The sequence below is a fragment of the Oryza brachyantha genome, chromosome 7, assembly GCF_000231095.2.
Source record: "Oryza brachyantha chromosome 7, ObraRS2, whole genome shotgun sequence".
NCBI lineage: Eukaryota > Viridiplantae > Streptophyta > Magnoliopsida > Poales > Poaceae > Oryza > Oryza brachyantha.
Genome location: NC_023169.2, coordinates 6,275,377 through 6,347,465, shown reverse-complemented (window position 1 = coordinate 6,347,465; position 72,089 = coordinate 6,275,377). Strand labels below are relative to the sequence as shown.

Sequence of the window (72,089 nt, the reverse complement as noted above, 5' to 3'; positions counted from 1 at the left end):
TGAAGAACCAGATTCTATTGACTTTTTCAGATAGAGTCATTTCAGCAAGAAGAAAGGTTCCATGAGTGATGATGGACAGGAAGCCTATGTATATTTTTTCCTCGCATTTTTTTCGTCATGTTTGCCCTATAAAGATAGGTTAACATATTTAATTTTCAGAATGCTATGGTGAGTAAAAGAGAACAAAGTCAAGAGGAAGGTGGACAGACAAAACCTGACGAGGAAATTATTGCTGAAGTTTTGTCTGAAAGAAACACATCAAGCACATTTCTAATAAATATGGGTTTCCCCAATAAAAAATCTGGCAATACTACTTCATCTATGGAGGTGTAAGAGCTGCGTGATCAGCTAAGAGTAGAGAAAGAGAATAATACAAGTAAGCAGCATCAACTTGCTGAACAGCTTGAATCTCAGCAACAAGAAATTACTGAATTGAAAAGGAAGCATCAGGAAGAGATGGACAACTTGAAGAAGAGCCAAGATGAGAAAATGGATGGTCTTCAGAAGAAACAAGATGAAATGGAGGCTATGTTCTGGTTTTTCATACGGCAGCAGTAGACCCAATCATCAATGGATCAAGGAACATCAAAGTAGTTTGTTAGGGGGAGATCTTTTGGGTATGATACTTTTAAGTGTAGAAATTGCATGACATTGAACTGTATTTTGCTTCCGTTAGTCTGATTTAGATGGTCTAACTTAGTTGTCTGGTATCTCTTTTATATATGTCAGTAGGATGCTTATCTTAGGGTAAAACACTGATGGTATCTTTTGTGCTATGTGATAGATATATTGAATGAAATATATGAATTGCTATTGGCATCACTCATGTGCAATTATATAGGTTTGTTTACAATATTGCTTGAGTATGTACAGGTAACTGGATTACTAGAAACCAAAAATAGTAATAAAAAATTGTAAGCGTCATGGTGAACCGTGACGATTTGCAATGTCATAGCTACAACTATCAGGAGGCATCCACATGGATTAGCTAGTGACGAATGTTGGATAATACATGACAAAACTATATTGTCATAGATTTTATGACGCTAGAAAAATCGTCATAGATCTATGACGAAAAAAGATAATTTGTCATCAGAAACTTTCTGTGATGCAGCTTCCATGACGATATTTGTGACGAGTTGTATTTGTCATAGGGGATCATCTATGATGAATTTATGTTTTCAGTGATACTTATTCATCGTCATTAAATCACAAATCAGTTGTAGTGAGATCTCATGAGTTAATTCAAAATTATTTAAATTATGTTTCTTATGCATATGTTCCAACCACTATCCACAGATCAGATTGCCAGTTGGACTTTTATTCATCTCTGAAGGAAAGACCCCTTGTTCTTATTGCAACTTGCAAGTGCAAAACAAGAACATAATTAATTTTCAGTTCGCCGCTGCAAGCAAATGGGGGAAAACCCTGCCACCACATGTATCGATCATCGATCGGGTGAAGTGAAACCAAGACAAGACCACCGTCCTTGTCATGTGACTAGCTAACTAGTAGGGAGCCACTTCATCGTCAAGAAACAGTGCAAATGTTGTCATTATATCAAGTTGAGAGGACCATACACAGTACCATTTTTAATTAATCACCCACTCATGCATGCCTGTGTCAGCCAAATACCTATAGCCAAGACAAAATAAAATCAGCACATTGCCTTTAACCTCCATTGACAGTTTGTAGTAGGCCTAGTAGGGGTCTTGTCCCCTATAGTTTGTCTTTTTGTTTATAAACCTAGCTTTGAATTTAAAAACTTAGTTTAGAAGTTAACATTTAGCACGGGCTACACATATTATGTCATATGTGGACTACACTTGTTGCAATTTTTTTAATATTTGGATTTTCTCAAGTTTCGTAGCAGATGGTACTTCGAAGTGAAACCCTTATTTACCAATGTCTACCGGGTGTGGAGTTTATGCTCGCCACTAATTAAATCTTTGCGCTCAGGTGCTTGTTAGGATGGGTACGTAATGTGAGGTGCTAAGGACTAATCGAGACTAAATAATGGATTGAGCAAATGCATAATACAAACTTTGGATAACTTAAAAGATATGTTACTTGGATTTTTCTCAAGTATTATATATTTTAAATCAGATGTTATTTATCCAGCATGTTCATGTTACATAGTCCAAATCCAGATATGCGTAACAAGGAGCTTAATTATCTTATATTTCTAAGGAATGGACTAGTTTCTATGCGCCACAGATGTCGTACTAGTAGAGTAAATACGCTTGTCTAGACTCAGCCGCATTCGGCTTCCCCTCTAAGTTAACTCATCCCCGCACACGTGCTTCCCCAACTACTAGGTGTATTTTTTTACAAAAAATTTCTATAGGAATGTTGTTTTAAAAAATTATATTAATCTATTTTAATTTTTTTAGAAAATTAATAATTAATTAATCATGTACTAATCTATAACTATATTTTTTGCTTCAGGGTACGTTAACTTACCAGCCCTCAAAAGAACGTGGTCTTCCTCTACTTGAGTACGCCCCATGGAATTATCACTTGGGAGCAGAATATTGGATGGTTTATAAGGTGTTGTGCAACACATGGTGGGTTTTGGGTTATCCGCTTAATAATGGACCTGAAACATCCTTTTTTTGGTTAAGTGGCATATCTATTGGGCCTTTCCCGAGCTGTCACTAATGCTATTAACCAAATCAATTGAGACTATAATATTTCTTTGCTGCTATAATAGCTCATGTTTGGATATTATATGTCTAAGTATCAACAACACACTCTTGAAAAGAGCTCTATAGAGATGGTCTCTAGTCGGTTAAGCTATGGACATTTTTCAATAAAACCACTTGGCGCTAGCTATTGCACATGAGCTGAAAGCACTCGAAGTTAGCCTGTTGACTATGTCATTTGTTAACCATCAAGTGTATATTTGGCTATAATCGTATTAAATCATATATCGGTTGTTTTCTATCTAATAAAGAATTAAGTACTGCTTCACCTATTAGATGCACCTATTGGATGTAAATAGGGTTTTATGGGATGGAGGATAAGAAGATATTCCTATGCTTAGTCGCTTACTAAAGCCATGTTGCTCCTCTTATGTGTCGCTGTTTCTGAGCTAGTCTCTACTGGTGCAGGCCTGCAATCAATTCCCTATACTGCCCCAGATTGTGTAAAATATTAACTGGATAAAAGTGTATTGGAGGGCTGCAGCGGTGCAGCCATGTGTTGATCGACTGATTGGTTTACTGGATTAAGGATGTGTTGCTTTCTTTGTGTTCTATGTTGGCAACTACAGTTGGCTGAAAGTAACATAATGCTTATGTGCGTGCATGATTGAAGTTATGTTCTTATTTCTTGTACATACAGCTAGGTGTGTGTTATCATCTATTTTCTAGTATTACGCACTCAATCTTTTCATACAACTGATATTATAGATATTTAAGATTCATTATAATACCATAACCTGTGTAATTTAGCCACCGTCATTACGTTCTTTTATGAATTAAATTTGGGGTGTAAAAGCCTTAGCTTCTAGATTTTTCTTTAAAATGCCCTTTTATTTTTGTTACAACAACCATGTGATGAAAGTAAGATTAAATTTCTTAATGTGGATCTAATTTGTTGCGGGTGGTTTCACACACACACATGCAAACTAGGGGCATATGGCATGCATTGCTTGCCCCCGTCCTCCTTTCTTCCACCAAAACAAAAGAAGAAGAAAAAAAACTAGGGTCCCGTCGCGGGAGTCATCTTCCTTGCACATTGCCTGATGGATGCTCCTCCCCTGTTCTTGTCATGCAGCCGGAATCTTCCCCGTCGTCGTCTCCTTCCTCCCACCACCAACCATCTATTGGAATTGGCGGCTCTGAGCTCACCTCTGCCGGATCCGATCCGGGTAGGAAGAGAGATGAGAAGTACGGAGAGATAAGTAAACCATGCATGCATGGTAGCAACATATATATGTACGTGAGCAACAAGCAGCGATGGGGCAAAGAAGCGGCGACAGACTGAGCTCGGTTGCCCAGCTGGGTAGCGTGAGCCACGCGGGCATGGAGCTTCCCCTATGATGTGTGCTGCAGTGTTTTTTTTTCTTTCTTCTAATATTTCCTTTTTATTGCTTTACCTAAACTAGTTACTCAATAATATACCCATGGTCAATTTTACTGTGCAATTTCTCATGCGATGAATTAATTAAAAATTGCCCATACGATGGATTGATGTGACAAAAGGAGCTATCTATTCATATGGTACATACAACGAACCAAACATAATATTTCCATACAATACCTCTCATTTGGTTAACTAAAGAAAGTCTCATACTAATCATGCTAAACCAATAGAAACAACCAAACAACTATGATGCACATGAGCCATGCTTTTATCACCTCTGCCTGGCCAAACTCCTAAGTACAAAAAAAGCCAAACCAACAGAGTCGTTCCCTTGACTCATTGCCTCAAATGCATGCCAACACATTTTAATCTCTGTGTTTTTTATGCCAAGTGGGTACGACACTATTCTTTACATAGGGGTTGGCTCATGCAGCACCTCAACCCTCAATTGATCTTTTTTGGGATAGTGGTGTCTCCAAAGCAAGTGACCAAGGGACTTAACTCCTTGGTTATCCTAGTAGCCTAGAAAATTTGGAAGCATCGCAATGACTGTGTTTTCAATGGCACTAAACCTATTGTGTCGACAGTCCTGCAAGTGGTCAAGAACTAGGGAAACCTTTAGTCTTTAGCGGGAGCATCTGCCTTCTGGAAGCTTCTTAAACAAGCAAATCGGGGCGGTGTTGGCTGAGTTGGGTGTTTGGGAGGACTTTGGTTATCATATTTTGCTTTTTTTTTCTTTATTTCCTTCTTGTTAATATAATGAAATGCAATCCTCCTGTTTTTCAAAAAAAAGCATGGCAATGACGCTCTCATAAAGAGGTAAGCCCGTAGGTGGCGATGATAGACGTAGCGGCAGGGCAACACTGAGGAAACAATGGTAAATGAGATGGTACAACAAAATAGCAAGAGCGATAAAAGAGGAGAGGAAGCGTTGCAGCGGAACAGCAGGTGGCGTGTGTCCCCTCCCCACCCCTTCATACAAGGTACACAGGATACTGGTTGGATACTAGGTATTGACTGATACCATCAATACCAAGCATCATACCCAAAGGTATCCACACCCCTAGTACAAGGTATCAGCTTATACCTAGCGGTACTATGCATGATTTCCATAGGCCGTGGGACCCTACTGCTAGGTATTGATTGATACCCATCTATACCAACCATGACACCTATAGATATGGGCACCATAGTACCACATATCAGCTAATACCTATTGACACCAAAGTTGGTTCTTGGTATCAATGCTGATGCAATCACGTCCTATAGGTGCTACACTCGAGACTTAGGAGAGAAAGAGAGGTGAGGGAGAGAATGGGAGCATCTATGGCTCTATAAAGGATCTCGGTGGCTTCATGGCCATCGCCAGCCTGATTTGTGCCACGGAGCTAATCGTTTGTCTTGTGCTTGCATAGGGGGTCGAGGGATAGATGGAGTCAGGAGATGAGTGTTTGAGGGACAAGAGTCATTAGAATTTTTAGCGATAAACTGAGAAAGGTATCATTAAGTATCCGGTCCAAGACATGATGTTGTTTTGTAGAATTTCTATACTTACAAGTCATTAAGACATTTTCTTATCTATTATGAACGAGATATCAACCCCTACCATAACTAATCCTACGAAAAATAAAACATTCGCCAACTACATATATAAACCAATAGTAACACTCAGTACATTGACGGTTCAATGATATAAGTAATATTGAATGGAAATCCATCTGTAAATCGGCAGGGATATCTATGAATGTTGTGTAAAATCGTAGTCATGATCAATATTTTGTGATAAATAATAGGCTTGTAAATTGATAGAAGTTAGTTTAGAAACAGTTATGGTGTTGGTGTCAGTGCGTGTAACTAATATGGGTTAGGTTGCGATATTTATGACTGAAAACGGTCGGTTTGTCTTTATGTGTGCAGGTAACTTGAGTTTAACTTTGGTCAATGGCGAGGACTGTGACAGGTTCAGGGAGGAACCGAGGTCCGTATCATTAGGATGCCATGTGATGTGGTTGGACTAGAGTCGTGATCTTTGGAGAGGTCAATATCATCAACTGCGACGGGACCGTGACTAAGCTTAGGGAGAAGCTGAGTTCCGGACGATAAAGGATGTCGGGTATCAATGTTGAATACGAGGTGGTATATGGTGGAGGAACACCGTATTGAGATATATATGTAACTGGCTTTACAAAGTGTTGTTTGGAAGCATTGGAAAAATCATGAAGAGATTCAGAAGAAAGTCCAAGTTGGAAAGGGAGACGCGAAGAGGACATTATGTGTTGCTACAGTAACCCAGACAGTAGCGAGTGGTGCGGTAGCGTTCAGGCTACTGTAGCACACGCGGGTACTGGCATAGAGGCTTGATTTTGGAAAATTGATTTTTAATTGAAGATAATTTTGGAGATATGAGTTCTATTAGGATAAGAGTTCTATTCCTAGTTAGAAATAGTTAGATTTCTCGCTATAATTAAATACCGAGGGGTATGTCCCTTGTGTGCTTTTATGAGATTTAGAATTAGAAAATTAGAAGTTTAGAATAGTTTTCAATTGTATATCAAAGTTTTGAGAGGAGTGTTGTTGGTGCATTTTGTAAATACTAGTTGATGCAATAAAGTCAAGATCGTTCAATCTACATCTTCTGCTTTCATCTACCGGTGTTTTTCTAGATCCCGACGATTTGATCGGCGATACAGAAATGGTGTGACCAAAGGTAATCTTTTATTTCCGCCAAAAGATTTTTGGATTTATGATATACTTATCATTCACCCTACTCTGATAGGTATGTTAACTCTATTTCAATCTGATAGGTATGTTAACTCTATTTCGATCCTACGTGCATGTTGGCTCACATATGCCAATTTTCACTAGGTGATTTTGTGCCAGTGTCACGATAGTATCCCATAATTAACTATCATAGGTAGGTGTATAGATTAGTTATATAAATAGAATTGCATCGTCACCTCCCGCTTATAAACCATATATCAAATTAATGAGCGAGTCCATGGGAACGTGTGAAGCACCATCATTTGGAGCCTAGGAGGGTTTGATAGGCAGGGGCGGAAAAATAAGATACACAAGACACATTGAGAGTTAGTGCTGCAAGATTAATCAAATATTATTTATTTCAAACAAACATACTCCCTCCACTTCTTTTATTTGCCGCCATTAACTTCTGTACCTACGTTTAACCATTCATCTTATTAAAAACATATTAGTTATTTTTATTTAATTTATTACTAAAGAAGATTTAAGAATAACTTGTAAGCTTGCATATTTCTATAAAAAATTTAAATAAGATGTACGATCAAACATAGATTTAAAAGTGAAAGGTCTCATGTGGAAAAACCCAAAGAAGTACCATTTAGAAATTTAGATGGTGTGCTAATGGGAGATGAGGGAGTTATCTCCCTGTTCATTGATTATCCAACGCAGCCTACTTGAGAGAACTAAACAATTACTAGCAATATACTCGTGTTAACGCTATGGTCTAATAGACAATTTAATGTAAATAAGATATTATAGATTCATTTTAGTGCAATCATATATAAACCGAGCATTTGTTAATTTGATTATTTATGCAAAGTCTGACAAAATAGGAGCAAACCGTCAATTAATGGTGACTATAAGAGTTTTGAATAATTAATTATAGGTTAGATCATATTGTAATAAATTAAGAGTTTTCAAGTTTAATCAATAATTGCAGAACATGTAATTAGTAATTTAAGAATCACTACCATATCGACAAACTGCAAGAACAATTTTAATGTATTGCAAGGATGATACACTAATTTCAGAAACACTACAATACAAAGTTCATATATTGCAAAGATAATTTTAATTAAATAATTTATTCATATTATCTGACATTAACATAAAATTTGAACTCTATAAAACTAAATTTAATGTAAACTACTTCATACAAACATGAGTTACATCACATAACTTCTCGTCTTCCTATAATAAATGAAAATTTGCTAATGTGGGGAAGATTGATGAAAAGTGGGGAGTCGATAAACGGAAAGATGGTAGATAAAACGTGGACCGTCTGATTTGATGCAGATGATTTGAGCGGTTAGATATGTCCAACGAGTAAAAGTTTGTGCACTATAGGATAAGAAAAAAATATTTATCGCACGAGTTCTTTGTAGTTTAAATAATATATTAATAGTTTAAAAATTCGGATGTAATGTATTAGATTTAATGTTGGGAAGATAGATGGAACGTGGGCGTAATTTGAGAGATGATAAATGGAAAGAGGGTAGATGAAACATGGACCGTCCGATCTGAAGTAGATGATATCAGCCGTTGGATTTGTCCAATAAGTAAATTCTGTTGGTGTACTGTAGGGTAGATTAAGAAGTCTGACTAGGTTGACTATTTACTTACTACTTTTGTTCTAAAATATAAATATATTTAGATTATTTAGCAAATACTAAGGTACTTAACTCTATAAGTGAGTGAGTAATTAATGGGGATAGGAGGTTAGATGGGGATACGACGAGAAAAATTTAAGTGACAAGTCATTTATTGATACATATTATTTTAAATAATTCTTGAAATGCTTACAGTACATAACAAGATTTGAATAAAAAATACTTATATTCCGTCGCTATAGCAGCACCCCAAGAATATTAGATTCTCGATGAAAAATACTGTTTTCTCGATTTGATAATAATGCTTGTCTTGGTCGACAGTGGGATTGAATTACAAGACGACGAAATAAACACACTCATCAGATCATTATGGGGATTTCCATCTTGGTGTTCATGTCTCCGGATAGGACCGATAGTAGTTAGCTAGTATAACCATAATTATGGAATAGATAAGACAGAAGATGTCCAAGTCGAAAGAGAGAAAACAAAAACCGGTAGGGCACCACTACACACTACAAGAGGTGGGTGGCTTTTTGACATTTTATTATGTCATAATATATGAATTTTATGTCAAAAATTATGATTTGTGACAAACAGTTGACGTAATTTCAAACGTCAAAAAGCCACCGTCATAAATTTAGTATGTGACGTTTGTACATCTATTGTCACAAGCATATGACATTGCTTTATTGTCACAAAATCCTGGGGCTTGCCACGTGGCAGCTGACTTGCAGTTGACATAGTGAAAAAAAAACGTCACAAAATAAGATTTAGCCTGCTAAAGCCCATGTAGCTCATGGGCCACAAATATATTTTTTCTGGGGTTGTTTCTAGCTGGCCCAGCATATTATTTGCTTCTTTTTAATGAGTGCAGCCTGTACAAATTTTTAGCACACACCAATTCAGTCCATATGATTTTTCCAGCCCGCACAATTCAGACCATATGATTTTTCCAGCCCTACAATTTAGCCCATATATTTTTCCAGCCCATATAATTTTTCAGCCCACAAAATTCAACTGATTTTTTTCAGCCCAGATGCAATATTTCAGCACATACAAAATCAGATTCAAATGAATTAACATTCCACAAATGATTGCAATGTCACATGCATTTCACACTCCACAAGTCTTAAAATGCAATATCAGTACATCCATCCACTAATTCAATACATATCCAAAGTCTCAAATTTCATCTTCCTGCTACGTCGAGAGCAATAACAGCACATTTGCAATAGCTTCACAGTAGCAGCAGCAACACAATGGCCAAAAGCACAGCAGCAACAGCACAACGTCCAAAAGCACAACAACATCAAAATAACATCCCACAATCAAAATGGTTGCAAGTTTAGTGTCACCAAAATATCATCTGGAACCTGAGTATGAGAGCTTACTGCTGAGCATCTGATGATGCAAACTTGCTGCCAAACAAGGAGCGAAGGAAGCTTTGGATTTCACTTCCTTGTTGCCTCAGCTTCTCAGTTTCTTCTTCATTCTTCCTTGCTGCCTCTTTCTGGTCCTCTAATTGCTTCTGCAGATCAGCTATCTGCAATTGCATTCCGGTTGATCCCATCTTCTCAGCATGCAATTCACTCTCTAGCTCACGCGCACGATCATTCATTGCAGTAGCTTTGGCATTTTTCTTCATCTCTATGGACTGCATACCAACATTGTGAAGAAAAGTTGATTTTGGCAGAACATGAGCTACAGCTTCAACAGGAGTCTTTGGATCTTTGCCTTCATCTGTTGGTTGAGCAACATAGGCCTCCATTTGAGCCTAGCAACAATAAAACGAAAAAAAAATCAGATTTTCTATGCTAGTTATGTATGTGTCCCAGAACAATATATGTGTAATGATGTCTAGAAATGCAACCTAGTGGAAGAAATGAAATGAATGGAATAAAACCTTCTATGATAGTGTCCAGAATATATATAGGTATTAACTAATGTCTATATGGAGATATGTAGTAATCTATTGTGTTGTTCAAAGTAATCAGATAGGGAAAGGTACTCACAATGGCATCCTTCGCGTTCTCATTAAAACCTGACTTGCTACTGCAGTGGGTGTCCTTGTTAATATCAATCGCAGTTGGTGGCACATCCTTAAATTTGGTTTGCTTCTGAAATTACATACAAGTAGAAAACTAAATAACTAAAAGAATGTTTTTTTTGAAGAAGTTAACTAAAAGCATGTGAAAAGATAAATGAATAGTAGCAGCTCAAAAATCCAATTTAATGCCCTTAGTCTACCGAGCAAATCATTATTGACAATGAACACATCATTTATGGAGGGCAACAGCTGTAGGCGACAAAAGCTGGCTGCATTATTGCCGCCAAGCTGAACAATAGTAGCCACTAATGACCAAAACAAGGAAAACATAGAACACCAAACTGATGTCTTCTGAAATTTTGTCAAAATCACCCATATGCAGGACCTTGTTGACTGGGATAAAATCACCCATATCCTGAATATGGGTGATTTTAGCCGAGACGCCACCAAAGCACAATTCTGTAAATTAAACAATAGTTCTGAATATTCTACCCACTCAAGACATACAAGTTACTAGTGGACATTCTGAACATATACAAGCTCCTATATCATCGACTAAAAATCACAAAAGCTTGTAGAGATGCAACGGTTTATCTTACCATGACATAGCATTGTGCAACATAGCTCCGAGATCCTGTCATCTGGTGGTATTGAACTAACTCACGGCTATCTTTGTTTTTTATACATTTTTCCTATAGAAAGACAAACATTACTGGACAGACATTTCATATTCTGTAAGGCAACATTTATGATAGATATTAAGGAAAGATATACCTTATGCTTTGGGGTAGACCACATGTCCACGAGTTGTTTCCACTCATTGTCAGTCATAGAGCTTAGCGGCGAAGTTGTTCTAACTTCATTTGCTGGTATACCATTGAAATATTTCTTCTTTAGCCTGTATCTCATCTGCCGCTGTCCTTTTTTGAGCAAATCAGAAAATGCATCTTTCACTGGATTAGCATCTGCGTTGATTGTGAATTGACTCTGGACAAGAGCATGAACATATCATTAAATAGCATTCAAATGATACCCTGGGAGTGTGCAGCAATAACGAGCAACAAACAGTATAAACAAATGTCAACTCTAGATTATGCAGCACTATATTGAACCAAGGTCTCTAAAATAATTCTATCTGCAAGGTTATAATGCAGTACATATTTTTATTTTCAAGTTGTATAGAACATTTTTGGTGGATTTTGGATCGAGGTGATGATAAATGCACATATGTTCTTTTAGGAGCTATAACATAACAAGCTAGGTTCCTAATTGGCAATGATCTAAGCCAGTTTATGTTACAGGATTCAAGTTCAGGTTATCATGAATGCACAAAAGGTTAAGCTTTCCTTTACAGAGATGGCCAAACCATCAGTGAAATTTTTATTTAATCCATATTATGGAATCTCCTTAGACAAATTTATATAACAGAATTAACGTTTAGTTGTCATGAATGCACACATAGTTTTATATTAGATGTTTGCTCTACCAATATTTATTTTCATTTAGTTGTTTTAAACATTAAGCTAATTACTATAAATACATGTAAAGACATTTAAATAGGAAGGGTAATTAGAGTCACGCGAATGCATGACTAATAGACTTGTAAATTTATGAAAATGCATGTAGCTACGTTACCTACACGGACTTTGTTGTTGAAGTCCCTAACAACACCTTCGTTTTCTTCACTCTTATAATGCTTCCAGTGAGTGAAGATTGGGATATGGTTCCGTAGAATAATACCAGCCTCTGATGCTAGTTTTGCAGCTTGCAGAGGCACCTCTGGCCGTAGGTTTCCTTCAGCGATGTGCACTGGGATCTTGTTGCTTAACCCTCTTGAAATGTTATCCAAATCTCTGCCTACATGTCTGCGTATGTGACTTTTGCTGATACATCGACCTACCATGGAATTTGGAAATCAATCAGATGAAAACAAAGACCCATTAATGCAAATATGTAAACAATTAATAGTGGAGAGAGAAAACCTGACATTTGGATTAAAATAAAATTAGTTGATATTGAGTGAGGATGTCATCTAGAAATACCATTTAGAAGTATCTCACTAATTGAGAAATAAAAAATAGAACCTGTTTAAAAACACAAATTAAGAATATAAAAATATTTTTCATGAACCTGTTTAAAAAATAATATTGTATAGGAAGAAGTTTGTGTAGGAGTACAATTTCGAATCCAAGTAAACAGACAGACCATGTAAAATACTGAAAAGTACAATGCCAAACCATGTAAAATACAATTTAGAAAAATCTGAATTTCAAAAAATTTAAAATAATTAATATCAAGATGAGAACCCATGTATAAATATAATTTAGGAAACAATAAAATTTAGATTAAAACAAAATATAATTAGCATGGATAGAAGAGTTTGTGTAGAAACAATTTAGAAACATCTAAAGTTCATATTAAAAATAATTAATATTAGGATTGTGAATCCTCGTAGAAATACATAACTTCATATTGAAATAATTATTATTGAGAAAAAATCATATGTATTAGTATAATTTAGAAATATTGTAAAACTTAAATATAAGTATGTAAAAACACATTTTATTGAAACACATTTCTCTAGATATCAACAATTATGTCGGTAAAATTCTAAGATTTATCGTAGAAAAATAGGAAAAAAAGATCAATCTGAAAAACATATCAATGACATAGGAGAAAAAAAGAGTCCATGCATCTATGTAACGTCACGGTAATAACTTATTGATTCAATCGGACAGATAAATCCATAGCAATAAAAGAAGATAAACCAATCGGACAGATCAAATAAGAAAAAAAGGAAAGTTTCTTTTGAGTCAGGTTTTAAGTTCGTTTGCTTTTGCCGGTACATGGCGAGGGAGAGGGAGGGACGGAGAGGGAGCAGGCGGAGGGGGAGAGGCGCCGCCGGTGAGGGAACAGGGAGAGCAGCAACTCAACAGCAGCATCTGCAGGAAAAAAAGCTGCATCTACAAGTTTGCAGTAGCAACAACAATTTCAACAGCATCTCAGTCATACCAGCAGCAACTTCAGCAGCATTCGCAGCAAACCAGCAATTTCAGTAGCAAAACATCATCAGCAGCAACAACAACACCAACACAATAGCTGCAGCACAGCAACACAGCAGCTGCAGTAACAGCAACAAAACAGTAGTACCAGCAACAAAGCAACATCACAGCAGTACAGCAAAACAGCAACATCCGCATCAATTGCGGTGCAGGTTATTTAAACAAAATAATCCACATAGTCCAAATCATCATTCATCGACAATTAAATTGAAACCACAACTAAATCTACTCGTAATCGCTATCATCGTCATCTTCTAGAGGGATTGTCGGACCTTCATTATCACTCACATATTGCCATCCAGTTTCATCTTCGCTGTCGCCTGACTCATCTTGTTGCCCTTCCGCTTCTCTTTCTCTACGGAGGTCATCAACTACACTAGCCTCAACATGAAAACCACCTTCGCTAACTGGCTGCTCATTTTCTAGACATCCTTCAGTATGTTGAACATGCACACCTTCACAATCATCGTCTTGATAGGATAATACCGCAGCATTGGGCATATTCTCATTGTCATTTTCAGCCACACTCCACAAGTGTCTATGTGAAAATTTTTGAACAACTCGCCATTTCTCACGATACTTGTTGTCTAACAAATAAAATACCTTTGTGGCCTGTGTTGCTAGAATAAATGGATCATCTTTGTACCAAAAGCTGCCATGGTTTATGCTTTTAAAGAACCCATCTTCCTTCATTCGGAACTTCCTTCCATGAGTGTCAAACCAATCACATCGAAATAGAACCACTGTCCTATCACCACTTGAATCCGCGTTGTATCTAAGCTCAATTATTTCCTTCAAGGAACCACAGAAGTCAATTTTCTGGTTGTCATGTGTACCCTCAACCATAATTCCGCTATTTTGTGTTCTTCTATTTTTCTCACGGTCTACCGTGTGGAATCGAACACCATTAACAAGACATGCTGAATAAATTCGAACTCGCAGATCAGGCTCACATGACAGCGAAAATAGCTCATCATTTATGTCTTGTCTATCCACGTAACGAAGTTTTGTAATCTGAACAAAAAAATAATTGACATAAAAAGTTTGCTTCTTAAACCAAGAAGAAAATGATGAAATAAATTAATAGAGATCAAACTCACGTGCTTCTTAAACCATCGAGAAAATTGATTCTCAAGGGTTTTTTTGAACATTAGGACATCCTTCGTCCTCCAACTCTTTCTTGTATATTCTAAAAATGATAGTTAATTCAAGCATTAGGGCTAATAAGTAAGTTCCAAGAAACAATGAAAATAGTAGATGCGATGACATACTCAATATATGGCTCAACCTCCAAACAATTGTTTAGCACGAACCAAACCATTTTTTCATAATCATACTCAAGATATGTAAGACTTGGTGCTCCAAGAACATCAACTCCATGCTGGAAAATAGATAGGTCTTTTTTCACAATAGCAACACGCTCTCTATTTGTGCCCTCCCGATTGTGTCGTGTCTCAACATCATTACCAAAGTACTTCGAGCAAATAGTCAAACACTCAGCAGCAACATATGCTTCTGCAATGGACCCTTCAGGCCTTGCCATGTTCCTTACAAACCGTTTCAATGTTAATAACCTTCTTTCTACTGGGTACATCCATCCATATTGTACTGGACCTCTAAGAATTGCCTCTTCAGGTAAATGGATTGCTAGGTGTAGCATCACATCAAAGAAAGAAGGAGGAAATATTTTCTCAAGCTTGCACAAAATGATTGGGATGTCAGCTTTCAGTCTTCCAACATATCTAACTTCAAAGTTTTTGCACATAGTTGCTGAAAAAATTACCTAATTCAGCAAGTGCTTCATATATGTCCTTGGGCATGATTCCTCGTACAGCAGTAGGTATAATCCTTTGAAGAAGAATATGACAATCATGAGTTTTCAGTCCTTGGAGGTTGCATCCATCTGCAGTAACACATGTTGCTAAGTTGGAAGCATATCCATCTGGAAATTTTACACTCTTCAAAAAATCACAAAAATCAGTCTTCTGTGTTTTAGTCATCGTGTAAGGGGCATGAGGAGCACTATATGAATCTCCATCACGGATCAAGTGTAAATGCTTCCTAATACCCATATCTTCCAAATCAAGCCTAGAATTTGTATTGTCCTTTGACTTCCCAGCCATGCCTAGAAATGTACCAAGGATGTACTCACATATATTTTTCTCAATGTGCATCACATCAAGATTATGCCGTAGCTTCAAACTCAACCAATACGGCAAATCCCACAAACATGACCTTCGCTTCCAACATTGACCCTCCTCGTTCCGCTTTCTTTTTTTGCTTTCAGGATGCTTTCCTGGTCTGACATCCTTGACCCTCTCCAGTTGCTCCATTAGCTCATCTGTCGTAAATTTCTCTGGCTTCTCACGATTTTCAACATTACCATCAAACACCTTGCTTCTCCTCCATGGATGGTCCCTACCAAGGAAACGCCAATGGCCAATGTAACATATCTTATTCCTTATCCTTTTGGAGCAAGAGTTTTTATCATAATGCACACATGCATAATAACCTTTTGTGACTCTTCCTGACAATGTGCTCAAACCAGGATAATCATGAATGCACCATATTACAGCAGCATGTAGATCAAACTTCTTCTTAGTAAGTGCATCAACAGTAGGAACGCCTTTCCAAAGCTCTAGCAACTCCTCAATAAGTGGCTATAAGAAGACATCAATGTCCTTTCCTGGGCATTCTCGACCAGGAATAAGCAGGCCCATGATAAAGTTTGATTACTCTACACATTCCCAAGGAGGAAAATTGTACGGGATAAGAAACACTGGCCACATGCTATACGAGGAGCTCATTTTACCAAATGGATTGAAACCATCAGTAGCAAGGCCAAGTCTGATGTTCCTTGCATCTTCTGCAAACCATCCATACTTTTTGTCAAAGTCTTTCCATGACTCGTCATCAGCTGGATGGCTCAGCTCATTCTCCACTGGTTTTCTCTTCAACTTGTGCCATTGCACCTCCTCTGCCGTTCTTTTGGAAGAAAAAATTCTCTTCAGCCTAGGAATCAATGGAAAATGTCGCAAACCTTCTCAGGAATCTTCTTTCTTGCACCATTGTCTTTCCATCTTGATGCACCACAAACCGGACAAACATCATTTTTTTCTAAATTCTTCCAAAATAGAACACAATTATTCGGGCACACATGGATTGAATTGTATCCGAGCCCCAATGCACGGATAAGTCGCTTTGCTTCCTCATATGATGCAGGAATAGAGCAATTTGGGAATGATGATGACAACAACTTTAGCAGCACCGTGAATGCAACATTAGAAATTCGATAAAATGACTTGATATGAAGTAACTTCACCACAAAAGAAAACCTTGTGCAAGGACCACCAGGGTACAGTTCTTGCTTCATCTCTTCTAATAGAATTGCAAACATAGACATTTTCCCTTGACCTTCTTCTTCAGCTGTGTACAACTCCTCTACTATACCATGAATTCCATCATCAGGATTATCTTCCTCATCCACATTCATGTCAAAATCCTCATTGAGACTAGTATGCTCATCAACATGGTCATCAATTTCATGTGGTACAACCTCCAATGGTTCTCCATGGTGTATCCATCGAGTGTAAGTTGTAGCCATCCCATGAATATGCAAGTGATCATGCACCTGTCCTTTAAATTGGTGAACCCGATTCAAACAACGACGACATGGACACAACATCTCTTCATCGTAACCAAATCTCTCAGAAACAAAGGTCATGAATTCATTCACCCCATCCATGTATTCATTGCTGAACCTCTTACTATTGATCCAAGATCTATCCATCTGCACAAAATCGTGAGATACACTTGCTCAAAAAAATTTACATATATATGATACTTGACCAAAATTATCAAACATGTGACATGACATCATTTATATGCAATCTGTACACAATAGTTGAGCATTGTTTTATCACCGATAATGGGTCAAATAAATTTACATGAATCTTTTTTATCCAGGTAACACATACTCTTTATATATTTCTTTCTAACAAACAAACACTAAGATTTTTTATATCAAAAATTGGCAGCCGATGATTTTTATTCAGTTATTTGATTTGGGCAGGTCTGGCGGAATGTTTTTATTCTTCTACCTAATTGAATTCGGTTGTACCATGAACTATTATCCTGCGATCGGTGGCGACAAAGATACAAATTGGTATTACCATGAACTATTGTCATGTGATTGGCACAAATCAGTAAACAACTACTACTAAGCACTAAGATGCAAGACTGTACCTTTCTTGCATGCTAGCACTTTGAGGAGAACAAATCACGGCTTCTTGACGCGCTGCCAGCAACGCTGGACGGCCTGCTCACTAAGCCGCTGCGCAGCCGCGTGCTGCTCCGGTCGAGGTTGGTTGCGTGCTGCTCCGCTCCGCAGCCGCGTGCTGCTCCGCTCAAGGCTGGCCGCGCCACCTCGCCCGCCCAGCGCGCCGCCGGCTGCGCCACTCCCCTCCCTTCTCCAGCCGCGCCACTGGATCCCTCGATGCCCGCACCCGCAAAACCGCTGCCCCACGCTCCGGTGAGGACCCCGGCAGCACTTGACGAAGACGGGAGCACCACGGCGCTCCGGTGACGCTCCCGGCGTTGATGGAGGAGCCGCACAGCGGCGGCGGAGGCATAGATTGGAATCGCGATGGGAAGGTTGGAAGTTTCATGGCTCGTGATATAGACGTGTTGTATTGAATAATATGCAAAACCTAATATGAATCAAGTGTAGCTCAGTGGTCTGCACATCACCCCTGTATCAGGAGTTTGTCGGTTCGACTCCCGCTGCCCAAAATTTTTTTTAGAAATTTGGCTAGCGACTGCTCGCACTAGTTGGCCCATTTTGGGCACGCGGCTGTTGGGCTTTGCCCCATGTATGCGTGCAGCTAGGCAGTTCATTACGCACAATAGGCCAGTAAATAATTTGTGACAAACGAATATGTCTTATGACATAGCAAATATTGTCACTGGATGACGTTAGACTAGCTATATGACATTTATTGTGACACACCACTTTTTATTAGAAATAGTGACATTATGACATGTGTCATATTAAATACGTCAAAAAGCCACACATATCTTGTAGTGACACCAGAACCCTACATCTATAACGAGACAACAGTGACGGACCTAAGGATTGGTTAGAGATGCCGGTTACCTTTGACGGGTCATTCGGTTTGCCGTCATCGGTGAGCCATCCGGCCGCAGCCCATCACAAGTATCCCCTCACGTGTAACGGTCTTCAAGAAAAAACCGTTAGAGATGACTCAGTGACGGATTTCCCGACCAACCCGTCACTGGTATCCCCTCACCTGTGACGGGCCACAACATTATAAGCCGTCACAGGTGATGGGCCGCCACCTGTGACGGATTTGTTTTCCGACCCGTCACAGATGAAGTCATAACAGTGAGGGAGGAGATTATATTTTCTCCCAGTGGAACCCGTCAGAGATGAGGTTTACTCACCTCAAACGGGTTTAAGCTCTCACCCGTTTGAGGTGAGGGAGGATATTTTTTTTCTCCCAGCGGGGCCCACAACAGGAGGAGATAAGGTCGGCCGATCTCTCGGCTCTCTCCCCCATTTCTGTTGGTTCTTTCTCCCATTCCCCATTTCTCTATCTCTCCCTCTCTGTAGCTATGTGCGTGAGCGGTGGCCAAGCAGGGGCGGGAGGGGTGGCAGCGCCCTCCACTAGATCCGGCAGGGGCAGGAAGGGAGGTGCGGTGGGATCGGACGGATCTGGAGCCGTGGCGCGGTGGCAACCAACGACGGGAGGAGAGGCGGTGGCGGCCTGATGGCGAAGCCCTCCACCTCCGACCACCGCTTACGCCACCACCCGTGGGCTCCGCCGCCTCTACTACCACCCGCACCTCCGGCTACACCTCCACCGGCCCAAGCTTGCATGCGTCAGCCGGATTTGGAGCTCATGGGCGGATCCGGGCCCCAACTGGCAGATCTGACAGTGGTGATGATTTTTTTATTTTGTTTTGTCCCCAAATGATTGTGAATGTGAAGTAATTTTGTTCTTTGGCTAGATGAACGTGGTTGTGATGTTTCTTGTGATTCTGTTTTGTGTTTAAATGATTGTAAATATGATTATTTTTTGTGATTTATGAATGCCTAATGAAAGTCTGCGACTAGCTATACTTATAACTTTTTTACTGTCATGTATCTGTGTATTCAGAGGGCATGACTAGCGAATCCTGAGGCTAGCCAATTTTTAGTATTTGTTTTTTTTTGAATTTAACTCTTCACTGACGGGTCTGTAGTAAAATCCGTCATAGGTAGTATCTCCTCTGACGTGTTTTCACTAACGAACCGTCACAAGTATGTTACCTGTGACGGCTACTACCCTTTGGGCCCGTCACAGGTGAGTTACCTATGACGGGTCCTAACTGGCCTAACGATACCGACGATCAAGAGCTTCGACGAGCGGACAAATATACACCCGTCAGAGGTGGGAGTCACCTCTGACGGCTTTTTACTCGTCAGAGGTGACTCCACTCACCAGTGACCACTGATCACTGATCATAGCCAAAACCGTCACAGGTGAGAGTTTGGGCCTGTCACAGGTGACCATGTCCAGTGTAGTGCACCTTAATTAATTCAATATGGATATAATTAGCCCGGAATATAGTTGTCATCGTCTATAGAACTTCGAACATTCAGTTGAATGATTTAGTATTTCAAGAAATAATGAGTCTGCTAAAGTACATTGGTATGGAAATCTTTATGTACACTAGCAGAGTACATGTACGTTACATGAAGAGAGGACAAAAATGACGACAACCATTATGTCATTACTGTTGAATTCAGCCATGGATCGAAGAACAACATGGTGATATTATCTCGAAATCAAGGGAAAAGGTAGGGGGAGCAAATTATAGTTTTCCTATTAGGAAGGTGGAAAAATGTATATTACTTCAGATATGGGGTAACAAAAATATTCATAAGACGCATTTCAAGGTAAAAGAAGCGACAAGACAAAAAGAAAAACTATGGATGAAAGCCCTGGGCTGTGTCATCGAGTACTTTTTGATTGGTACATAATAAGGATAGTTTTAGAATATTGCAAGGAGTTGGCGGCGGTTTTAAATTTTTGACGCAGTCCAAAGGTTGCTTGTTCATACCAGAGAAAAAAATATGTTGTAGAATTAGAAAAAAAATAAAAAAAAGGAATAAAAAGACAAGCAAACTTTTGTTGAATGTTCGGGCTACAGGGTAGTACATTTTTTTTTCGAGAAGGGAACATGTGACTTCCGGAGTGATGAAAAATGGTACACTACATTGGGCTATAAATTGAGTGGCCCAAGGCTTAATTGTTTCTGAGCTGTTTACATGGGCAGCCAAGTGTGTTCCTGGGAACGGGCCCGGTCAGCCCAGTGATCACCAGTCACGCCGCACGCAGTCTGCCGGACTTTTCCGCGGGTTAGAATCGGCTGCATGGTAAAGACGACCCACCAAAAATTCAGTGCGACCAAGGAAATAAACTTTTTTATATATATAAAAGAAAAAAATCTACTATGGGTCCCTGACATCCGTTAGCCTAATTTTATGATATGCCGCTGACTTTATCACGTTTTACAATATCATACTATAAGCATTATTTGATTGTAAAAATCCAAAATTTGGCCAAAGAATTTATGGTATTTCGGAAGTTTTGTCCAAATATTGAAAGTTTTTATCCCAAAGGTATTTTGGTCCTATAGGCAAAATTGTACCCAGCCTAACCAGGCGGTGATGACAACCTATACAAATTAAGCAAATTAAAGTTCTTGGTATACCGTTGAACCTGACAAAATCAGTGGCAAATCATAGACCTATTTGGTATCTTAGTAGTATATAGTAGAATTTTTCGTTTTAGAGCCATTTTGAATCAAAACAATAAAAAAACGGAGGAACAGAAAAATCATAGAATTCTGACAGGAATATAACGGTAAAACAGAGGATTACAAAACATAGGAAAAACGTTTGATTGGACCACAGAATAAATATAGGAATTTGAGCAGAGATAAAAATTGAAAGGATTTTTCCATGAGGTTCTACGTCTCGTTAAATTTCCTCCAAAACTTGTATGGGAAGAGATATCCCATAGGAATTTGATAGGAATCCATAGGATTCATTCCTTTGTAGAAAAAATTTCTGTAGGAATAAAATTCTCTAAAATTCCTATGGATTTGTAATGAATCAAAGGGGCCTTAAAATGGGTTAACACCTGGCCTCTGCATTCCACGAACGTACACAATCCCTGACGGGACATCCGGATTTTGCGACTAAGAATACGGCGATCGTACTTTAAAAATATGTCAATCAAACAAATGGCAAAATCATGATCTAGCCAAATCTATCCATTTATACTTATACCTACATTAATTAGATTTTCTCTATGGGCTTATACATTAATCAAAACCATTCGATATTTAAATCATAAAATCATATCATAGCTATTAGAATTCATTGAAATAGTTTGGGTCTTACTATTTTATTTACTATACCTTCAGAAAGTCGTCCACGTAACGGCACACTATTTACCTTTAAAACCCATCGAGCACGTACGTTCTAATACATTGTTGTGAATCGATCTCAGGGAATCAACGAGTATAAATTCGAACGTTCACCATCCAGATTAGTTCAAATTCAGCCAAAATTAATTAAATTATACTGCTCATCCCGCCATGTTTTGCCCTCAAGGCCTCAACCCTCGACTGTACCGCATATGAGGACGGTGTTCCTTCCGTGTGTCGGATGATGTTCCACATCGGTCGGTCTTGTTCCCAGGATGAAGTGCCTGCCTGGGATCCATGGGGAACTTGCCCACATTAATTCCGTGTGGCTTAGGTCACAGATGGGCCATCATTTGTGATAGGCCGCGTTTGGTACAGCCAACGCATGTCATAATTTGTGTCCATCGTTAGTCACAAATGACTATCGACCTACTTTTAATGGATCGTTTTTGAATTTTTCAACCCAAATTTGAAATTGAAGAATAATTGCCATCGAAAACTCAGAAATCAGATCAGTCCTTAGGCAGCTCCAACAAGCTGACAAACAAGTAGGCTTCAAATAGAAGAATAATGGGTCCACGCTGAGTTTATAAATTAATCTTAAGGACCATAATACCAGTACGTGGTTACATCTCACATACATAAAACCATGCATGCATGCGGTTTTAATTGTTAAATTTACGCTAAACTAGAGAGCAAACCATACACCATCGGATTATACAAAATAGTACGTACTCCAGTATATTAGAGGGCATGCGGTCGATGCAAGACAACGAGACAATCCACACACGCATTCCACACAGACACAAGACAAGAACATACAGCTAGGACAGGCTAGCAAGCCTCCTGTAGCCGCAGTTCCAGCCATTTTATGCTATTGACGATTTTCTATATATCAATTAACGCAAGCTAGTGATCGAGGCCTGCAGATTTGGGCGGTAAAAACGTAGAGACGAAATGAAGAGGAGAAAAACTCAGCAGTTGGGCGGCGCGGTGAGGCCGCACTTGGCCGGCAGCTGCATGGCGCGGCTGGGGTCGATGTTGTAGAGGCTGAGCCACGGCGAGTTCTTGTAGGAGCAGAGGCACGACAGGTCGGCCTTCGACAGCGCCGTGCAGCAGTCCGCCGACGGGCTCGGGGTCGGGTTCGACGTCGCCGCCGCCGCCGGCTGGCAGGCCATGAACTGGTCGTTGCTCATGTTGCACACGGCGGCCTGGGCCGCGGGCGCCGCCGCCACGACCAGGAGGACAGCCAGCGCCGCCGCCGCCACCTTCGCCATTGCCGGCGGCTGGACCGGAAAGCTGTGCTTATTGGCTCTCTCTTGAGTATGAAATTGCTGGATGCTTCTGTCCGTGGCCGTGAAGGGTGTTTTATAGCGGCGTTTTTGCATGGGAGGTTTTTGGGTTGGACCCTGAAAAGTTTGTGTATTTTTACAGGAGTATTTTCAGTTGCGATAACCATCTTGGTTACACGGTATTAACTGCCCTTGAGTTCGCAAATTATTGGTTCTAGGGACAAGTACTCCTCACAGGTCAACAAGGTGATGGGTTATATATCTGTTGGCATATGTTCGTCTGTTTTGTCGTGCCAGCCTTGGTGACGACAAAGATAGCCATCCGCGCGACAGAGGCATGCATTTGGAACATTTTTCCTTTTTATTTCCAGAAGAAAAAGTATTGCATATATATTAGTAATATACAGCTTTGTAAATTAATATTTAAAGTCCCTTCATGGTTGTCTTTAAAATTAATGTTCTCGAGCTTCAAGTATATAATCGTTTTATATTATAGATTTAATTACTGCCAGATAAGTTATAGTATCCACCAATCATGTTTGTTCAATTCTTTGTATATTTGAAAAATAATAATAACAGTCCCTCTGTCGGATATCGACTTATTTTTGAAGAAAAATTCCGACGAATCTTTGGTCCATACTTTATCGGATGCAAATCTTCCAAACAAAGGAATTATCTTATCTTTGATAATGCTCTCTCCGTCGATGGCCACCGTCGCCGCTACACGCGCCACGCCGCCGCCTGCCGGCCTCCGCGGCCTCGCCATGCCGTGCCGCCTGACGGCCTCCCCGCGCAAGAGAAGCTAACATGTGAGGCCTGATGCCAGAGAACTCGAAACAGAGAATAAGGATGGAGAGACTGTTAAAATAAAAAACAAATTTAATTTGTCAAATAAAATAAAAAATAACCACATAGATATAATTTAACCATAACCATGCTATTATCGGAGATGCTATGTAAGTGCAATGATGTGGAGCTAAATTAGCTGGTAGCAGGCATAGGATGCAGGGGCAGGGTGCTGGGCAGCCCGTGAGTGTCTCTTGTTGTCTAGCTACTACTTGCATATAAATTATTAGATATATGCATGTATCATCGACACTGCATACATGTCAGCAAACACGGCCACACGCCAGCAGGTTCACGGGCGCGCGGGACCAACCAACTCCGGCAGGTCACGTACAGGCCCTACCGGAAAATTCGTGGCTCGGAGGCTTTCCCGGGATTCGGTCGACGTCGTCTGCGTGATCCCGTCCTTGGCTAGAGGCAGCCATAGCTACCCGGGGAGCCGGCAGCTAGGCACACTTCACACTCCAGTCCGATAATAATTATGTTTGGACCATATGGCGCAGAAGTGTATGTACAGTGATAGTTTAGTATTATCTTAAAAGTTTAGCCGGGTGAGAACCTACTTATAAGGCTAGGTACTCCCACCATGATATCTGTGAGTTAACCCTTTTACACGAACCGAGTACAAATATGTAAGTGAGATACTAGGTGATGTGGATCCGTATTATACATTGAGCGAAAATCCGATTATAAATATGTATCGTCGTTATAAATGTCTATATTAGCCATAAAGACTTAGGATTATAAGCCATTACAGATGTTTGCTGTCCATAATAGCTCGAGACTATGAGCCGTTATAGATAAGTAAAATTGGTAAAAAAAAATAATGCATAATTTGCCATCGCTTTGTTTGTTATTATTGCCATGCTCGTCATCGTAGCCATGACTGGTGCCATCCCCGTTGTCATCACTATAGCTTTATGTTGCTACTGCCAACACAATAGCCTTATGTGGCGCGTCTCCACATTCAACTCCAAGCAAGATCCTCTAGAACCATATTGTCATCGAGACTCGATTCCCTCTATTATCTCTCTTTAATTTTTTTAAAGAAACATTAGAAGTTAGAGGGGCAGCTAAGGATGGAGGTGATAGTAGAGTGCCAGGCAAGCAAATCCGTATAGGGAACAATGAGACAAAGAGATTTTAGAGCGTGAAGGAGCATACATTGTAACAAGGAGGGAAAGCAGGGGTAGAGTTCAACACTTGGGATAGAAATGTGGATAAGGATATTTATAAAAGTCAACTCATCTGGGAAGCCATTAGAAATAGGCATTTATCTATAATGGCTTGTCATGAGAAGACGTCACATATAAGCACAGTCACATTAGTAACAACTTTTATGTTGGATCCATTACAAATTAATACAAATCAGTGACGACGCATATTTGCCATAACTATCTAATTTTTGCTTTGACTATCTCTAACGACTTGTCAACTCCACCCATTACTGCTCCTTTCTTATTGGTCCTTCATAGATGACTCATTACAGATGATAGGATATGCGTTAATATACTATGTTGCTATATTTTAGAATAGATGATATGTTGTACACTTGCTATTTTATATGTTGTTTTGAGGAGGTATCACAAGTTGTCATAGGCCTTTGGTTATAGAAGTCACACTATTAATGTTAATTTTGTATGTAGCATAGTAAATCACCACTCAGAACCATATGACACCTACCTCATTAGCGTCAGATTTTAAACCGATACCGATTGGAGAGGGTAGGCACACCTACCTCATCACTATCAGATTTTAAACCGACACCAATTAGAAAGGGTACACCGGGATTAATTTGTAAACACCACTAATGACCATCAAAGCTTAGCTCCCGATAGCTATGAAGAACTCTGGTTTTGCTCAAGTTTCAGAGTGGGGGCAGTAGGGGCGAAATTGCCCATTGGATACGACTTTAGTCGCCGCTCACCCCAACACCCTTGAAGGCTGCAGCCCAGCCAGCCCAGGAAATGCCCAACAACAGCAGCAGTTAGCAACTATACAAAACGACGTAGCCACCACATGTACTCATCTTTGTATTACGTGTGAGATGTACTCTCATCTCGAAAAATCACTTCAAACTTGGCCATTTGAGTTGGCCAAATTCCCTGCATGGCTGCATATGACGACAAGTACATCTTTGCACAAATGCATATATATGTACGTTTATATAATCGCCAAAAATAGAGACCTTCGCGTTGCGGTACGTTTGGAAATGCACCTAACCCTAATAATTTAGTTATCGTAGAATTGTCGAGCCAAGAGCGTCATCTGTGGCCGAAATTTCTCCTGGTCACAAGAACTTGTCTTGAGCCGGTAGACGACACTACTTGCGCCAGCGACGGCACATCATCAGTGTGTACTTATGCATTGTGATGTGACTACAGACGATACGATCAAATCTGTCCAGTTCCTTTTTCCGTCGTCATTTCTTGTTATGATTCTCATCGATGTGCATGCATGTGATATCTTCTTTTTCCATTGGTGACCTGCAATGATTTATACAAATATATAGCCTTGCCATGCATATTAGATACTACTCTATTTGTTTCGTATTATAAAACTTTATGAGTTTATCTAAATTTATTTATGTATTAATATATATGTATCTAGATTTATTAGTGCATGTATAAATATAAGTAGGACCGGAAAGTCTTATAATATGGAGGTTGTGTTTGGCTGTTAATATAATTTATCCAAATTTCCTCGTTTTTCACGCGCACGTTTCCCAAACTGCTAAACCGTTTGTTTTTTAAAAAAAATATAAAATAGTTGCTTTAAAATATTATATTAATCTATTTTTTTTCTTTTTATCATTCATAATTAATTAATCATATACTAATCTATTACTATAATTTTTTACGCCGGATAGCTTACAAAAACAATTCCAAACGAACGCGGCCCGAATAGAGGGAATACCTGTCAAGTCTCAGCTGGGCTCATTTGGTCTGATAAGAGCGGTGGATCTGCAGGCTCATTTGAGCTGTCGGGAGACATTTTTATTAGGAATAAGTTCACCTATGGTACCTTAACTTATCATCGAGTCTGTGTAAGGTCTTTTTCACTTCAAAACCATAAATGTGTACATCTAAATTCAAATAAAATGTTAGAAAAAAACTCCTTCGGTAGTATTGACTCAACTTTCCCCGGTTTTACTGACATGACACACGGTGGGTCCCATCACGTATCAGGTTTTTTTATTTTTTCTCAATCATTTGTTTCTTCCTTTTTCTTTTCTCTCCCACGTTGTCCTCTCTCTCTTCTTCCTCCTCTGATCTCTCCTGGTGCGCCGGCAACTCACGTGGGCGACGACGAAGTAGGAATCAGGTTAAGTGCGATACCCCACCAGATGATGCCGAGCACGTAGCCGCAATGATCCGGCACGTATCATTGTCGACGCCATTGCCGTTGCGGTAGCAGCCGGGCATGCAGAAGGTCACCTTGTTCCCGCACCCAGCCACGCACTGCGTCAGCCCCGGCGTGTAGGCACAGCGGTCGGCGCCGCCGCCGCCGTCGGTGGTCGCCGCAGCAGTCTTGACCGCACCGTCGGTGGGTGGCTCGGCCGCGATGGCCACCGCCGCCAGCACCACGAGCATCGCCACGACGGCCGCTTTCATGGTGCCACTCACAAAACCTTGCAGATAGCAAGGATGCACGCAATAGCTTTTGACGACGAACATCTTTATGTTATTCACTTAGCGCGTGATCCACTTATTTGGGCAGCCACTAGCCAACTCTGCCACACAATCCATTCGACACATGCATGTATTGAGTATGCTCTAGCTAATCAGCTAATTAAGCTATACATGCACACATTAACTAACCATTGAAAGACTCAACGTGAAGTGGCAGGTGGGTGGCCGATCGATGCAGTGGCGACCGGGTGGGTGATGACCAGTCGAGCGGCGGTGACTTGCGTGGGCGCGGGCGGGGACGGCGGCGACCGGTCTCGCGGCGGTGGCTGGTGACGGCCGGGTGGGTGCTTGCCCGGTAGAAAAGAAAAGGAAGAAAAGAGAGAAAAAATAAAAAAAACTGACATGTGAGACCTGTCGCACGCCATGTCAGTAAAACCGGGTAAATTTAAGTCAATACTACCAAGAGACCTTTTTAAACGGTTTATGCAAGTTTAGGGCTATACATTTCTAGTTTTGGAATTAAATGACCTCATACAAATTCGACGTTAAGTTGAGAAATCTTCCGTGAACTTATTCTTTTTCCATGAAAACAATTTTATCATCCTGAGAATTTTCCATGAGAGCAATTTTACCATCCTTGAGAAGGTACCAGGAGGTACCATTATTTTCTATGTAAAATTTGATATCTCTTCATACCTTAAATATTAGAAGGTATCAAATTTTATATAAAAAACAATGATACCTTATGGTACTTCTCAATGATATGAAAATTACTCTTTTCATGGACATTGTAGACTCTCATTTGGATTATATTATACAAAAATAGGAGGGACATATTTTTGTCACTAGTAGTATATTGGGGGAGTTAGGTCTAGTATAGTACTGAGAGTTGATGGAATAGTTAAACTGTTGTTTCAGCCCTTTTCTTCAACCGATAATTTCGCATTAATCATTTTGCCCAACATTATGGTTTTCCCAAATTTCTTCCTTAAGATGGTGCACTCACGAACTGTTTCAGGAAATGACATACTGATGCCATGACATAAATCATCTTCAAGGACAAGTGAAGGGATGCGCATAGTCTAACCATAACTTAATGTCCTTGGTTTGTTCTTTTGCTAAGGAGAGGACAGGTCAATCAAAATGCCACAGACCATCTACCAACAAATATAGTATATGATGACCATTCCTCTTGACCAACCTATTTTAGAATTTGGAGCAATGTACGAATATAAGTTGCACAAATATTTGCACAAAAACGGAGCATTGAAAATTTATTTCTTTTGGGGTTTAATTAGATCTATCGGAAAGTCGTCGTGTTTTTCAATATGAAATCAATTCAGCAATAAGTGAATACGAACTTCCAAAAATTCCTATAAATTTGCTATAATCAATAAACAGAGTTTTAAAGGCTGGTCTCTATACACAAGTCTATAACCGCCTTGATCTAAGTACTGTTGACCATGTCTGTGTTTGTCATGCTGGATGTATGAATTGACACAATACATAAAATTCCTGAAGGACTGAGATGCTATCAATACAAAAAGTAGTGAAAATTTTGAGCAATTGGTATTTTCCCTGTTGTGTTTCTCGCTACCTTTGTGCATATCGATCAACTAGCGCCTTAGCTGCCTCAGGAGCAAAAAATTTTGCCTGCACAAGAAAGTTAGTCAAATATATATATTTCTGAAGATCCGAACATTTGCTTCCATAAATTGCTCCTAATGAGACAGTAGAATTGTTTGGATAAGTTTAAATATCCCTGTCCACACAAGTATAATTGGTGGGATGGCAACATGAGGGTAACTGAATTTATAGATCCCCAATGTCATACGCACTGCAGTTCTATCTATTACACCAATTCCAAGGCTGCAGGTTTCTTTGAAATAAGATAAGACTACAAGATTTAAAACACGGAAAGTCCGTAGCTCATTTTGCACGCATAACATGAGAGTTCGGTAAAAAAAAGGAAAATACCTGAATGAACATTCTCTCTGCTTCACCTGATTTGCCATTTTCCTTTAATATGATTCCCTGAAAGATGGATAAGAGAAAAACGACACAAGTTATGTAAAAAATAAGAATGATGCTAACAACAAGTTATGTTTACATCATAAGAAACACATATCTACTTTGTTTTTTTTATATTCAAATAATGGCCCTTGATATTATTGTAGTGGGCAAACCAATGAACGGAATTGCAGTTTGTCCTAGATACACCCTCTTGCTTGTTTTGCAAAATAAAGTACATTTCGTTTAGCATGGCAAATCCATTGGAATCATTATGGTCAGATTAATGAATTGCGACATCCAGAAAAAAATCTTCACAAAAGCTTGTATACAAAACACAAGATTGAACAATACCTTAGCCAAATAACCACGGAAGTCTTCAGGATGTTCAGTGATCAGATTTTCATAAACAGAAACAGCATCACTGATATGGCCCCAATCAGAATAAGCCTTTCCTAAAAGCAGATCAACCTGCGATTGCATATGGAAATAAAGTAAGGCTTAAATTCACAGCAAAATCTCCCTCTGAACCATCAGCTAGTAAAATCATCTCCATAGAAACATTTAGGACCTATGTCTATCTGTAAGTAAAAAATGATATTTGACAATGTTTGCTGATAACTAATTGGCTTGCTTGCGGTGCATGACATTTTTGTCAAGGAAAATTGCTCTCATGCCACAAAGTTGAATGTCATAGTTGGCGGATCTGTAAAAAGGCCACGTCAGTCACTCAGTTGGCCTTGGCCCTTGACCACTCAGTAGGGGAGACATGCTGACAGGCAATAGAACACGGAAAGAATGAATTACACAGGGGAAGGACGCAGAGTGAGAGGAAACAGGAAAAGGACAAAACAAGACTCACTACTTACAAAAATAACCTCCTAAAACCTTGACAAGAAAAGATAAACCTAAACTGATAAACAAGATATGCAACCTTGCACCATTTGCTTGGTGAACACTCATGAAGCTGTGCGCTGGATGGAAGCTAAAGCTGGTACAGGAAATCACCAATACACGAAAGCACCTAGTACATTTCGTAGTAACGGGGCTTTAGCTTGTAACGGACGTTGACACCCAGTGGTGAGGCCAGTCGATGAAACAAATGGAGCCAGACCCAACACACTTCTTGGGCATGGACCAAATAGTCATGGTTGCTGGTGAGCAATTCATTGCAATCCCTGACATGCTGGTCAACCACGACCACACAACTGACCCCTGGCTCATATGCTTGGAGTGAAGGTGCGTTGAACTCATAGACCACTTGGAACAGTGTATCATATTAGGATGACTGGGAACCAATGTTTGCAAAGAAAGCACAATGGAGTGCGCATATGTGGAGAAGTGGTCGACAATGAAGAGGATGACTTACTTTCCATGGATATTCAGGGGACCTTCCATGAAGTCAAGGAAGATGTAAGACCAAACTTGGACAGTTCTTCAGGGTTGCAATAGACGAGTGGGGTCAAATTGTTTGATGACAGGACAGCTCTTGATGAAGTCTTACATCAGGACGAGCATACGTGGAGAGCGGAAAGCCCTTCAATGATCGGGAGTTTTCTAAACCTACCTCATCGCCGATATCGTGCGTGGCAGTGATGTGTCACTCAGATGAGATTGAAAATACACCCCTAAAAATAGAAGAAGCTCTTACACTACTTCCAATTAGTGGCAGTCAATTAAAGCCATTCCAACCACCAACTCTTGGAAAATAAACAGGTAAACTTAACGTGCAATGCATCTATTTGCCTTAGGATAAAGTTTTTCCACTATTTGTGTTGTTTTCAAGTTACTTCATGGGTATTTAATAAAATAAAGAAGAAATGCACAGATTAGGAAGAAAGTGGGACTGGCTGGGCTAAGGGCCTAGATCACCCAGCCATTCTTCAGGCCCATTCGAGGACCAAGTCAGCTAGCATCTCCTTAGGTTCAGGAGGTAAATGGACATAAGGACTAGGCTAGGTGGCCCCACTTTTCACTTTTGTTAGTAACAAAATTGTTATTCTCATCGAGAGAGGATGACACTAGGAGTTAAGGCAATTTTCTGGTTTATTTCTCACATAATGCCATGCCAACCTAAGGGGTTGGGCATATATACTATAGCAAGCCAAGTGTTGTCCTAAAAGCTAGTCTAAGATGCTTTCCTAATTGTTGGTGTGTGGCCCAAGGCCCATGAGGCCCATGTATATATACCCTCTACCCTTCTAGGGTTAAGATTAATCTAAACACAATTTGCAACATGTTATCAAGCTAGGGTTTCCTCTCTCTCCCTCCTCCCTCCCCATCCTCCTCCTCCGGCCAGCGCCGCCGCCGGCCACCATGGCTGGCCGCTAGACGCTGCCTCCTCCCTCTCCCCTCTCCTTCCCTCCCCTTCCCTCCTCCTACGCCGCCGCCTTGGCCGCCGCTGCCCGGCTCCGCCGCCACCGCCTTGGCCGCCGCTGCCGCCTTCACCATGGCCGCCGCGGGCATGGCCGCCGTAGGCGTGGGCACCCCGGCCGACGCCGTCGCGGGCGCCGCCCCGCCCGCTGTGGCCCTCCCTCCTTCGCTTCCGGCCGCCCCCATCGCTACGCCCTTCCCCTACGCCGGCCTGGGCATGCCGCCGGGGTTCCTCCCTCCTGCTCTGCCGCCGCCGGACAGTCCGGGCTCAGGGACCGGACGGTCCGGCTTGGCCTCTCTGTCTGGCTGAGCTACTCGACCAGACGGTCCGCCGTGAAGGAATAAGTCTTGAGCTGTTTGGTCTTGGTCTTGTGGTATTCTACCCTTGTTTTTTTTTCAGCTTTCAGTTACTAGGACAGGTTGTTGGGATGCTCTAGGACAGGTGGTTAGGATGCTCTAGGACAGGTTGTTAGGATGCTCTAGGACAGCATCCTTTTAGGCTAGAATGCAGCTATAAATATGTATCCAACCTCCCCTCGGGATGGTATGACATTTGGTGATAAGTAAACAGAAAATTGCCCCAAGTTTGAGTGTCATCCTCTCACCAATGAGAGTAACAATTGAGATACTAACATCTGGTATCAGAGCCACACTTTCCTGTAGGTTGAACATCTCTTGCTCCTCCCCTTCCCAAGCTCGAGTGAGCACTCAGCCACCACCAACAGCAGCAGCACCACCGGCTGCTCCTCCTTCCCCTTTCCCTTTCCCTTCTCCACGTAGCAGCCCCCCTGAGGCGCGCCATGTTCGACGGACAGTCTCGACGTTCGGGCGCCTCAAGCACACGGTGTCAGCAGGACGCCGAGCTCGCTGCAGCGCAAGAGCGCAGGCGAGCAGCGGCACAGACCGCAGTAGCAGCAGCAAGGGCAGCAAGGCTGGCAGCAGCGGAGTTGGCGGCGATCAGGGCGGAGGCGGAAGCAGAGGAGGCGGAAGATGCAGCACGTGCGGCGGAGGCTGAGGTTGAGACCTTGCGCAACAGCATCAACGGCTCCATCGTTGGCGACATCACCGCCGACAGGGACCTTGAGGAGCTAGCGAGAGGAAGGGCGCGGGAGCGGACAGTACAGTGGGCAGCAGCCCACCCCCATGGCGGCGGCGGTCCAGGGGACCACGCACCCGCCGACGGCGCCCCAAGCGAGGGCGCATGCGGCAACGGTAGCCCAGACGGGCGCAGGCGTGCTGGCGGCAACCCAGAGAACGCACACCGCGGCGGCTACCCTCCCGGTGATGGCGGCCGGATCTACGGAGTGCGCGGCCCTCACAGGCAGCGTGACTCTCCCTCTCCTAACCGGCGCCATGGCTACCACGGCATCCAAGCGGTGGTCAGGGACTTTGGTCCCGGTGGTGGGTGGCCTACCCTCACCAAGACCAACTACATCGAGTGGGCCGCGGTGATGAGGGTGAGGCTCCAGGTGCGGCACATGTGGGAGGCAGTTCGGTATAGCGACGTCGACTACGATGAAGACCGACGAGCGTTGGATGCCCTCATTGCTGCAGTTCCATCCGAGATGCAGTTTTCGCTTTCGCAAAAGCGGACTGCCAAGGAGGCCTGGGACGCCATCGCTGCGGCACGCATCGGCAGCGATCGCGCCCGCAAGAGCACGCTGCAAGCACTCCGCAAGGAGTGGGAGAACCTGGCCTTCAAGCCAAGTGAGGACATCGATGATTTTGCCCTCCGTCTCAACACTCTGTTGCAGAAGATGGTGCAGTATGGTGACGACACCTACAACGAGGAGAGAGCTGTCGAGAAGCTCTTCCGCTGCATCGCAGAGAAGTACAAGCAGATCGCCCGCTCCATCGAGTCTTTGCTGGACCTCTCCACGATGACGATCGAGGAGGTGATTGGTCGCCTCAAGGTCGTCGATGGCGATGAGCCACAACCCCTCTCCGGGCCCATCACCATTGGTGGGAAGCTCCATCTCACTCGGGAGCAGTGGGAGGCCTGCCAGGGTGATAGAAAAAAAGGGGGAGTCCTCCTCGGTAGGCGGCCGCAAGCGCGGCAATCTACACAAGGGGTGCAGAGGCGTCCAGGTCAGGTTGCGAGGACGCATCCGGGGTGGAGCCCGCGGAGGCGTCCAGGGCGGCACCACCGGCAACCGCAGGCCGATGTTAGTATCTCTATTGTTACTCTCATTGGTGAGAGGATGACACTCAAACTTGGGGCAATTTTCTGTTTACTTATTACCAAATGTCATACCGTTCCCGAGGGAGGGTTGGATACATATTTATAGCTACCCACTAGTCTAAAAGATGCTGTCCTAGAGCATCTCAACAACCTGTCCTAGAGCATCCTAACCACCTGTCCTAGAGCATCCTAACAACCTGTTCTAGATGCTGTCCTAGCAACTAAAAGCTGAAAAACAAGGGTAGGACACCACAGGACCAAGACCAAACAGCCTAAGACTTATTCCTTCATTCTCCCCCTAAGTCTTGTGCGTCGTCTTGTGGGAAAGTTGAGCCATCTCGATCCGGGAGCAAAGCTCAAGGAACTTGATCCTACCAAGGGGCTTGGTAAGCAGATCCGCAAGCTGGTCCTTGGTGTTGATGTAGCTTGCCTTGATGCTCCCTTCCTCCAAGCAGTCTCGAATGAAGTGGTACCTCACCCGGATGTGCTTGCTCCGTTCATGAAAAACAGGATTCCTTGCCAGGGCCAGAGCGGACTTGCTGTCCACCCTAAGCTCCACCGCTCCAGTGTCTCGGCCAAGGAGATCACCGAGCAGTCGAGCAAGCCAGAGTGCCTGGGTCGAAGCAGTGGAGGCCGCTATGTACTCGGCCTCGCAGCTGGATAGGGCCACCACCTGCTGCTTGATCGACTGCCAGCTAACGAGGCACTTGCCGAAAAGGAAGAGAATCCCGCTCGTGCTCTTGCTAGTGTCGATATCGCCGGCGTGGTCGCTGTCGGTGTACCCAATGAACTGTGCCTTTCCAGGGCACCTCGGGTAGTAGAGGCCGTGGTCGAGAGTCCTCGCAACGTAGCGGATGATCCTCTTCATAGCCTGCTGGTGCTCCGTCGTCGGTCGCTGCATGAACCGACTAACGTAGCCGACGGAGAATGCCAAGTCCGGCCGTGTGTGGGTGAGATAGCGAAGACTCCCCACAAGACGCCGGTACTGCGTAGCGTCCACCTCCTCCGCCGTGCTGTCTCGGCTCAGCTTCAGCCTCTCCTCCATCGGGGTGAGGGCTAGGTTGCAATCGTTGAGCCCAGCTAGCTCAACTACGCGCTTGGCGTAGGCAGTCTGGCGAAGTGTGATCCCGGAGTCATCTTGGTGCACCTCGATCCCCAGATAGAAGGAGAGGGGCCCCAAGTCACTCATCTGGAAAGTGGCCTTCATGTCTTTCTTGAACGCTGCCACCTCCGTATCCTTGGTGCCGGTGATCACCAAGTCATCAACATAAACACCCACCAGCAGGGTATTTCCTCCATTTCCCCGCCGGTAGATAGCAGCCTTGTGCGGGCTTGGCTCGAAGCCCATCCTCTTGAGCGTGGAATCCAACTTGGCATTCCACGCCCTCGGTGCCTGCCGCAGGCCGTACAAAGCCTTGTGCAGACGTAGCACCTTGCCCTCCTTGCCGGGGATCGCAAAACCCGGCGGCTGGTGCACGTAAACCTCCTCCTTCAAGTCGCCGTTGAGGAACGCCGACTTGACGTCCATGTGATGGATGCGCCAGCCTTCCTGAGCTGCCAGCGCAAGGAGTCGCACGGATTCCATCCGTGCCACTGGGGCGAAGGCATCGTCGAAGTCGATCCCCTCCTACTGCACGAAACCACGTGCCACCAAGCGAGCCTTGTGCTTGACGATGACTCCGGCTTCATCCCTCTTCAGCTTGAACACCCACTTAAGAGAGATCGCACGATGACCATGAGGGAGGTCAGCAAGCTCCCAGGTGCGGTTCTCCTTAACCGCGTCCAATTCCGCCTTCATCGCGGCGCGCCATGCCGCGTGTCTCTCGGCCTCTGCGAAGGACCGAGGCTCGCCGTCGTCGCACGCAAGGTGCAACTGTTCCTCCAGGTCATGAGGCACCAGTCCCGGCACTGGCTGGTCGCCGAGGAGGTCCTCCATCGTACGGTACCGCAGGGGCTCTCCATCATGGTAGGCGTCGATGCGCTCCTCATCATGTGAGAGCAGAGTTGCGAACTGCACCTGGCTGCCTCGACGTGAGCTGGTGTTGGTGTGGACGTGCCCTGAGGGGTGGCTGTTGGTGTCGGAGTGCGTGGGGTCGCCGACTGTGGTGGTGTCGGCGCAGAGCTCGGCACAGCCAAAGTCATGGCTCGAGAGCGTGGTGCTGCCGAAGTGGCGGGTGCCGGAGTTGGTGGAGACTCGGAGACTGGGGTAGGCACGCTCGGTGAAGGGGAGCTGCCCACTCCCCCAGCTTCCCTGAAGTGGATGTACTCGACAGTGAAGTCGCCGTACGTCGGAGTAGAGCCGTTGTCCACCGTCTTGTCCCATGTCCATCCTCGCCCTTCGTCAAACACCACGTCGCGCGCCGTGCGCACACGCTGTGTCTCCGGGTTGAGGATGCGATAGGCCTTCGAGCCTTCCGTGTAGCCGATGAACACCCCTGGGATGCTCCTGTCGTCGAACTTGCCGATGTGGCCAAGCACATTGGCGAACGCGAGGCAGCCAAAGACTCGTAGGTGGGAGACCGATGGCTTGCGCCCATGCCAAGCCTCGTACGGCGTCCTGCCATCGAGATCCTTGGTAGGTGAGCGGTTGAGGATGTAGACGGCCGTCACCACCGCGTCCCCCCAGAAGAGAGCCGGCATTCCTCTCTGCTTGAGGAGGGCTCGAGCCATCCCCACAACCGTCTGGTTGCGCCGCTCAATGACGCCGTTCTGCTGTGGGCTGTACGGCGTGGAGTAGTGGCGGTGAATACCTTCATCGGCACAGTACGACGCGAATTCAGCCGCCGTGAATTCGCCGCCGTTGTCGGTGCGTACGATGCGCAACTTGCGGCCGCACTCCGCCTCCGCAGCAGCCTGCGTGCGCCTAATGGCGTCCGCAGCCTCTCCCTTGCTACCGAGGACCGTCACCCACATGTAGCGGGAGAGGTCGTCGACGAGTAGCAAGAAGAAGCGTCGTCCTCCTGGTGTGGCCGGAGTCACCGGGCCACACAAATCCCCGTGCACGAGCTCGAGCCGCTCCTTGGCTCGGAAGCTCGTCTGATGGGGAAAGGGGAGCCGTCTCTGCTTCGTCAACACACAGACGTAGCAGAACTGCTCCACGTGGTCAAGGCATGGCATGCCTCGCACCATCTTCTTGGTACTGAGCCGCTTCAGGGCCTCGAAGTGGAGATGGCCGAAGCGCTCGTGCCACTGCCACGCCTCGTCGTCCCGGCGGGCGACGAGGCACACGGGTTGTGCTACCTGCACATTGAGGATGTAGAGTCGATTGTTGCCTCTGGTTACCTTGACAAGAAGGCGACCACGGCGCTCCCCGATCTTGCGCCGATCCCAAATCCTCATGACTCCGTTCTTGATCACCACGCATGAGTCTCTCTCTTCTTCCAGCTGTCCAATACTGATGATGGAGTTCCTCAGCGTGGGGATGTAGTAGACTCCGGTGAGCAGCCTGTGCTCGCCGGACTTGGTGGTGAAGATGACGGAGCCGGTGCCCTTGATATCCACGCCAGAGGCATCCCCAAACTTGACGAAGCCTCGGACGCTGGGATCAAGCTCGATGAAGAACTCCCGTCGACCGGTCATGTGATGGGTGGCCCCGGTGTCGAGGACCCATCCATCAGTCTTGTCGTTGTTGGAGTCGTCGCCAAGAAGGGCTCATGCCTTCGGCTCTTCTAGGTGGAGGAAAGCCGATGCGGCCGGTGCCGCTGGAGATAGCTCGATGCTTGCGTGTGCCAGGAGCAGGGCTGGTTCTTCCTCCACTTGTGCGGCGTTGGCTTGGCCTTGTCGTGGTTGTCGGCAGTCCTTGGCCCAGTGGCCGGACTTGCCACAGTTGCGGCAGGCGTCGGCCTGCGGTTGCCGGTGGTGCCGCCCCGGACGCCTCCGCGGGCTCCACCCCGGATGCGTCCTCGCAACCTGACCTGGACGCCTCCGCGCCCCTTGTGCAGATTGCCGCGCTTGCGGCCGCCTACCGAGGAGGACTCCCCCTTTTTCCCATCACCCTGGCAGGCCTCCCACTGCTCCCGAGTGAGATGGAGCTTCCCGCCAATGGTGATGGGCCCGGAGAGGGGCTGTGGCTCATCGCCGTTGACGACCTTGAGGCGACCAATCGCCTCCTCGATCTTCATCATGGAGAGGTCCAGCAAAGACTCGATGGAGCGGGCAATCTGCTTGTACTTCTCTGGGATGCAGCGGAAGAGCTTCTCGACAGCTCTCTCCTCGTTGTAGGTGTCATCGCCGTACTGCACCATCTTCTGCAACAGAGTGTTGAGACGGAGGGCAAAATCATCGATGTCCTCACCTGGCTTGAAGGCCAGGTTCTCCCACTCCTTGCGGAGTGCTTGCTGCGTGCTCTTGTGGGCGCGATCGCTGCCGATGCGTGCCGCAGCGATGGTGTCCCAGGCCTCCTTGGCAGTCCGCTTTTGCAAAAGCGAAAACTGCATCTCGGATGGAACTACAGCGATGAGGGCATCCAGCGCCCGTCGGTCTTCATCGTAGTCGACGTCGCCATACCGAACTGCCTCCCACATGTGCCGCACCTGGAGCCTCACCCTCATCACCGCGGCCCACTCGATGTAGTTGGTCTTGGTGAGGGTAGGCCACCCACCACCGGGACCAAAGTCCCTGACTACCGCTTGGATGCCATGGTAGCCATGGCGCCGATTAGGGGAGGGAGAGTCGCGCTGCCTGTTAGGGCCGCGCTCTCCGTAGATCCGGTCGCCATCACCGGGAGGGTAGCCGCCGCGGCGTGTGTTCTCTGGGTTGCCGCCGGCACACCTGCGCCCGTCTGGGCTACCGTTGCCGCACGCGCCTCGCTTGGGGCACCGTCGGCGGATGCGTGCTCCCCTGGACCGCCGCCGCCATGGGGGTGGGCTGCTGCCCACCGTACTGTCCGCTCCCGCATCCTTCCTCTCGCCAGCTCCTCAAGGTCCCTGTCGGCGGTGATGTCGCCGACGATGGAGCCGTTGATGCTGCTACGCAAGGTCTCAACCTCAGCCTCTGCCGCACGTGCTGCATCTTCCGCCTCCTCTGCTTCCGCCTCCGCCCTGATCGCCGCCAACTCCGCTGCTGCCAGCCTTGCTGCCCTTGCTGCTGCTGCTGCGGTCTGTGCTGCTGCTCGCCTGTGCTCTTGCGCTGCAACGAGCTCGGCGTCCTGCTGACGTCGTGTGCTCGAGGCGCCCGAACGCCGAGACTGTCCGTCGGACATGGCGCGCCTCCGGGGGGCTGCTACGTGTAGAAGGGAAGGGGATAGGGGAAGGAGGAGCAGCCGGTGGTGCTGCTGTTGGTGGTGGCTGAGTGCTCACTCGAGCTTGGGAAGGGGAGGAGCAAGAGATGTTCAACCTACAGGAAAGTGTGGCTCTGATACCAGATGTTAGTATCTCTATTGTTACTCTCATTGGTGAGAGGATGACACTTAAACTTGGGGCAATTTTCTGTTTACTTATTACCAAATGTCATACCGTTCCCGGGGGAGGGTTGGATACATATTTATAGCTGCCCACTAGTCTAAAAGATGTTATCCTAGAGCATCTCAACAACCTGTCCTAGAGCATCCTAACCACCTGTCCTAGAGCATCCTAACAACCTGTTCTAGATGCTGTCCTAGCAACTAAAAGCTGAAAAACAAGGGTAGGACACCACAAGACCAAGACCAAACAGCCCAAGACTTATTCCTTCAGCCGACGCGAGACGACGCCTGCCACAACTGTGGCAAGTCTGGCCACTGGGCCAAGGACTGCCGACAACCACGACAAGGTCAGGCCAACGCCGCACAAGTGGAGGAAGAACCAGCTCTGCTCCTGGCACACGCAAGCATCGAGCTATCTCCAGCGGCACCGGCCGCATCGGCTTTCCTCCACCTAGAAGAGCCGAAGGCACGGGCCCTTCTTGTAGGTTGAACATCTCTTGCTCCTCCCCTTCCCAAGCTCGAGTGAGCACTCAGCCACCACCAACAGCAGCAACACCACCGACTGTTCCTCCTTCCCCTTTCCCTTTACCTTCTCCACGTAGCAGCCCCCCGGAGGCACCCCGGCCGACGCCGTCGCGGGCGCGGGCGCCGCCCCGCCCGCCGTGGCCCTCCCTCCTCCGCTTCCGGCCGCCCACATCGCTGCGCCCTTCCCCTACGCCGGCCTGGGCATGCCGCCGGGGTTCCTCCCTCCTGCTCTGCCGCCGCCGGACGGTCCGGGCTCAGGGACCGGACGGTCCGACCTGGCCTCTCTGTCTGGCTGAGCTACCCGGCCAGACGGTCCGCCGGATGAGGCTGGCCGGTCCTCCCCCGACAAGACTGCCACGACGGACGCCACACTGGCCGCTGCTCTCCTTGCAGCGAAGACCGAGGCGCTGGCGGCTCAGGAGCGGGTCCACTCCCCCGCTCTCGCCTGGGAGAGTGAGCGGACTACGGCAGAGGCGCTTATTCGCCAGGTCGCTGAGGCGGAGCAGTATCTGCTCCTCTCCGCCAGTCCGCCTCCTGCTGTCCTCTTCACCGACACCGCTACCTCCCCTTCCTGTCCAGAGCCTCCGTCCGACGATCCCAGTCCCCGACTCCCCGCGAGCGATCGGATGGTTGCCCAACTCCACCTCCAGGCTGTCAAGGTCTAGAACATCCGGGCCATGGTACCCGTCGTCCTCGACACTTCGTCACCTCCTACGGCCGCTGGCGGGACCAAGTCCTTCTCGCGTGCCGCTGCTACGCCCTCGATGACCATGTCCTCGCCGATACTCCTGTTCAGGCCTGGGACGGACTCTGGCTGCACCTCGACAGCATCGTCGTCTCCTGGATCTTTGGGACCATCTCCCTCGATCTCCAGGACGTCGTGCGGACTCCCGGTGGCACCGCGCGCCAGGCCTGGCTGGCCCTCGAGGGCCAGTTCCTAGGCAATGCCGAGGCACGTGCTCTTCAGCTTGATGCGCAGTTCCGCACCTTCGTGCAGAGGGACCTCTCTGTTGGCGAGTACTGCCGAAAGATGAAGGGTATGGCGGATGCTCTTCATGACCTCGGCTGCCCGGTGAGTGACAGGATCTTGGTGCTCCATGTCCTGCGGGGTCTCAGCAACCAGCACGACCTTCTCCGGACCTGGCTTCTTCAGCAGCAACCTTTGCCTACTTTCCCGTAGGTTCGCGACGACCTCTGCCTCGACGAGATCACTCAAGGCCTCTTGTCTGGCTCCTCCTCGTCCACCTCCACCGCTCTTGTGACGGCTCCACCGGCCTCCTCGGCCCCGCCTGCCACTTCTTTCCTTAGCGCTCCTCCCCCCGGGCCAAGCGGGGGTGGGGTTGTTTCAGGCGTTGTCGCCGGAATGGGAAGAGTGGTGGTGGCTCTGGTGGAGGCGGTGGGAGTGGTGGTTCAGGTGGGGACGGTCGTGCTCCTCCTGCGGTGACACCCGCGGCGACACCAACTCCTGGTGCTCCCTGGCCGTCCTTCAGCAACCCATGGTCAGGGCGCATCTCGATGTGGCCATTCCAGACTCCGGGAGGCGGGGCTCCCATTGCCATGTTCGCTGGCCCCGCTTCACCGGTGTCCTGGACTCCTGTTCCGACTCGACCGGCTTGGCCGGGAGGGTGGGACCAGGCGGCACTGGCTCAGTCCTTCAGCACCATGTAGCTCACGCCGCCAGTCAGCGCGGAGTGGATCGCCGACTCGGGCGCCTCGTACCACACCACACCTGATGCTGGTATACTTTCTTCCGTCCACCCTCCCTACTGTTTTGACTCGACTGGCCTGGTCGAGGGGGTGGGACTAGGCGGCACTGGCTCAGTCCTTCAGCACCATCCAGCTCACGCCGCCAGTCAGCGTGGAGTGGATCATCGACACAGGCGCCTCGTACCACACCACACCTGATGCTGGTATACTTTCTTCCGTCCACCCTCCCTACCCTTCCTGCCCTTCTGCCATCATGGTTGGCAATGGTTCTTGCCTTCCTGTCACCTCTGTGGGCTCGGTTCCTGGTTCCTTTAACCTTTCCATTGTTCTTGTTGCTCCCAAGATGGTTCACAACCTTCTTTCCATTCGCAAGTTTACCGCTAACCTGTTCTATTGAATTTGACTCTTCTGGTCTTACTGTGAAGGATTTGGCTTCCCAGTGTCCACTCCTCCGATGTGATAGCCAAGGACCCCATTACACCTTCCGTCTTCGTGCTTCCGCTGCTCCTTCATCGACTCCACCTTCGTCTGCTGCCTTGGCCTCTACCACTTCTTCCACTACTTGGCACTGCCGGCTTGGTCATCCCGGTCACGACGTTTTGGCTCGTCTCAGTCGTAGTGCAGATCTTACTTGTACTAGGGGAACTGATGGGCATTTTTGTCATGCGTGCCAGTCAGGCCGTCATGTTAGACTTCCTTTTACTTCCTCTTCTTCGCATGCGAGTCATGCCTTTGATCTCATTCACTGTGATTTGTGGACTTCTCCTGTCATCAGTCCTTCTAGCTTTAAATATTATTTGGTGATTGTTGATGATTTCTCCCACTACACTTGGACGTTTCCGCTGCGTGCGAAGTCTGACACGTTCTCCACCCTTCTCCACTTCTTCATCTAGGTCACCACTCAGTTCGGTCTCACCATCAAAGCAGTCCAGTGTGACAATGGTCACGAGTTTGACAATAGTGCCTCTCATACCTTCTTCCTCTCCGTGGCGTTCACCTACGCATGTCTTGCCCGTACACCTCCCCTCAGAACGGCAAGGCTGAGTAGATGATCCGCACCACGAACGATGTGGTGCGCACCCTCCTTCTCCAGGCCTCCCTTCCTGCCCGCTTCTGGGCCGAGGGCCTCCACACTGCCACCTACCTTCTCAACCGCCTCCCCTCCACTGCCTCCCCAGCTCCCACCCCACACCAAGCTCTTTTCGGCACCCCTCCTTAGTATGATCACCTCCGTGTCTTCAGGTGCGCCTGCTACCCTAACACCTCTGCCACCACTCCTCACAAGTTGGCGCCCCGATCGACTCGGTGTGTGTTTCTTGGCTACTCCCCTAACCACAAGGGGTACCGCTGCTTCGACCTCACCTCTCGCCGAGTCCTTATATCCCGGCATGTCGTGTTTGATGAGTCGGATTTCCCCTACTCCACCTCCACCACTCCCTCTCATGATCCTGCCCTGGAGTCCATGTTTCCGCCTGGCCCGATAGTCCAGCCACCTGTCTCTATGTACCTCCTACCTGTAGGTCTCCCGGTTCCACCGACTTCGCCTCCGGTCGTCTCAGCTGCACCACGCGCGGCCCCGGAGCCCTCTCCCGCGCCACGCGTGGCCCCGACATCCTCTCTCGACCGGCCGGTGCTCGTTTATCGGCGCCGGTCGGCCCTGGCCCCGGTGTCGGCCTCTCCACCTCCACGACCAAACAGTCCAGACCTAGGGGTCGAACGGTCCGGCTCCGGCCCTCTGTCTGGCCACGAGTTTCGGCTGGACGGTCTAGACCCGGGGCCGGACAATCCGGCCCCAGCCCTCTGTCCGACCGTGAGGGCCGATTGGATGGTCCGGCCCAACGACTCGGGGTCGTCCTAATCCCATGGTTTACCATCCGCCTGTCCTCCATCGGGATCCTGGCCACACCCATCCCATGGTGACACAACGGGTGGCGGGTGTTCTCCGCCCGATGGTCCTCTCCGCCGCTGCTACCGAGCAGGGGATATCCCCGCTTCCCTCCTCTATTCGCGATGCTCTCGCTGATCCCCACCGGCGTCAGGCGATGGAAGAGGAGTTCGTGGCCCTTCTTGCCAACCAGACGTGGGACCTTGTACCACGTCCATCTAGTTGCAACGTGGTCACTGGCAAGTGGATCTGGACTCATAAGCGTTGTGCTAATGGCCTCTTGGACCGCTACAAGGCTCGTTGGGTTCTCTAGGGCTTTACTCAGCGGCCTAGGGTAGACTATGATGAGACTTTCAGCCCGGTGATGAAGCCTGCCATAGTGCGAGCGGTTCTCTCGCTTGCTCTCTCTCACTCATGGCCCGTGCATCAGCTGGATGTCAAGAATGCGTCCCTCCATGGCACTTGTCTGAGATAGTCTACTACAGCCAGCCAGCAGGGTTTGTGGATTCCAGCCGTCCTGACATGGTCTGCCGCCTCAACAAGTCCCTCTATGGACTGAAGCAGGCTCCACGGGCTTGGTACTCGGTTTGCCACGTTCTTGGTCTCCCTGGGGTTCACCGAGTGCAAGTCGGATACCTCCCTATTTGTCTACCGTCGTGGCACCTCCCTGTTTGTCTACCGTCGTGGCACTGACACTGCTTATCTACTGCTGTATGTCGATGACATCATCCTTACAACGTTCAGTTAGCCCTTGCTTCAGCGCATCATCCAGTCCCTGCAGCAGGAGTTTGCCATGAAGGATCTGGGTGTGCTCCACTACTTCCTGGGTGTCACTATCGAGCCTCGTCCTTCTGGCCTCTTTCTTCACCAGCGCCAGTATGCTCTTGACATTCTAGAGCGGGCCGGGATGACTGATTGCAAGCTGTGTTCCACTCCGGTCGACACTCAGGCGAAGCTTTCTGCCGACTTGGGAGATCCTGTTGCTGATCCGACTGCCTACTAGAGCCTTGCTAGGGCCTTGCAGTACCTCACCTTCACCAGGCCAGACATCACATATGCCATCCAGCAGGTTTGCCTCCATATGCATGATCCCCACGAGTCCCACCTTGCTACTCTGAAGCAGCTTCTCCGCTATGTTCATGGCACAGCTGACTACGGCCAGGTCCTTCACCGGTCCCCTTCCACTGAGCTCGTCGTCTACACTAACGCTGACTGGGCTGGCTGTCCGGACACTCGTCGCTGCACCTCCGGCTACGCCATCTTACTCGGCGGTAACTATGTCTCCTGGTCGTCCAAGCGTCAGTCGGTTGTTTTCCGCTCTAGTGCTGAGGCAGAGTACCGTGCCGTTGCCAACGGCGTGGTTGAGGCGTCGTGGCTCCGACAGCTCTTGGCGGAGCTCCACAGTCCGCTCGCCAAGAGCACTCTGGTCTACTGCGACAACGTCAGCGCCGTCTACCTCTCCACCAACCCGGTTCAGCATCGACCTGCACTTCGTCCGCAACCGCGTTGCTGTCGGTGACGTTCGGGTTCTCCATGTCCCGACTACCTCCTAGTTTGCTGACATCTTCACCAAGGGTCTCCCCTCGACTTTCTCGGAGTTCCATTCCAGTCTCAACGTCACCAGTGGCTAGTTGTGACTGCGGGGGGTGTGTGTTCTTGTGTGTTCTTTCTTTCTTATCCAGTCTCGAACTCCGCTGCATCAGTACGTTCAGACTGCGGGGGGGTGTTGGTGTGTGGCCCAAGGCCCATGAGGCCCGTGTATATATACCCTCTACCCTTCTAGGGTTAAGATTAATCACAATTTGCAACACTAATGCTAGTCTAAATGCTAAGATGACCTGTCCTAGATGTTGTCCTAAAAGCTAGTCTAAGATGCTAAAAGGACCACAAAGACCAAAAAATAACAAACCAACAGCGCAAGATTAATTCCATCAACTTTAACCAACTTCAGACATCATCAATCTTCTTGTTGCAACCTAGAGTTCATGCAGCTTCTGTGCATGGCAGAACACATGGACTGAATCCAACTAGGGTTGTCATCAAAGCTTGAGTTGCTCATGAGCCAAACCCGAGCTTATGTTGAAATGCACAAGCTTTCTAGAGCCACATTATCTTCCAGCATAGTAATATTAGGTTGTTGTTCCCTTTCCAATCATGTGTGAGTCAAGTCCAATTGAAAAGGGTATGTTATGACCATACCACTAAACATTGTTTAGGATGTATAGTTCATATAAACATTATTCAGTGCCGCACAAAAAATAAAACTGAGACTACTATCAGAATGCCCATGCTCAATTGCTCATTGGTTATTGGTAGATTATAATACTAATTTTATGAAGCATGCTAAGAATGATTTTCTTGTTTCGGATATAGGATTAGACCTTGTATTGGATTCTCCCTCAAGATTAAATAAACATGTATTTTGCGAAATACAAGTATCAATGGATTGTAAAATATAGAGTAACTTACTTGGATAGGGTCAATATCTTGAGACTTTGGAGCACCATCAGCATTCGCGGCCACCAAATTTGCAATTTTTGTTTGACTTTTCTCATTCAACTTTTGACGGCAAGATAGAATTACATCTACTGCCTATTGAAAGTAAAGAAAGTGTAAATTTATAAAGTATGGCACATGCTATTTTGATTGTGAAATAGTCAACCAAAGGAAAATCATCTCAGTGATCTCTGCTGTCCCAAAAGCTAGTAAGAAATGTCAGATTTGTAAACACATTCTTAGCTATATCACAATTCATAGCTATATCACAGAATGCATGTATCGAGGGTAGAAAGCAACAGGAGTGTTTTTATTTCTTTCTTTCGTTTTGCTGTTCCTTTTTTCTGTCTGAAACTTTCAATTTTTTTCCCTTGTTGAAACTTTTTTTTCCAAAAAAGAAAATATATATGTTACCCAGTGGTGGATGTAAATGATTCAAGTCTGCTTATATCCAGCATGAGACTGTGTTTAAAATGCTAGAAAATTGGCTATACTTACAGAACATCCTCAACTTTGAGGAACATGTGCTAGGGTGTATGCCCAAATTGTTCAGGTCATATGAAGAGTCAATGACCGGTAACAATGAATAGCATAGATCTTCTCTATGCAAAATTTCAATGGCATAAGGAATGTATTAATTCATTTAGTGCAAGTCCAAATTGCATCCTAGATAACTTCACAATTAAATACTGCATAATATGAACTCTTATTGTAGAGCTATGTACTCTATAATGGACAGGTAGAGTTAAAGAATGAACAACAGAAGTTCACGATACCCTTTAAACAATTATCTACTGACCTGATCTGGTTTCTTAGCAGCAAGTAGTGCATTAGTCAGACCACGTAAAACTTCAAAATCGATATTTTCTGATGCCTGATTCACAAATTGCTAGCATTAGAAAACCAGTATGATAAACTAGAATATATACAAAAACAACACACAAGTGCACTTAGATTTTCTTACAAATAACGATTTTCTATATGATGAAGAACTCCCATCATAATCCTCAAGTTCAAACTTTACTTCACCCAACAAACGATATGCTTCAGCTTTGTCAGGGATCACCTACATCAAATAAATTCTGTATTTCAATATCATATAATAAGCGTATAGGCAAGACAACCACTAAATGACAAATACAAGGGTGCCAATGATACCTTAACAAGCTTCTCAAGGAAATCTGAAGCCTTCTGATATTCACCAAGTTCAACCAATGATACTGCCGCACCCTGTGATGCCATATGAAAATCACATACTTATGTATTTAAAAGAACAGTAGTAGTCAAAGTAAATGGTCAGTAATTAAGCTTGATCAGTTCAGTTACATTATGTGATTCTCAAAGACATTTATTGTTTTTGGCATGGAATGGAAGTGGTTGATGTATGCTTGCTGGACACATTTAATAAGAAGCTGTTAATCATGGTACCAATTTGAGTGGTAAACTCAATATGAACTTTTCCCTCTTTATTTGGTCTGTCCAAAAATCTTCTTCCATTAAATCAAATAATAATATTGCTTTGTGCGAATAGAACTGAGCCGTTTTTACCATATATGTGAGTTAGATTGATAATCAACTCTATATATGTGCTACTTTGAGGAGAATACATTAAATCATCCATACTACTTGATGTCTTGATTGATGAAAAAGAATGATAATTCTTCCCATACTTGTAGAACTGGCCCAAACAAATCAATCTACACCAACCAGATACTACAGCTAACATCTCAAAGTAGATAGGATCATATCTCTAAATATGCCTAGATAATATATGCTACTAAAAGATAAGATGTTATCAATTAATGCTCAAATCAGTTGTTGTAGTGCCCTACTTATTGTTTGTTAGCATGATCAGTAATCCCTATCTTGCAAGTTTACATCAAATTGGTATATAGGTAAATTTCGTTACATCCCATAATTTACCATAATTTTGTCCCCAAAGTGTGACATGTCATTGTGGCCATACATGGAAAGAAACTATCTCCATCTTGTGGCCTTGTGGGGTATGGTGATAGGTAAATGTTCCATGCCACAAGTTCAGCACATTAAATGAACAAAGTCAAACATGTCGAACTCCGTAACTCGTGCACTAGCTTTCAGCAACAACCAAAGCCCATAAGGCATGACAGCCGTTGATGAAATCTGTGCATCACAAGCTAATTGCAACATTTACCTATGCACCAGATGATGCAAACTACAGTATTATTATGTCATGTCAACAAAATGTGGATTACGAAAAGAAAATTATTGGGGAAATACAGTATTGAGATAAACAGAAGTAAGCTGGAAATACTCACCTCAAGAGCAGTAGGATCATTAGGTGCTGTGCGCAGGGTTGCTTCAAAACCTTCTAGTTCTGTCTAATAGAAGTATTGACAATCTCTTAACAAATTGTCAAATGAGAATCACAAATTATATTTCAAATACATTAAAATAATATCCCACGATATACTAGACAACTTGCTAATGGATGTATATCATTATATGTCTTTTAATAAAATACATGTGTTAAAAGCCACATATGCACAGCATATTGCACAGTAACTAATGGTCAAAAACCACAAACTTATGTGGCAAAAGACACATTTACCTTAAAAGTTTGCTTTTCCTCCTCAGAAAGTTTTTTGTTAACTACAGTGCTTTGCTTGCTGGGGCTAACACTGTGAACAAGTGTAAAGAGTTAACCATGATCAAAACCAGCACGTGTAAATAATTACCTATATTGACAACAGAAGTTGACTACCTTCCATATGGAAGGAAATCCCCAAAAGCGAAGACTAGTCCAAAGACCACGACAGCTATGCCAATTCCAACCTGGCAATTTTTTTATAACTATATGATATGCTAGCTAACAAATTATGGAAACACAAAACCATTTTACAGTAAATACTGACCCTCGTACCAAAGCCAATCGTGCTCTTATCTGATTCAATTGGGGCATCATAATCAATAGCTTGATAATTTTTGTTCTCATCAGCTTGCTTTTTCTCAAGTGCAGATCTACAAAGAGCATAACATAAATTAGAACAAACATTCACTGCAATATACCAAAATAACTTCAATACACATACAGTAAACATGATCAAGATCTGACCACTATGGTGCAAATTATGAACTACTATCATTTTTTTATTTGTGTCCAATTTAAATGCGGGTCTTTTAAGGCATAATTTCAGCCACTAAGAATTCATGCCATTCCAAATGGACCTTAGTTTCACTGGATACCATCTTTATTTTTACTATATCTTGAGAACTTAATAAAATCATAAGCACCTTAAGGACATGTGAAATTTTCACATTTTTCACCTATGACACCTAATAGGCAATAATTTATTTCTAAAAACAAAATGTCATGTTATTTGAGAACACAATGTGATTCAAGGCCATACTTGTTAACAACTCCAACCAGGAATCCAAATGGTACAGGGTTATGTTTCATATGGACCTCTTAACAGAGCTGGGGATAGCCAGAAAGGAGCAGTACATATTGGAAGGTACAAAGGCCACTCATGCAATACTGCAGGTGATACGAAATGTGCTGGCTAAATCGGTACATGTTTTTTTTTATATCTGTCAGTACATATTGGTCAAAACTAAGGATCTGTTCAATTTGAAACATGCTGTCTGTCACTCTCACTCCTGGCATCACATTTATTGATACTTGCTCACAAGTTTTGCAATAAAAACAAAACTAGAGCTATGTATTTAATTATAGAACAAATGGACTATAGATCTCCTTTTTACTAGCTATAGCATGATATTATTCATCAGTACCTTCGAACAGCTTCCACTTTTTCCAGAAATTGCTTATCCATGGCAGTTTTGGCAGCTTTACTTTCCCTTCCAACCCCTAATTCCGGTGCCCCTAAAGAAAATGGAAGTCCAAGTGAGAGCAGAAATGCATTAAGTAACAGAAAATATCAATTCCACCAAAAAACAATGCCAAAGGAAAAAAAATAGTCACAAGTCATATATGTATACCAAAGATCAACCACCCAGCTGGGGTTGCCAGCTAATTGGTGCAGTAAGAAAAGAACAAGGATAACCACCTCTGCAGAGCTGAACTACTTGCCAAAATACTAAACTATAGAAAGTTCAACTACACTCAAAATAAGAGAGAGAAAACTATTTGACAAAATAATTAGCAAATATGATGACAGGCAAATTTAGACTTATCATCCTGTTCAGTGAACTGTTTAGAAGCCACGAGCAGATAAGAATGAACAAAGTTTCTGTTTCTAGCATTATGGTTTCAACTAAATTAATTACCAAATGCATTTATTTACGGGAACATAAATGGACATCAGTACTGAAAAATATTATATAAACATGCCAACTTATACTAGAAATAGGTCAACAGGGTACCTAGGACTTCTAGCCTAACTAATTACAGCGAAACATAAACACACCAGTAAGCTTAGCATAACTTAAACCATCAAAGTAAAATTTAGCTCCAACAGTTATAAACTTATAATGCACACTCTAAATTGTTAAACACACAAATATAATTAAATGAAAACTTATAATGTAACTCACATTGGTCCTTATTCTTGGAACCTCCGGATATTACCTTGCTGCACCACAAGAAATACTTTGATGAATAAAATTGAGAATAAAAAAACAGAAATATTTTCCTTCGCAGCACTACTTAGTACTGTTTGTGTCCTGCAGCTCCTTACTTAGCTAATAACAAGACAACCGAATAACACATATTTTCAACCCTCAACAACTGAAGAATAAGCATGTTTTCACCAGATATATATAATTAAAGAAAAGAGACTATTAATTACAACATACCAGTCTAGGAAAAAGGGGGGAAATTTCAAGGTGAATAATAACGTAAGCCATACTTATTAGCAGAATTATATTTACAATTTTTAACTTCCTTCAATATCTATATTTTCTGAAACTACTCCTAGAATAAACCTCTAAAGGTGCAATATGAATCCATAAATTAGTAATACAAACATTAATATTATTCTTTCTTCCTGATATGAAGGAAAAAAGATCTGTTATAGAGCAGTGTGATTGAAGATGCACTTGTGGACTGTGTTGTAAAAAAATTTTAAAGGTGCAATATGAATCCATAAATTAGTAATAAAAACGTTACTATTAGTCTTTTGTCCTGATATGAAGGAAAAAGATCTCTTATGGAGCAGCGTAACTGAAGATATGCACCTTGGTTCCTGTGCAACATCCTTTCGCCTCTTCTTGCTTTTAATCTGAGGAAAAGAAGGGAAAGTGAACCACTAGAGAATTAAACTTCTTTCAACAGCACGCATGAACAATGTGGAAAATGAACCACTACAAACCAAATTTCAACCGTTAAACAATTTGGACTCCAATGAAGATAATATTCACAGAATTAAGAACCTGTAATGGCACCATAGGGCTATATAGTAGCTTCAGTTTCTCTCTTGTTCAAAACTATGATAGTCAAAGATAGGATGTGCTGAAGCTACATGTATCAATGGAAAAGAAGGAACATTGAGGTAACATACTTTCCGTCTGTTGGTAGAACCAGCTCCAAAACCACTCCCATCAGAAGCAAAGCAGCGAAAACTGAGTTCCTTATGGATTCCACAGTTGGATATGTTTAGTATAAATCTTTCGGCATCAACGATATGTCCAATTTTTTGCAGGCATCCCTGCAATATAGACGTGTACACAACTCAAAAGAATAATTTTCTTCCAAAGTGAAACACAAAAAATTCTTATAAAAACAAAGATTAAAATGAGATACTGCATGCAATACTCTAGACAAAATATTATGACAAGCCCAATCGAGGAGCAGCATGGTTGGGAGAAATAAAGTGCTGTTAAAACTACATCCATAAACTATTGAACAACCGAAAATGTCTATCATTATTAGTTATTTTCCCAGCTATTATAATTCTTACATGCCTAGCTTCATTAGGCAAGAAAATTAGCATCCAGCTCACAAAATAAATCAACGATAAGCAAACATACTAGCTGCAGCCTCCAATCGAACCAAATAACCAAAACTAACTTTGTTGCAAACCGACAAGGGACAAGAAAACTACTGATCCACCGCACTAACGACTTTGTTGGATATCCCAATGTCCCCAACAAACTAGTACCCAACAAAAGCAAACCCAGCAACACCAAGCAAGGGGCACCGAAACTACCGAACAAAACTCAGAAGTGCCAAGGGCCTAGCCTATAGAAGGCGAAAACCTCCACCGGACCACGCGTCGCCGTAAGCTAGCCGATCCTGGGACATGTGCCCGACCCGAGGCCAGATAGAAGGGCCATGCCACACCGAGATCGGAGAGGTAGTAACATGCACAATGCGTTTTGAAACCAGCCGCGAGGTGAGGTGCGGGTTCGTGCGGCGCCGCCCTCTGGTGATATGGACTTTAGGGAGGGAAGGAGGGAGGGGGGGGGCAAAGAGGAGGGGAGCGTGGATATGAGTAGTACCGGTGCCGGGAGGCCAGCGGCGCCCATAGCCGCCGCCCAGGTGGAGGCGGCGGAGCGAGGAGGGAGACCGAGATTTGGATAAGGAGGAAGAAGCGGTGGAGGAGCGGGTGCGCGAGAGTTTGGTTTACCGTTGCCCCCGTCCGAATGTGATGCGTTGATCTGCCGTCCATTAAGATCCGACGGTTTTCCTCTCTTTTTTATTTTTTTTCATTTTCTCTTCTCACCGACAGGCTCCATTCAGGGCAAAGATAAAAAAATATCTTATTTTTTATAACGGTAGAAACAATAGAATTAACTGTTATTTTATTTGTTCCACGTTATAAGATTTTTTAATCTTGATTAGATTTATATGTTTCATAATGAATCTATACACGTATACAAAACATATACATTGATATATAGATAGATCTATACAAAGAGTATAAAATAAATAATCTACTTTAAAAATGAAATAATTAACTTCTTTTTAATAAAAATCATTTAGTAGTTTAGTAACTTACATGTAAAAACGAGTAATAATCCGTACAAGTGATCTGTACGGTAGCGAGCACTTGAAAGAGTATAAAGTTAAAATCTACTTAAAGAAATATCGTTCTCTAAATATCGTTTAGTAGTCATGATACCACTTGACGAGCACCCGCCAGTGAGCGCCCTAATTTTAGCACTGAAAGGAATCTCGCGTGTAAAATTCCGAACTAAATGAATCACTCCGTAGTAAATGATTAACAAATTGATCATATTCGTATTCTCTCAGTAAATGAATTACTCCCTGATTGCCATAGTAAATTACAAATTGTACATGTTCCCTCAGTAAATTAATTACTCTTACTCCCCGATTGCTGGAGTAAATTACAGCAGTCTGTTGGAATAAAAAAAATTACGAACAGGTCGATAGAGCCGCGAAACCTACATTGCGTCTTGTTTAAGCCAGCCAATTTGTTGCGGTAAAAAATAATAATACATCTGTTTCATATTGTAAGACTTTCTAGTCTTGTCTAAATTCATCAATTGATGAATGTATATAATTTATATATTTATTAGCATCCATATGAATCTAGGTAAGACTAGAAAGTCTTATATTGTGAAACGGAAGAAGTAATAAAAGTTTGAGCAATTCCGAATTCCCTATTGGTATTTTATGGCCAATAAGGGGTGTTGCACACTCATTAAGTGACATTGCATCATAATACTGCCATTTTACATCTCCACAATGTACCCCAACAAACAATTCCCACAACTGCAAAGGTCGAACCACACTAAGATTCTGGATGATGTACATGGAGAGAAGAACATGACAGGAAGAACAAAAAAACCTGTGCTCCTAAGGAGTTATATGGAACGATGGATTAACCCTTTTACAGATGATGCAATAGTAGATTTGAAACACACTAAAACAAATTCTAACTAGAACTTGGTACCAATTTGGAATGCATGGACTTTTCATGCCTCTATGAACTACAATATCCAGAAATCCAGAAATCTGACCAAAGAATAAACTTGTTATCTGACCATTTAATCTAAACTACATAGTATTGTAAAACTTGCTAAGAGTTGATGCAAACAGACCCTTAATGTCCTTTTTTAAAAAAGGTTATGTTACTACTGTAGAAACCATTAAAGCACAAGACTAACTGTGGGAGTGTGGGTACAATAAATCCTGACAATTTGGTGGATATTGCAAAATATATGGCATGACATGCAATTAAGTGAATTATGTCTACCTTCACAACAAAAAAAAATGATAGGTAGTTACCAATACTACCAATTAGCCATTCAAAATGATAAGAGATAGCAGATACAATACCAAAAGCAACAACTAATACCAAGAGAAGAGCAACAAAGTAGGAATGATGAAATTTTACTGAGCTTTCTCATGGCCGTTGGCGATCCAAGGCCGTTTTCTCATGCTGATAATCTGCAGAAAAGAGGCTGACCCTGCCAGCCAAGATGTGCCCTCTGTTTTGCAGCGGACAAGACCTGCGACCATCTGTTCCATCACTGCGCCTTGTCAAACAGAGTCTGGAGGTATTAGCAGAGCTGGGCAAATGTTTCATTCCAGTGTCCCAGCAAGTTGGACATGCCCCTAGACGAATGGTGGATCAAGACACACCTACGTTACCGGACGAGCTACAAGAAATCCCTTCAACTCTGCTTTTCTCCTGGTCATCTGGATGATTTGGAAGGAACGCAACACACGTATCTTTTACAGTCGCTGTAGGTCGGTGCCGCAGCTCTTCAGCGATGAAGTCTGCTTGTGGCTCCTTATACATTATGAGGAGTAGTCCACTCGTTCGAGTTCTTCAGTTGCCCGCCCCCCCACCCCCCACACATTTAACTCTCCTAGTTATGGCTGTATGACCAGACTCCGCTCCTACGCTGAGTTGCCACTACACCTGTACATGCTTTCTACCTTAATGAATTTGGTTGGCCTTTCCAGGGCCCTCCCAGCAAAAAAGGAAAAAAAACGAGCTATATTAGGATAATGTAAGGAATGTCTAGAAGAAAAAACATAATAAAGTGAACTAATTTCAGCGCATACATGCTTTTGAAATAATGCACATTGCAAGGAAACACATTCTTTCATTAATTAGTTAGTCCATTGGGTTAATTCATTACATCCATAAAACGGTCATCAGTGTAAGTAATTATAGTTTTACTAGGATTTTGACTAATGCAATTAAACTTCATTTAACAGAACTAGTCATTGTCGCAGCAAGCTTCATACTGTTCCAAAACATATAATTCTCTGGGATGTAGATGCCATCAAACAAGCAATGAAAATAATGCCATATTACCAATCAGGTTTATACATCAAAAGGATCAACTAAAGTTATGTTACTAGCATGCTTCCGGAACCTAGCATGGCCTTTCTTGTAAACCTCGAATAGCACCTGGGCATCTAAAGATAGCCTACTGTCCAAGCACAACCGCCTTTTCTGGCTAGTCAACCATGATGGTTTGCAATCATTTGCACATAAAAATTTCATAACCTGTAGGACTCTTGCCTTGGAAACAAGAAACGTCGCAAGCTGAAGTTCGCGCCTTCGCCCTTCATATCCTGCAAGCACCACTTTCTTGAGGTGATGGTTGAGGCATTCAATGGAATAGTCCATGTTATCGCACTTCAATGTTTCCATGCTCCTTGGCACAACCATATGTGACTGCAGATTAGATTGAACAAATACATCAATCAATATTTGGAAGGAATAAAACACTCAAGTCATTCGTGTTCATCACTTGGGCATCACATTACCGTGATATAGAGTGTCTCCAAGCAGGGGAAGCACCGGAGGAAGTCGACCACAGGCTTCACCTGCGGATCAACCATTTCTAGCGCCAGCATTTTCACACTTGGGAACTCCGCCGCGGGTCTAACGGCGCGCATCGAGCGAAACAAGGCTGCCCCGATCTGCAGCGATGGGATGCCCATGCCCAAGTAGCCGAGGATCTCCAGCCTCGGCGCGTGGAGGACGTGCATCGATGGCCCCCAGTTGATGTCGTGCCCGAGTAGCCTCTCCAGGAGGGGCGCATCCTCCACGAGGAGGTCCTGCAGCTCATCGCCGACCTCCTCCCGCCGTCGCAAGGAGACCGACACCGTCAGGCTGCGCAGGCTCCTGGAGCGCACGAGGAGGCTCCGGCAGCCGAAGACACGGTCGAGCGAGAGGCTGGCGAGCGCTGGGCAGCCGGCGAGCAGGCCGTGGAGCGCGGCGGAGGAGGCGAAGGCGTAGCGGAGGGTGAGCTCGTGCAGGTGGGGGAAGGAGGCGGCCGCGGCGGGTAGGCGGCAGTTGGTGAGGTCGGCGGAGCGGAGGGAGCGGCAGGCGAGGAGGGACGGTGGGAGGGGCAGGGGCTCGGACGGCGGCTGAAGGAGGAGCTCCCGGAGGCGCCTGGCGGCGAGGACTCGGAGCCAGGAGTCGAGCTCGGCGGGGGACGGGCGAGTCGAGGCGAGATGGAACAGCACGGCGTCGCCACGGTGGGAGGCGAGGATGCTGGAGATGGCGGCGGAGCGATGCGGGGAAGGGGAGGGGAGATCGGAGTCGCGGAGGCGGAGCGGGGCGGAGAGCCAGAGGTTGGGCCAGCGGCGGGAGAGAGCGGTGGTGCGCGCCGCGACGTCGAGGGGGAGGAGGGAGAGGATGGTGGTGAGGAGGCAGTCCGGGAGGTGTCCGATCTCGGTAGACTCGTCGCCGCCGCCGCCGCCGGAGGGAAGTAGGCTTGCCATTCTCGTTTGTCTTAAAAAAATTGTTAAGAACATATGCACTCGAATTTTTTTATCGAATAAACCTTTATTGTCAATAATTTTAAAAATAAACCTCCAAGAAAATTATTTTTAGGGATGAACCTTTTCGCCACGCCGTCCCTACTGGCGTTACCAAATAGTAGTGCCACGCCAAATCAATTGGAGTGGCACACTGTCCGTCGTGACGACCTTCGTCCAATAGGGATGCTGACCTACAAAGGGGATGGCGGTTGTGGTGCGGCGTGGCAGGGGATATCCCGAGTGAGTCTCTTTTCCTCTTCTTTTCTCTCCCAAGCCGGCTGCTGTTCGGTGTTCTCTCTCCATGACGCACGACAGGCGGGGTGATCCTTCCAAAATCCATCTAGAACCTACCCAATCTAAAGCACACTAGAGGGGGAGACAATCCCCAAGGTATTTCCCTAATTTTAATGGATTCCTCTCTCTTTTTTGAATGATATGTGTATTTTTAGATTTGAGTGGATGGTTGTTTTCTTGATTGAAAATGTGGAGAATAAGATGGGATTGAAGTAGATCAAGCTGTTTAGGGTGGTTTAGTACTCGTCTATGCGATGTTTTGTAACGTGGGGAGCATATGTGGTATTAAAATGGTAGGTACTAGTCTGTTATGTATTGGAGAACACGAAAACTCTATTTTTAGCTCTTGATGGCTAAGTTTAGTAGTTATTTAGATGAGTGGAGTGTTAATCTGAATCTAGAAGTAGTTGTGCGAGGGTGTTGCATTGTTCTATAAATAGTAATTGATTTGCATGTCACTATTTCGAATGTAGATGGATCGTGTTGTTCGTGTATATTCCGGTGGAACGGTTAGTTCAGATGGAAAGTTTGATGCGATGAAAGTAGACATGTTAGTGTTCACGACCAGTCCTACATGGGTAGAATTGAGGGGTCGGATATGTTCAAGAGTAGAACAAGTTGGTTGTGCAGATGTATTGAGAATGGAGGAGTGGTATGATGTCGGGATTGGATCAAAGGAACATTATGTTATGATGCCAATATCTCGTGAAATGGAGTGGTCGACCTATGTCGCATGTGTGTCAAGTTCGCAACTTCGTGTTCTGGATGTGGTGGTTAGGACCTGTGGTGGCCATCGAAATATGTCTGACCCGTTGACAGTAGTTTGTGGTAGTTCTGTTGACATAGGTCATGAACCGATGGTGGAGCGAGCTGTAATAGTGACGGAACAATTAGTGGAGAATTTGACACAGGAAGTCACATTATTGGAGAACACAACACATCATCCCCTAGTAGAGAAGACTTTGACTTTGGAGGCCCCTATACCCGAGATTGGAACACAACTGTCCCCATTAGCGTTTGTAGCTATACATGTGACTATGGAGGCCCCTATACCCGAGATTGTAACACAACCGCCTCCATTAGCGGTTGTAGCTAGACATGCGACTTTGGAGGCCCCTGTACCTGAAATTGGAACAGAACCATCTCCATTAGTGGCAGCATCTAGACATGGCAACACATTCATGCATCAAGGGAAGTTTCACCTTGTGGGGAGGCAAACATGAGTGGTACTATAAATTGTACAACTGCAATTGTTAACCACGACTTCGACCTAGGGTCTTTCCAGGTGGAAGGAGGAGAGGGAGATATTGATGATTGCTCATCGTTGTCTTCGTCGGACGATGAGGGCCTAACTCCATTTTATGGTAAGAAAGAGTTAGAAAAAGTCAAGAAGGGTAAAGTGATTGTGCCTGAAGTTCCTTTATCTGAAGATATTTGTAAAAAAAACTCATGCAATTTGTGAGAGTGGTATTGGGAGTCGATAGTGTGTTCCTCGTGCTGAGGAGACTATTATTCGAAAGGATTTGACGTTTCAGTCAATGGAGTTGTTGAAACTTTTCTTTTAGGACTATGCCGTTCGTCATCACAGACCCTACGTGGTGACATCCTCCGATCTGAACAAGAGATATACTATACAGTGTCAGAGAGCCTACCAATTGAAGGTGTGGGCTAGAAAGACCTGTGAGGCAACCTGGAGGATCACCAACGTAGATCAACCTCACACATATGGGACATCGAAGCCATCAGGTGAACACTCACAGGCTACAGCAACATACCTTGCAAGGCGCATAACTGGTGTTTTACTAATTGTTTCGGACACGTCAGTCCCTACGCTAATTGAAGTAATATTTGTGTCGACTCAATATCGAGTGAAGTTTGGAAAGGCATGGAGGGCAAAGCAAAAGGCAATCGAGTTAATATGGGGTGATTGGAAGGAAGCATATGGTAGGGTTCCGAGGAAACTCAACACAATTTCTCATTTCAATCCGAGCACCAAGTATTTCATACACCATGGTAACCACAAGGAGATGGCAGGGGTGTAATGAGACACGTACTTCTTAGGGTGTTCTAGACATTTCCTGCTTGCATCGAGGCTTTCAAGCACTGTAGGCCTATAGTAGTTGTAGATGACACCTTTATAACGGGAAAGTACAAGGGTACCTTGCTCACCGCTATAACCGTCAATGGGAACGATCAACTTGTTCCTATTGTATTTGCTCTAGTGGAGGGAGAGAACAATGATAGTTGGTCCTGGTTTGTGAGCATCCTATGGCTAGAGGTCCTTGGTAACTCATGTCAAGTTTGCATTGTCTCGGACAGACACATGGGAATAATTAATGCGGTCAACAAGAAGCTAGATGGCTTTCCTGACATCATTCATCAGTGGTGTGTGCGTCACTTCACAGGGAATCTTTGGAAGAAACATAAATGCAAGGACGTAATTGGTAAGTTAAAGGGGTTGTGCTACCTTCTTGAGAAGGAAGATTTCAAGAACTTGAAGTCTCTCTGAAATGTGCTGAACGAGCAAGGAAGGGCTTAGTTGAAGAGCCAAATGCCACATAGGAAAAAAAAGGCGCAAGCATATGATGAGGACAGTGCTAGGTATGGCATGATGACCACCAATGTAGCTGAGGAAATGAATAATGTGTTAGGAGGGATTCGAGAATTGCCTGTGTCAGCTATAGTGGAGTTCACGTTTAAGAAATGCAACAAATATTTTGTGGACAGATATCACAATGCAGAAACGGAGATTAACCAGGGGCACAGTGGGGTGTAGCTGCATCAAAACACTCAGGTCACGCGGAAGCAGCATCGTCAAATGAAGTAGCCGAGCTTTATGATCCAAACAAACATATATACTCAGTGTGGTCCGTCGCTAGGACTACATGTGGTGGAGAAAGGTACGGAGACAAATTTCAAAGTGAACCTATCAACGCCGGAGTGCACTTGTAGAATGATGGACTTATTACATGTACCTTTCTCACATGTCATGACAGCATGTCGTCAAAGGGGCGTTGATCACAAATCCCCGTAGTTTCTGTCTCGCTATTATATGGGAGAGAAGGTTCTGCAAACATGGTCATCTAGGTTTCAGCCTTATTTAGATCCTTCACAATGGCCACCTTACACTGGGGAGGAATACGTGCTTTCAAGCTCATTGAAGCGCTATTCAAAGGGTCGAAGTCATCGAAAGCATCTTAGAGGCGACATGAATGCATCTAATGGTACGCGCGGTACCGTTGATAAATACGCCGATGGAGACTTTGACGACAATAAAGCAAAACTTCAATGTTCGAAATGCCATGAGGAGGGACACAATAAAAATAGACATAAAGAGAAAGAACCAAAGACTAAAATTGCTAAAAAAAGGGCAGACCGTCAGTGCTGGTGATAGTTCTAAAGTACTTCATTAATTGACTTTATAACTAAGTTCCTACACTATTTACATGGGTTACTACATTGTTATTTTATAGTTTGGAAACATGCTATATTATTCCTCATTTTAGCACTAAAATTGTTCTTTTTATTGTTTATGCAGGATGGCGAATCAAGGTACCCGCTGCTGAAGATGCACTATGACGGGACACACCGAGTGTACGCGATATAGCTTGCGTGGCGTGGCAGTACCTGACATAGCTGTCCTGACTTCCCGCCTATTTTGGCATGATTTAATGCTATAACCACGCCATTGAAGCTGGCGTGGCAAAACCATTATCTAGTTTTCATGACGATATAATAAATAAAGTTACTTCAATATAAAAACAATATGACAAGTAAATTTACTCCTAAGGAAAGTTAAGAAGATTACGGTAATTTCACAATACTTACTTCTATACATTGTATGACGTAGCTGAACAAAAGTTAAGACCAATAATACTTCCGTGTACAACAAAATGTACTTATGTCCAAAAACAAACTTACTTCTATCGTGAAGTAAAAATTATTTAATGTGTAACTCCAAAATTGAATGAAATGTCATTATAACTGAAAATTATTTTATGTGTAACTCCGAAATTACAGGTTAATACTATGCTTACAATAAGCATAAAAAATTAATGTGCCCTTCTTATTCCAGTTACTTCTTCAACCCTAATATCGACTTCTTGCCATATGGTAAAACATGTAGTGAAACGACCGCTCGGAAAGGCCTGCAACACCCATGTGCTTGTCCAGACACTTAGCTTCACGACATTCTACTTTTGGTGCCTCGATATTCGTGTGGCGTTGTGCACACCGTGCCACGACAATTGACTTTCGGTGCCTACCTCTTCGTCCTGTCAAAATAACGCTATAAATACATGCGAATTCAACACACCCCAACCATATCGGAATGTTGTATCCACTACAAGGGGTGTCAATAAGATGGAAGCTCCTTTTGTTGAGAATCTCGAGTGGCATAGAGATCCTCTAGCGGGACTCTTTCCACCATGGATTAACTGACCCTTATGCTATTGCAGTGATCGCTGGATACTCCAAACATCCCTATATAAAGAAATTCGGGGCAGGAGATTCTTCTAGTGTGCAAACATTTAGGGGGTAAAGTAGTTTCACTTGTTTTAATTGAGATTATCAAAGTAATCACTGCTTACGTTATGTCAGATCATCCTTTTTTTTCCATAGGTCTGTAGAACTTCGTGTAATTTCGTTGAGTGGGTTGATTTGGAGAATCAACCCTACGACAGAAACCACCGATTTTCATGCAACGAATCACACATTGACTACTTAAGGTGGAAGGATGAGTACGAATCCCAATGGACTACTGTCACGCCCAGAAATTTACACCAAATTTCTGAACAATAGCATGTATTAAATCTCGGTCCAGGCATCAGCCCGAGTACACACTATGACAAATTAATACACAGTTCCACGACTTAAAAACAAATAAAAACAATTATCTATCGAAATGCAGCGGAAAGAGGAAAACAAAACTAGACCATCTAATCTTCTGCTTTAGCTGGCGATGACGGCTCCACACCACAGGCACTCTCGACGGCGGACTGAACCTCACTTCAACCTTCGGAGCAACCTTCTTCTGACACAGGCTCTGGCACTTGCTCTGGTGGGGGAAAAATTAAGCAAGGCTGAGTACAAACCACCGTACTCAACAAGTAACACCCAAGAGAGGGAGAATAATGCATGCAACAGGGTATCAAGGATAGGCTAAGGTTAACTTGCACAAAAGCTGCAGTAATTTAGCAAAACAGTAGATAAAATAGACTGAAATAAAAGTAAAGTAAACATTTAAAATAATCATCCACTGTCCAACGTTACACCACGTTGCAACAGGCCCAGACCGCTGTCGAACGTTACACCACATAGCGACAGGGTCAACCCTCTGTCCAACGTTAAACCACGTTGCGACAGACCCAAACCACTGCCAACGTTACACCACATTGCGCAGGGTCAAACCAGTTCCAAGATTAATAAAATTATTAAAGGGGTTCAACTAATCCCAGTGAGTCTGTCGGTTCGCCCAATAACCGCGGGCACGGCTATTTGAATAGTTTTACTCTGCAGAGGTGTACAACTTTACCCACAAGACATGGCTGCCAAGCATGTTACCATGCCCCAACGTATCACCACGATACCTCAGTACGGAAACCATGATAAGACCTTTCACCCAGCCCTCCCTATACAATCGCACCACACTTCAGGTTTCACCCCCTCCTTTACACCAAGTCGGGCAGTCCCCTCTTGTGCCTTGGTAGATCCGGAAGCAGGAGAAGCTTTCGTTACACCACGATTGCCCGTCCATACTCCATCACGCCTACCCTTGCCTGGGTACGTCGAATAGGGACAAGCTAGATTACGAGTCTCACCGTTGCCCATTCTGGCTTGTGGTTAGTACGTGTAAGACCTTCAGGGTTTCCTGAGAACCGGTCGTTAACTGCCATGGGCACGACTCTCAAAACCATGCACCCACAGCCCACCATAAGCAATATTTTAGTTGTATTAATCCACCTCGGGAAATGAATAATGATAACAACCATTGAAGGCGTACCAAAGTGCAACAATAATTAAATAATAATTGGTGAGCTAGTTGAACTAAGCATGGCTAAGCATTGACTAACCCTAATTCTAGTCAAATTAACCCTGGGATGACAATAATAAATGGGGATCAACGGATATATTGGTAATTGCCCAATAGATAAATACAATAAATAGATTTGCATAAAACAATGCATGTTTGAATGTAAAAGCGGGGGATTTCATAAACATAGGTTCAATATGATCAAAGAAGGGTGCCATTTGCCTTGCTTAGACCCACGAGGAACTTCGGCGACGACTTCGAGAACGAACGGCGCTGCGACGGGGTCAAAACCTACGACAAACAAGGCAAAACAAACAAAACAGGCTAAAAACTACTGAAACAGAGAAAGAAACTATTTTTAATGGATTCTTGATAATTTTATGAATTTAATGAAATTTGAATGGACCTAAACGGAGACTAGATGAATTACTTATGAGTTTTAGAAGTTTTCTGGGTTTTTTTAGCTAAACAGAAAAGTCCTAAATCAATTATTGCGCAATTAATGGGGCTGCTAACGTCAGCGAGGAGAGAGGGTACTGACGGCTGACAGGTGGGGACCACCTGTCAGTGGGAGAGAGGGGGAATGGGCGGCTGACACGCGGGCCCGGGGAGGAGAGAGAGGAGGCGGGCGCGGGGAGCGACTGACGAGTGGGACCCACTCGTCAGCGAGAGGGAACAGAGAGCTGGGGACCGAACGCGTGGCTCGGCGGACGGCGGCGACCGGCGGGAGCGGCGGGCGACGCGGCGGCAGCGGCGCACGGCGACGGCGACGCGACGGTGACGGCGCGACGGCGACGACCGGCGAGTGGCGACGGCGCGACGGCGACGACGGCCGGGGCGGCGACGCACGGGCGCAACCCGGCAGAACAGCGGCGACGGCGACTGGCGAGCGGCGGCAGCGCGGCACGCGTGGGCGCAAGAGACGGCGGCCAGACGTCGGCGACGCGGAGGCGACGACGACCACGGTGGCCGACGGGAGCGGCGGGCTTCGGCCTCGTCCGGCGACGCCACGCGACTCGGCGGCGGTCAGCCGGAAAGGGGGAGAAGGAGGGGAGGTGGGTGCAGAGGCTCACCGACGGCGGCGAGGGCGCGGACGGGTCGGCGAGACCGAGGCGAAGGTGGCGACGCGGGCGGGTGCGGGAGATCGGCGGCAGCGACGGGCGAGACGCGGCGGCGGCCGGGCGACGAGGGAACGCGCGGCGGCGGCGAGAGGCAGCAGCGCGGCGACGACACGAGCGACGGCGGAAAGTGGGCGACGGCGCTAGGAGTGGCGACGACGAAGGGAGAACAGCGGCGGCTCGGGGAGGATGACGACGACGGCGCGACGGGAGAGCGACGACGGCGTCGGCGAGCGCTGGCGCGAGGCGACGGGGATGGCGGCGATGGCGAAGGTGGTGACGAGAACGGCGACGACGAGTCGGCGTGGAGGAGGCGGAGACAGCGATGGGGTGGCGCGGCTCGGAGCGGCGACGAGCGGCGGGAGGGAAAGACGGCGACGGACGCCGGCACGGGGAAGAGGCGGCGACAACGCGCCAGGTTCGGCGGCGCTCTAGCGGCGGCGGGGCCACCACGGCGACGGCGCGGCGATGAAGACGGCAGGTGGAGGGGCGATGGCGATGGCGCCGGAAGGTGGAGGCGACGGCGGGCGGGCGCGGGAAGCGGCCAGAGGAGCTAGACGGGAGCTCGAGGGAGGAGCGAGGTGGCGTCTGCCAAGGAGCGACGCAGCCTGGCGGCCGAGCGGCGGACGCGACCGGAGCGGCGGCGCACGACGATGGCGCAACCGGAGCAGCAACGACGGCGCGACGAGCGCAGCGGTGCGGCGAATGGCGGGAACGAGCGGCACCGGCGAGACGGGGACGGCGGCAAGCGGAGGGGCGACGGCAACGCCCAAGGCACGCACGCGCACGGCGGCGGTGGCGGCGACCTCGGCGGCATCCTGCGGAGAGGAAACGAGGGCAGGAGAGGAGCGGAGAGGCTCACCGGCGATGGGAATGACGGCGACAGGTCGGCGAGGAGGTGGGACAGGTGGCGACGTCCGACGGCACGACGGCGACGACCGGGCGATGGGATCGGGGTGGCGGTGGTGAGGTCGGGAGCGGCGGCGACCGAGTGGCGAGAGGATGCGCGGGCGCTGGAGATGCCCGCCGGCGACGACCCGGGCGGTAGCAAGTCGGCGACGGCGAGGTGGAGGTGACGACGCGGCTGGACGGCGACGACGGGCGGCAGAGGGCGCAATCGCACGTCGGCGGCGAACGGCGGGACACAGCGGCGGCTTGGTGGCGGGGGGGGGGGGGGGGGAAACAGCGGCGACGCGGCGGTAGGGAGGGGATTTATAGTGTGGCGGCGCCAGCTAGGGCGGGACGGAGGTTGGAGACCGAGTCGGCGACGCGGCGAACTCGGCGGCGGCGGTTGCGGCGGCGGCGCGGCGTCCGGAGGAGTCGGGCGGAGGCGGCTGGCGCGGCGCGGCGCGGCGCGGAGACGGGGTTTCGGTCGCTGACAGGTGGGCCCCACCTGTCAGTGGCGCGAGGGAGGAGGGAGGCGAGACGGACTTCGCCGCGGCGCGGGCGGACGAGCGGGCGAGCTGGGCCGAGGCGGCCCAGGCGGGAGGAGCGCGCGCGGGAGGGAAGCGGCCGGCGCGGCTGGGCCGGCCGAGCGGGAAGACGGGCCGGCTCGGCTGGGCCGGCCCGGGAAGGAAAAGAAAAAGGAAAAGAAAAAGGAAAAAGAGAGAGGGAGGAAAATTGGACTTCGGCCCAATTTGAGAAGGAAGGGAAAAAGAAAGGAAAAAGGAGGGAAAAAGGAAAACCCCACTTTTGCCGAGTTTTAAATTAATTTGTTTGGTCAAATTTTATTGTTCTGCAATTTGAATTTAAATCCAGTTAATCGATTTGCGAGCCTCGATTTAATTAAATTAATTCCTTTTAGAGGGATTTTTCCTGAGTTAATTAAGCCAATTGTTATTTACGAATTTCTTTTTACGATTCAGGCTTGGGATGAAACTCCGGGCGTGACAACTACCAACGTGGCAAGAGCGTCCCGAATGTCATTGTAGTGAACGTTGTGAAGTCATTAGATCGGTAAGACACAGAACTCTTGGACAAAGATGCTTTGTTTGTCCACACATAATCGACGATGACTTTGTGGTTAGTGATTGTACTGTGCATGGAATACCAACTACTTGTCTAACTTATCTATGCAACCATTACTAACAACAACGTTATCGCAAGAAGATGAAACAAAATGTGGCTTCGAACAGTGGATCGATAGTCAGGTTACGTCCCCACGGTGGAAGGGTGACGCAACCCGAATCGACAACCCAATTCATTCAGGCATGGAGGGAGTACGAATGACGCGTACACACTGCAAGCGTTGATTGGAGGAACAATCCGTTAGATATTCCCGAGTGGTCCGAGTGTCCTAAATGCAGTTGTGGGACTCGTTGCCAGGTGACTACATCGTTCGAACATGACACATTCGGCAGAAGTTCATTTGTACCAACATAGACACCAACTACGAAGAAACTTCGTTATTCCATCTCTGTTCTCGTATTGCACAACATGCATAACGGTACTTTTCACTTTTTTTTTCTCGGGGCAATTCTAGACCGTGTCCATTCACTTTGTGGATCGACAATGCGACTCCGAATTATCATGGCCATAAAGTTATGAAGGCAGAGACACATAAAGAGGAAAAGTGACTAAGAGCAAAGGAAGCAGCAATATGCGCCGCTGTTCAGGGAAGGGGACTGTAGCCAAGATATAGTCGAGGCGTCACCTTAGCCAAACCTGTAGATGTACTGTGTGTTACTGTACATTCATTATGTTATGTCCAACTAGATGCCTATCTTATCGATCTATTTCAGTTTTATTACTAAGATTGCTTCCGGCTCCGAATTACTTCTCTATCTATTACTATTAAACTTGTCTATTCTTGCACGATTACATATACACACCTGTGGCTTCCTTGCTTCATATGCCGGATTAACTAACCACCATCAATCCGGTTTCACAACTAGTGTACACACGTATTCACCAACACTATAAACATTCATCTCATGAAATAAAACCCATCCATTATTATTTAAATTGTTACATTAAATTGCCTGACGACCACCTTTTTAAATGTATCAGCTACAATTTATATATGGTTTGTAGCTTCCATTTTAGGGCCAAGTCGTCTCACTATGCCAATGCGGTTTCAAACTGTTTTTTCATGATTTTTTCCTACAAATTTATATGGTTTGTTGCTGCATATATGATTTATATAGTAAATTTATATGATTTATATAGTAATTAGTAATTCGGTTAAATTTATATCATTTATATATTGTAGTTAGTAATTAGTTACTAATAGCCTAAATAATGTAATTAGTAATTATTAATACCTGCTATAGTGTTATTTGATTCAGGTGCTACGCATTCTTACATTTTAAAGATATTTGTGGGGAATCATGGGTCACGGAAAGAAGAATTAAATAACCTAATGCAGGTTTACACTCTAGGGAATAGTCTAACCTCAGTCAGTTATAGCCCCTCAGTGCCTATAGAAATCCAAAGATCACACTTTCTAGCCAATCTCATCCTTCTTGAATCCAGGACCTAGACATCTTATTGGGGATGGACTGGCTGACAAGGCACAAAAGGAGTGATCAACTATGCTAACCGTGTCATCACCTTGACTAAAGAGGATGGAGAAATGGTGACCTACCAGTCTCCAAGGTCATCGAAGTTGGGGTGAATCTGAACCAGACGGTCGCGGAAACATTGATGTCAAAGGTAGACGAAAGTCCACGGAAGTTGGGAGACATCCCTGTGATCAATAGAAATTTCTTACACGAATTTCCAAACTTTATTGTGTATTAAAAATAGTCCGGCTGCTCCTGGACAGGGATTTTAATACACAATAAAGTTTAGAAATTCGTGTAAGGAATTTCTGGGCGTGACAGGAATGAATACCCTGAGTTTTTTCCCGCTGACCTCACAACCATGCCACCAAAAAGAGGATCAAGTTCCAGATTGATTTGGTGGCCAGGGACTGCTCTAATCTACAAGAGGTCGTATAGAATAACAGCTAATGAAATAGCAGAGGTCAAGATGAAAGTGGATGAGCAATTGCGGAAAGGGTATATCCAACCAAGCACGTCACCTTGGGTGCTCCGGTCATTTCCGTGGAGAAGAAGGACAACACAAGAGGATGTGCGTTGACTCCCGTGCACTCAATGAGGTTACCATCCAGAATAAATATGCCTTGCCGATGATCGATCATCTCTTCAATCAAGTTAAAGGAGCATCTGTGTTTCTTAAGATCGACCTTCGATCTAGATACCATCAATTGAGAATCCAAGAAGAGGACATTACGAAGACAACTTTCACCACTCGGTACAGGTTGTACGAGTGCACGATTATGTTGTAGGGCTCACCAATGCCCCGACTTTCTTCACGAAGGTATTCATGAACTTCTAGGAAAATTTTGTGGTGGCCTTTATTGATGGCATACTCATCTACTCCAATTTTAAGGAAGAACACGGGCAACACTTCAAGATGGTGCTAGAGAAACTGAAGGAACATGAACTTTATGCTAAATTCAACATGTGTGGCTTCTGGCTATAGGAAGTCAAATTCCTGGGTCACGTAATCAATGCTCAAAGTGTGGCCAGGACCAATGTGGAGTCAGTTACTAAGTGTACCCCTCGATAGATGGGTTCTTAAATCAGATGTTTCTTGGGATTTATGGGTAGTACCGTCGGTTCATTGAGAACTTATCCAAGATTGCCAAACCAATGACAGTTGTTAAAGGAGAAAAAAATCAATTGGTCAGCTGAATGCCACCGGAGAAAAAAATCATTGAGAAGATGCTAGTATCGGCACCGGTTTTGATCTTGTCCGATCAGACGAAAGACTTCATGTTTACCGTGATGCATCCTGGCTTGGTTTGGGTTATGTGCTAATGCAAGAAGGAGAAGTGGCCCCTTACACCTCCCGTTAGTTGCGACCCCATGAGAATAATTATCCTACTCATGACATAGAGTTAGCGGTAGTAGTTCATGCCCTAAAAATTTAGCGACATTACTTAATCGGCAACCGTTGTAATGTTTACACTGACGACGAAAGCTTGAAGCATATCTTGACGCAGCCGGACTTGAATCTCTGTCAAAATAGATTGTGAAAAATAATTTGTTTTATTCAATCAGGAGCTAAACATCAATCAAAAATCATCTAAATAAGTGGAAGCGACTTATCAGAATATTTTAAAATATTCCTTAGGCGTCGAAAGGCCCTAACAGGATTTTAAGTGTAATTTAAGTTTATCGGAAAGGAGTAAAATAATTATTAAAAATCAGGAGAAGAAATTAATTTCCTGTCCCTTTCTTTCTCCCTTTTTCCCTCCCTCCCTCCTTGGCTGACGTCCGGTTTCTGGCCCATGATGCGGTGGCAGCATGGGGGAGCTCTGCAGAGGAATTTGGGACGGTGGCTGCAGAGTGGCCCTGCCACCGGTGGTGACGGGTGAAGAACTGGTGCTTGATGTTTTTCCTGTGACCATTGCTTTGATCAATCTGTAAAAAGAAAGCCAATGGCAATACTGTCATCCTGTTGGAGAGAAGAAAAGAAATAGCGATAAAAGTAAGAGAAAATTTATGCTATCGACGAGCGTGAGTTCTACAAAATGCCATTATATAAACCAATTTGTCTAACAAATACCGTCGCCGTTAGGGTTCCATTATCTTTTTCCGTTAAGTGCTATAGTATAAACAAACAGTGTATTTTACGGCAAAAAAATTACATGAAAACCTAATGGCAATGACATTTCTTAGACAAATTTATTTGTACAATGGTATTTCTTAGAACTCGCATTCGTCAATAGTATTTCTTAGACTCGGACATTTAATTTGTCAATGGTATTTTTCAGATTTTCTCTAAAAGTAAACAATATGTGAAAATGAGGAAGTAGTGGCATAAGATAGTAGAATTTGTAGTTTTGGTAGCCAAACAAAAAATGAAAGGCTTGTGGATTGGGTGTCAATTCTTCGAAAGCTTGCAAATTTGATGATGTATACTAAATTTTCTTCTTTATGGTTTAGTATTATAAAAAAACTATCAAACCATATGAGCATTTAATTAATGCATTTACATTAAATATGAACCCTAAAAGTCATCAACCAGCCCATCCCGATCCCCTAAAAACAATAAAAAGGATATATTATGAAAAAATGTAGATGCGTTAAATATAACTATAGACAATTTGCAACTAACACGTCCATTCGTAGCAACTCAATACGTAATAAATGATAAAACTGCATAATCCCTCCGTTCTAGCCCCCTTGATAAATGGAAAAAGAAAGGGGCAATCCTTCAAATGTCTAAATGCATTAAATATGAAAGTTTTCCAGTCACCTACTGCATTCATTTTGCAACCTCTCAAGATGGAATGAGAAAATGGGTATCATGCAAATATGCATGTGCATTAATTACAAAAAATTGGTAGTATTCACCAATTCAATCCATCCCAAAACAATCAAGATGGAACAAGAAAATCCATTAAATCCATAAGAATTCAATGAAACTAGGTTATCTATATTACCTTAATCTACTGTCTCTATTTTCACGTATACATAGAAAACGAGATGCTCCATCCTAGAAAACCACAAGAATGAGGCGATCCTAGGAACTTGTGGCTAACCATAGATCCAACATTCTCTGTAAGGAAAGAAGTAGAAGATTCAACTAATCCATCTGTCTCTTGCGCTTCAAAATAAAATATAAAAGAGGCTACTATACAAATATGTAAATAAAATAATTGTGAGACAGCGAGAATCTTCATCTAGTCCATAGCATCACTAAAATGAGTAAAAGAGGAACTATTATAGAAATATGCCAATTCATTAGCTACGACACCCTAGAAGCCCCAAGCTCTATCCATTCTAGTTGACAATCTTACCATAGTCCCTAGCATAATTAAAATGGGAAAAAAAGAGGCTATTATCGAAATATGATAATGCATTAACTATGTCACTCTAGCAGTCATGTGGTCCATCCATCCTGGCCAGCAATGTATAGCTAGTCCCCTAGCATCGTTAAAATGAAAAAAGGTGCTACCTAGTAGTCACTCGGTCATACCACATAGCTAGCAATCTTCACCTAGTACTCTTCCATTGTTAAAATGAAAAAAGTGGTGATTATGTAAATACACTAATGCGTTAACTAGGACACACTAGCGGTTACCCTCTCTATCCATCCTTGCTAACAATCTGCACCCAGTCCCCTAGTATGATTAAAATGCAAAACTAAAGGGGCTATAATGGAAATATGCTAATGCATTAATTATGACACCCTAGCTGTCACGAAACCATCCAACCCATCTGATAACTTTGACCTAGTCCCCTATCATATCATTAAAATGGAAACAAAAGGCCACTATGAAAATATGGATGTGCATTAACTATGACACCCTAGCAGCCACCTACCCCATCCTGCCAAGCTAACAATCTTCATCGTACCCTCTAGCATCATTAAAATAGAAAAAATGTTTATTTGGGAAATATAGTAATGCATTAAATATGACCCTAGCCATCACTCGCACCATACACCCTAGCCAAGAATCTTCACCTAGGCCCTTTGAATTATTAAAAATAAAAAAATAAAATCTATTATGAAAATT

At 44.9% G+C, this 72,089-nt stretch overlaps 3 protein-coding genes across 4 annotated transcripts; all 3 read right to left on the bottom strand.

Annotated features, from left to right (window-relative positions):
• Positions 1-22,777: 22,777 nt before the first annotated feature.
• LOC102708540 (putative lipid-transfer protein DIR1) lies at positions 22,778-23,431 on the bottom strand. Its single transcript, XM_006657553.2, has one exon. It carries the CDS (start codon positions 23,342-23,344, stop codon positions 23,042-23,044), a length of 303 nt encoding a protein of 100 aa, XP_006657616.1. The 5' UTR covers positions 23,345-23,431; the 3' UTR covers positions 22,778-23,041.
• Positions 23,432-29,103: 5,672 nt separating this feature from the next.
• LOC102708261 lies at positions 29,104-53,085 on the bottom strand. 2 transcript variants are annotated; one of them, XM_015839329.2, is made up of 16 exons: positions 52,858-53,085; positions 51,918-52,023; positions 51,595-51,638; positions 50,953-50,990; positions 50,191-50,281; positions 49,311-49,416; positions 49,160-49,230; positions 49,007-49,076; positions 48,714-48,776; positions 47,575-47,646; positions 47,381-47,482; positions 47,216-47,290; positions 46,390-46,512; positions 30,202-30,318; positions 29,815-29,871; positions 29,104-29,490 (listed from the first exon to the last, which is right to left on the bottom strand). In XM_015839329.2, exons 1-16 carry the CDS (start codon positions 53,025-53,027, stop codon positions 29,431-29,433), a joined length of 1,365 nt encoding a protein of 454 aa, XP_015694815.1. In that variant the 5' UTR covers positions 53,028-53,085; the 3' UTR covers positions 29,104-29,430. The 2 variants fall into 2 exon arrangements, with proteins under 2 accessions (XP_015694815.1, XP_006657615.1); XM_006657552.3 differs by having other exon boundaries at positions 51,918-52,064; positions 52,858-52,934.
• Positions 53,086-54,494: 1,409 nt separating this feature from the next.
• Positions 54,495-57,073, bottom strand: LOC102707697 (FBD-associated F-box protein At3g52670-like). Its single transcript, XM_040526076.1, has 2 exons — positions 56,111-57,073; positions 54,495-56,018 (listed from the first exon to the last, which is right to left on the bottom strand). Exons 1-2 carry the CDS (start codon positions 57,071-57,073, stop codon positions 55,662-55,664), a joined length of 1,320 nt encoding a protein of 439 aa, XP_040382010.1. The 3' UTR covers positions 54,495-55,661.
• Positions 57,074-72,089: the final 15,016 nt, after the last annotated feature.

Coding starts and splice junctions, on each gene's coding strand:
- LOC102708261 (XM_015839329.2), bottom strand. CDS start 53,027: ATGGACGGCAGATCAACGCATCACATTCGGACGGGGGCAACGGTAAAC. Junction 52,024..52,857: donor CCGCTGGCCTCCCGGCACCG/GTACTACTCATA, acceptor TGATGCCGAAAG/ATTTATACTAAACATATCCA. Junction 46,513..47,215: donor CTGCTAAGAAACCAGATCAG/GTCAGTAGATAA, acceptor TACTTTCAATAG/GCAGTAGATGTAATTCTATC.
- LOC102708540 (XM_006657553.2), bottom strand. CDS start 23,344: ATGGCGAAGGTGGCGGCGGCGGCGCTGGCTGTCCTCCTGGTCGTGGCG.
- LOC102707697 (XM_040526076.1), bottom strand. CDS start 57,073: ATGGCAAGCCTACTTCCCTCCGGCGGCGGCGGCGGCGACGAGTCTACC. Junction 56,019..56,110: donor TGGAGACACTCTATATCACG/GTAATGTGATGC, acceptor TCTAATCTGCAG/TCACATATGGTTGTGCCAAG.